At 37.8% G+C, this 72,089-nt stretch overlaps 3 protein-coding genes across 3 annotated transcripts; 1 reads left to right on the forward strand and 2 right to left on the reverse strand.

Annotated features, from left to right (window-relative positions):
- Positions 1-18,444: 18,444 nt before the first annotated feature.
- Positions 18,445-23,975, forward strand: LOC149775073 (uncharacterized). Its single transcript, XM_089943717.1, has one exon. It carries the CDS (start codon positions 21,248-21,250, stop codon positions 22,028-22,030), a length of 783 nt encoding a protein of 260 aa, XP_089799843.1. The 5' UTR covers positions 18,445-21,247; the 3' UTR covers positions 22,031-23,975.
- A 1,438-nt stretch (positions 23,976-25,413) lies between these two features.
- On the reverse strand, positions 25,414-52,150 carry LOC149775074 (E3 ubiquitin-protein ligase RNF185-like). The gene is made up of 5 exons (XM_089943719.1): positions 51,794-52,150; positions 47,760-47,891; positions 39,778-39,832; positions 38,532-38,652; positions 25,414-29,250 (listed from the first exon to the last, which is right to left on the reverse strand). Exons 1-5 carry the CDS (start codon positions 51,949-51,951, stop codon positions 29,153-29,155), a joined length of 564 nt encoding a protein of 187 aa, XP_089799845.1. The 5' UTR covers positions 51,952-52,150; the 3' UTR covers positions 25,414-29,152.
- Positions 29,314-37,369, reverse strand: LOC149775075 (E3 SUMO-protein ligase ZBED1-like). The gene is made up of 2 exons (XM_089943716.1): positions 31,844-37,369; positions 29,314-31,352 (listed from the first exon to the last, which is right to left on the reverse strand). The coding sequence occupies exons 1-2, from the start codon at positions 33,356-33,358 to the stop codon at positions 30,855-30,857; spliced, it is 2,013 nt and encodes a 670-aa protein (XP_089799842.1). The 5' UTR covers positions 33,359-37,369; the 3' UTR covers positions 29,314-30,854.
- Positions 52,151-72,089: the final 19,939 nt, after the last annotated feature.

Below are 72,089 nucleotides of genomic sequence, written 5' to 3' on the forward strand. Positions count from 1 at the left end.
CAAACTCGAATGACTCGATACGAGCGAATCTAGTCAGGTCAAAATCCGGTAATGGTCCATTTATCGATACTCGTGTCATTTCATGCGTCGGATGACCGAATCGCTCAAAGTACACAGAACAATCTCCGTACCCGAAAAAACTTCCAGGATAACATGCAACCATATCAACCGAAATAACATCTCTGTGATCGTATTTAGTATTCCATAATCCACCGTGTCCGTATTCGACACAACTGGATATTAAGTCATTGAGAAAATCAAATCTAGTTGGTTTCCACGAATTTTTCTTTCTAGCAAAATGAGCCGCAACTGACGGAACAGTAAAACAGTTGCTCAATAGTTCGTCAGTATCATCAGTATATTGCAGTGCAAGATTTTTCATTTTTTCGTGGACAAGATCTTTTCGATAAATAACGCCATTAGGTCGTACAAACTGATCAAATTTATTTTTTTCTTCCACACAAGAACTCTGAAATAACCATACTGACACAGGATCGTCTTTATTTATTTCGTTAATAAAATCAAACGTCTCCGCGGTAAATTTTAACAGTTCTATTTCGTGGAAACACTGTTACTGCGCTGGTCCATGCATGCGCGTTATGATCAATAATTTCGATCGAAGCTCCTTTTGATTTATATTTTGATTCAAACAATATTTCTCCTGTTATCGTCGCTACGGTTATTGGGAACTTTAGTTTTTTTCCTAACTCAGCCACATCTTTGATTGACACCCCGGTATCTTTAACCATTTCTCCCTACGTGTTTATTATTTTACGTCTTTTATCCGTTAAGCCGTTTCCACGAGTCGAAACTGTAAAATGTTATGTTACTCGTTCAGCCACACAGTTTATTTTTGAAAATTTCATCGGCGCCAGTTTATCAACGTTGGGTTTTTCATTTATCACATAGATTCCATAAATAACCGCGGTCACAGGATACGCTCGCTCATAATATGGTTTGTTAATGCCAGTCAACAGACCTGGTTTAGAATCTTTACTTAGTACGACAGTTTTTTCACCCTTGTGTACAGGATCATATTTGTCACGGATAATCCAATTACCTGTTTCTGTTAGCACGACAAATTTTATTCTGAAAAGATATTTGCGATTATCAATGTAGTTATTGATAGTTGCTGCTCGTTCGTCATTCATCGTAGCGTCGATGACACCGTTGCGCATAATCTTGAACGTTGACCATACATGAGATGCACCATCTGTGTGAAATTCTTTCTTGGCGCCGTGAATTTTATTAATGAAGCTTTCATTTTTTGGATCAACCAGATCTGGCATTGACAGGTCAGGAGATATTCTGTCGAGATTAAATTGATCTGCGCTCCAGGGCTTGATTCGGGACAATCTATCGAACTCGCTCATATTATATTTCAAACAAGCATTTAAATTAAAAATATTATATATAATGTCTCAATGCAAATGGTTGATGATCGGTTCATTGACTCGCTGTAATAAATCCTGTAAAAACGAATTCTGCGGACAACACTTGCAGAGCGTTCACCGTGGAAGCTAATGACCAATACCGTGCCTGCGATGTGGTGCTGGAGTGCGAAGAAAAACACAATTATGCGCTCGTTGTGGTGGTAAGCGATACAGAGAACTTAAACGATATTATGATAAAAAAAATAATGACAGTGACAGATTTATAAAATCCGTAGAGGACTATCTAACTAAGTTTTCAGACAAATTATGATTTAAACAAATATTATTAGTATACAAATGAGCCAAGAATTTGTGAAGCATCCAATCATCAAGAATTACGAATCAAATCGTAATGGTGTGATCAGACACTGTCGGTTGAAAAGACCAGTTGGTACTGTTAATAATACCGGTTATCTAAGGTTCAACGCTGGAAATAAAATGTATCTTTGTCATCGTTTCGTATTCGAATGTTTCTTTGGGCTGATTAAAAACGGTCTTGTGATAGATCATATTAACCGAGATCCTCAGAACAATTCCCTGCACAACCTTCACGTTATTACACAAAGCGAGAACTCTGCACGAGGAGGGACTGGTCGGTTCAAAAGTATTGGAAAAAGAGCAATTAAATCTGTCAATGTAGAGACCGGCGACGAGATGATATTTCAGTCAATGAACGCGGCTGGAAAATATTTTGATATTAACTCGCGTATGGTAAAAATATGTTGCAGATAAGAGAACGAAATCATCATTTTCATACCGGTTTGGAAACTGGATCTCGCTCTCTTATATTCCATTGGTGTTAGATACAGATAACTCTGCCGCAATTGTGTAAAAGTCAATGATGGAGATAAATCGTCAAATTACCTCGAATTATATTTATTAACTATTTATTTAATATTTGGGTCTATAGTATACGAGCAGACTACTTACCTGAAGAAGGGGGATAACTGCGTTGAGCATACCCATGTAATTGAGTTACTTCCCTTTGACCGTGTTCACGATCGTAAGCGGAAAATTGTTATACCCTCCAACTTTAAATGAAATGGACAGTACATCTGTTTCAAATTTGCGATGTATTCATGTAAGTCAATTAACCATTAATTTCAATGTACATGGGAGTTATCTGGATGTAAACCGCACTTATTTAATTTTGATCTGTCTAGAGCTGGCTAACGGGAAGAATATCAGTTATTTTCCGTTGTCTTACAGGAATAGTATCAATTATCTCCCTTATATCAGTGACAAACAATATAATTTTTTTTTTTATTTTATTAAATTCGTTTAGTTTTCCTGTTTCACTACGATGTCTGCAGTGTGGCAGTTTGGTCCATTTATCGATACTCGTGTTACAGTGCTGCGATAATAACAAGTAGCCGAATCGTTCGGTTTTCCTGGTTCGCCACGACGTCTACAGTGTGGCAGTTAGCCAGAACGTTTTTCCGGTACATATGTTACCCCGAAAAATAACTAACTTTCTAAATCTGACTTATTAAGAAGAAATACGTTTTATCTGTGTGCAGAACTGAAAAATTAGTTATACTTATCGAATGATTTAATAATAAGTTTGCAGAGATAAAGATTTCTTCAGTGATGGTTAACTATATAATAACTTTTGAAGCGTATATAATCAAATTAGGAACTGTGGCGCAAATGGTAGCGCATCTGACTCTCATTCTGGGGGTCTCCAGTTCGAATCTCGTAACGGACATACTGTCGACGGTACCTATGGGTAGGGTTTTTCCTATATAAAAATGGGGGCGGCAGCAGCCCATGTACATCTCACACTACGAAACCGTAGTGTGAGTGCGTTTTAGCAACCCCGGGATTTTCTCCTGGGGGGTGTACATGGCACATAGACAATCTTCTGAATATTTCTATCGTTTTGTTTCAGTTAGAAAAATTCTCCGGAGATATGTCTATGACGCCCCCAAAATAAACAGTAGCGTGGATGTATAAGCTCTACGTCACATGGGTACCCACAAAAAAACATTTAGAAAAAATGTCTGGCTAAAAGAAACGATCATGGGATGCCGAGAAAAGACCATAACAAAGGTCTCAAATGAAGACAGAGTCTCGGGACAAAAGTCTCAACCGACAGTCTCGAGACAAAAGTCTCAAACATAGGATCCCATGGAGACACACAGTATTTTTTTTATTTTTTATTTATTCTGAAATATTTTTTATTTATTCTAAAATATTTTTTTTATTCTGAAATATTTTTTTATTCTGAAATATTATTATTTATTCTGAAATATTTTTTTTATTTTTTATTCTGAAATATTTTTTATTTATTCTGAAATATTTTCTATTTACTTTTTTTATTCTGAAATATTTTTTTTTATTCTGAAATATCTTTTTATTCTGAAATATTTTTTTATTCTGAAATATTTTTTTATTTTTTAATCTGAAATATTTTTTTATTCTGAAATATTTTATTTTATTCTGAAATATTTTTTTTATTCTGAAATATTTTTTATTTATTTTGATATATTTTTTTATTCTGAAATATTTTTATTTACTTTTTTTGTTCTGAAATATTTGTTTTTATTCTGAAGTATTTTTTATTTATTCTGAAATATTTTTTATTTATTCTTAAATATATATATTTTTTTATTCTGAAATAATTTTTATTTATTCTGAAATATATATATATATTTTTATTCTGAAAATTTTTTTATTTATTCTGAAATATTTTTTATTTGATCGATTTGAGTACCATCAGAATTAACAACTGATTGATTTACATGATTTTAAGTACCAACCACCCCATCAGAATTAACAAACTGATTGATTTACATAAATTTAAGTACCAACCACCCCATCAAAACAAACAATCTGACTGATTTGCACAATTTTAAGTACCAACCACTCCATCAAAACAAGCAATACCAACCACCCCATCAAAACAAACAATCTGATTGATTTGCACAATTTTAAGTACCAACCACCCCATCAATAATAAAATATTTCTGAATAAAATATTTCAGATTATAATAATTATTTCAGAATAAATAAAATATTTCTGAAAAATCATTAAGATTTCACATGCAAACTCACAATCAATTCCTCTCCCCTCAGGTCAATTAAGTGTCCAAGGTGGTCAGTTAGTTTAAAATTTATTCGTGTTAACATATTATTATGACACCGCAGATAAACAGGATTGGTTGGTACTTGCAAGATCAAATCCCCAGGGGGTACTTGTGGTGTGAACGTGTATAAAATGTATCCTTGTTGAGCCTGATTTGATTTTCCAAAATCTATTTGATAGCTGCCATCGATCACATCACAAACGAGATTTACCGCGATTGTCGATGTTATATTAACGATTCCTGGTGAAACATGTCTGCCGCCGCTGTATGGATCGTTATCATGTTTGAGAACAAGCGGAGGTGGTGCTATTTTTCTCCATGATTCGATGATTTTAGGAAAGTTCTCATTGATAAGATCGTTGAGTGATTTTACTAGTTCGTCGGCATTAATCCCTGGTATTACAAATATTGGTAATTGTTGTTTAGTTATTTTGTAATGATTGAGAAACAACCGTTTAGGGGTCGTTGCTGTAAGTGGTTTTGTACGATGATCAGCATCACCATGGTAAAATATATTCCAAATGACAGTTTTATTGACGTATCTAAGATCTGATATAACCTGATTTAGATGTTTTATCGTCTCAACGATTTGTTGTTTCACATCATCACTGTAGTATTCTGTGATGTCAGAAAAGAAATTTCGCACTTTGTTGATTGATTGTCTAAATTCAGAATGAACAGGATCGGAAAATGACTGAATAAATCCTTCATCGATGATTGGATACATTTTATCATCATATGTATACAAATGCTCTATTTTTTTATGAAGCTGTTCACCATCAGGAGCAACAGTAATTAAGATAATTCCAGTCTGTTTCCACGGGTATTTGCCTCGATATTTTGGAGTTATTATTTTCATCTGTAATAAAATCATCCCGACGTGGTTCTGGTGGTCCATGATATTTTGGCGCAATGTCAGGCCAACCTAGTACTGATCTTAGCGATGATTGATAAATATCAACGGCGTAATCAGGTGAATGTATCTCAATCGTTGCTGATAGCATCGGCTCATGAACTTTAATCGATATTTTTGCTTCTTTTCCCGTTATTGATTTCATTCTACGCGCATATTCTTCATCGATCTCTTCAATCTCATAACTGCCAGTTGATATTCCAACAAAGACCCAGTCAGGTGTTCCATCATCTTTATTTATATTAGCAAATACAAGCGAATTATTTGCTGTGTATCATTAAATGATTACGATCTGATATTTTGCCAACTATAATATACTCGTAATTGTGCTAGTGCAATTTCTTTTACTGGAATCGCAGTTGGAAAACTGACGTTAAATTCAGGATTAATCGAACTTACTGAGATCATCGCTGTTTTCAGCGGAGTTGTGTTTGTCACGATCTGCTGCAGTAGCTGTAGTGATGTCATTATTTAATATATTTGTGCCTTTAATACCAGCACAGTTGTATATTTTAATCATTTCTGTAAACTCAAAATCAGATATAATTCCATCATTAAGACCTGCTGATAACAACGAAGATAACTTTGAGTATGCTACCGTCGCCGTGTGCAACTTTATCATGTAATCGGATAATTTTTTATTCGTGCAAGTACTTATCTTTTTTGCAAAGATACTGAGCACACCTGCAATTGATATTGTAGCTGAAATACAGATTGTTACGGCTACTGGCGCCATCATTGTTATTGTTGATAATAATACGCCGGTGGACACAACAACAGCAGATACTGAATAAACGATTACGACGATGATAACTAGTCGTCGTCGATATTTCTTTATTTTTACCGTATATTGTTCGACTCGATTTTTTAAGTTCGTTTGCCATTCACGTGCTTGATTATACCTGTACGATGCTGAGGTACTCATTATATTTTATGCAGTAACCAATTGAGGTGTTTCAGCTACAAATTCTAGACACCACCAGAAAGATGTTCCGATTAATCTCTTATCAGCTGCTTCCAGAATAAATATTTCTTCGTTTCCGCTATTTAATATGATAGACACAACTCCAGAAAACTTCTCGGTGGAATGACGCCATGGGTACGTCGTAAAAATCTGGAATTTTTCAGCACTGAACACAGACAGCCTGTACACGCCAGTGACTGTTGCGGTATATTTGATAGTTTTATTTTGCTGTGACCATGTTGCGAATCCAGATGACACCGTGCATACGATATTGGTAATATGCCCGGAAGTTATTCCGGCTGAAATTTTAATCAGACTAATTTTGTTAACGATATCAGGAATTCCACGCACGACATCTTCCAATGTTTTTTTAGTTGTGTCCAGGTTAGTTTTGATATCAGAAAGTTTTATGTCAACGGCGTGCGGAGTGCCGAAGAATTTATCTATGGATTCATCTGTTTTTTGAAAATTTCTTCGAAATCTTCCAAAAGCACCTACGTGAACATCATACTCGGCCCGCAACGTGGAAAATTTACCATCTACGGTATTGTAGTTAACGTCGACGTATTTTTTCGTCGCTGCATCTTCGTCGGATGTTGGATCTCTTAACACTACTATCTTGTTTCCGTTCATGTTGAGTTCACCTGTCATTGTGTCGCCGGTGTATTTCACGCGATTAGCAACTTTTTTGCAATTTCATCTCTGATAGTTGTAATCGATATATTTGAATCCCTGATTCTACCGCCGTCAGTAAATATAGGAATGTTATCCGTGACCACACCGAGTACTCGTCGAACTATATCATTCCATTTGATATTGCTCGTTTTTAGTTTTCCGTATCGGTCCTGAAAAATAACAACCTCATCTGGGTCAACTCCAGCCAGGTTCATAATATCAGCAAGTTCATCTTTAGTCGCGTACTTCGACAAATCAATGTCGGATTTTTTTTTACTGGTAGAAGATCTTCCGTAAATATCAACCATTATAATTTAAGATCTGCTTAAAACGAAGCGGTTACTTGTATAATCATGCACGACTTTATGAGGTGCCGCGGAGGACTTTGATATACCGTCGAGTACATTAATTACTTCACTGCCGCATATTGGCGGATCCGTCATTGTTTGTGTTGGTAGCGTTGAATACCAAACCGCTGCATGAAGTGGCGCGACATACTTGATAAACTCACGAGGTGGAGCTAACCCGTACGAATCGAAATAAACGATTCCATGTGGATCAATTGCGTATGCGGACCAATGAGTACCAGGTCCTGAATTATCATCGAGATTAATAATACCTGTTTCAGCGCTGTTTGGTCGGTCTGGCAATTGATCTCGCATAAAAACACCTCTGAAGTTTTTTATTTTTAGTTGTTTAACAGCATCAAGTAAATCAAAATTTGATGCTGAAATAATTAATGAAGTGATCCTGGAAGCCTCAGACCTTTTCCCCAACGAGATCCCGGTAATCTTAATCCGGTCCCTCTTTTTTTAATCCTCGCCCTGTTGCTTTCTTTACAGCCATTCCAGCAGCGGTTCCAACAGCACCTAATGCGGCTGCTTTTGCTACGGCAGGCGCCGCTGCGACAATTAATGCTGGAATAGCAGCGAGAAGTGGAAAAATACCGCCTGTTTTAATTGAGTCTTTAACCGCACCCACAGAGAGATTAAGTTTGACGCCTGTTTTTGATTGTTTTGCGCCGTTGAAATGTTTAAGTTGACGTTCTGATAATGAATATTTATTTTGACCGCCCGTGATCTGATCTCGCTTTAGTGATAATTTCATTCCGAAGTTTTTTGCTGAATTTTATTGAAGGTTTTTAATCTGACCAGGAGTCAGACTGACACTAACGTGATGATATGGCATTTTATGATAATACTCGTGTTTTTAAATAACATGATTAAAGATTTTCCACTGGTGCATCAATAACCCTCATTCGACCACTACCACCTTCAAGTAACATTGATTTGTCACTGAGTATGACCGCGATTGCTCTGTAGAAGGTACCACCACCTGGCGGGTCAGTAACACGCGCTCGAAAGTGTATATCAACGACAGATTTCTTGGATAAATCAAGATGCTCCAGCGAAAAGTAATAAATCGAATACAGTTTTATAAAATCTGACTGTGATATTTGCAGCCCAGTATCCACGTTTTGATCACGTCCCATGAATGACATCAAACGATGATATGCACGCGCTACGTGATTTTGACCAAAATTTAACAATATATCTTCAGCTGGTTCTTGATGTCCATTTATCCGCAAGGAAACTTCATCAACTCCAAGTTTGTCAAATATCATATGTGAACGTTCTTGACTATTCGTCCGATCATTATTTTGCAGCGCAATAAAAATATGTCGTGGCGCAGAAACACCTTGCTGTGATGCTATATTCCATGTGAATAAACCATTAGCATTACTTTGAACAGCATCTGTGGTTACTATTAACCATGATAGCAATGATTTACCGCCTTGATCCGTAAAAGAGAGTAATTTTTGTTCTTCAGCAATAGATGGAATCATTACTGGCATCCACAATGAAAGTTTCGTTATATTTACTTTACCAGCATCAGCAACACCAACACCTCGCCAGATTGCATCATTATCATCACCTTTTCTTACGAGCACAACTGTGTGTTTAGCTCCAAAGATGACCTTTCTAACATTTCTGCAAAATCCAAAGATGTGAGACAATGGAATCGCACGTGAAAAATTTCTATTATCTCCTGACAACATTGCTCGGCGTGTTGCAAATCCTAAGTTGTAAGTTGCATTAACACTTTTATAATATCAAAAGCAGCACCTGGTCTATCTTCATGTTCAAAATCACCTGGTTGTGGATTAACTGCAGTATCTCGTGGTGTTTGTAACTTAATATACTGAACATGATCGGCGTTGTTGGTAATATCCTTGGTAAACATCATTGTTGGACCAGCTGATCTTGTGTAATCATCAGAATATCTCGCTAGACCAATTATTGTTGTAGCAACATCAACATCATTATGAATTGATTCAATATTTTTTCCTTCAATCATGTATGTGGCGCTACTAAACAGTGCCATAATCCCGTTGTTGACAAAACCAACTCGCAAATTGGCATCATATGGCGTATTATCCGCCTTTACAAGTTCACCTTCTACTTCAATAAACGCCTCACCGGGAAAGAAATATCTACTTGTATCCTGAACCTGTAATTCGATTCTTGCCCGCTGATTTGGTTGTCTTGCGTCATAGGAATAAAATTGATAATCACGTACTGATTCATCTTTGAGGACCGGTGCATCCATGTCAAATGCTGGGTCGGACATACGCTTGAACATTTTATTATAACTATCAATTTTCCAAATGGTGATCTAAATTATCGTTGAAGACCACTTCCCGCCATTAAATTTGCAGTTATATTTCTTTCTGCTTCTTCAGATAATTCCGCTAGTTTTTGATTTGCTGCTTTATTTATTATTTTACTGACATTTGCGGGCATAACTTCAGTGCTGACCAGTTTCATTGGTTGCTGCTGTTTTCTTCGTACTAATCGAGCTAGTCTGTCCTTGGCAGTCGAGAACGCTTTACTGGCAAGATTACCAATAGCGCCAGGAATTTTATCACGAACAGTCTCAATAGCCTTCATCCCTAATTGTTTTGCAATCGGTATTGCTTTTGGAGCCATCCTTCTAAATAGACCCTGAACAACATCACCAAGTCCATCTCCGTAAATTGTTTTGTAATTTGGCAGTCGTGAGTTTACTACCCTAACCATGATCGGTCCACGTTGAGCACTGTGTATAATCATTTTTATATACTGATTAATTAATTGTTTAGTCGCTGTGATAATCACAGGAATTTCTTCAATAAGAGAACGATAAATGTTGCGATCCATAATACCGCCTTGAAATAATCTTCGACAAATATCAGATATTTCATTAACAATTTCTGAAGAATTGTTTCCAGTTCGTTTTCCTCCAATCAGTATTTCTAGTCGTTCTACGTCAGAAAGAACATTGTTAGGACAGGCAATAAGACCACTCCCCAAACCACTTCCAGTAGCGCCAGGAGGATCATCATCAAGATCTTCTCTTTTAGAATCTTTTTTACTTAATAAAAGAGACAATTTCTTTTTCCGCTCAGTCTCTCTCTCAATCAATTCTTTTTATTGTCTCGCCTTTTCTTTTTCTTGTTCCATTTCTGCCAGCCCCCGTTCCCTTTCTCTTTTTAACTCTTCAATTGACTCCCGCCTCGATGGAGAAGATTGTTGTTGTTCTATTTGTTCCAGCATCTCTCTATAAAGTCTTTGTACTTCGTTATAAAGATCTGCATATTCCAAATCATCATGTCTGACTTGCCTTTTGTTTTAACGTATGCGATATATCCATTTAATAAGATTATCTTTATTTACCTTTACAAAATCGGGTTTTAAGATACTAGATTTATTAAAAATACCAATTAATATTTTTCCAGGTAATTTTTTATTTTTAATATTTATAATATCTTTGATAAAATCCTCCCTAAATTTTGCAATCAGTTCAATATTTTCTTTTATTGGTTCAAATACAAGTTCTTTTTTCCAGTCGGCAAATTCAGTACGAATTTTATCAATATCTTCAGGTATTTCTTCGCCGGCGGGTGGAGGTTGAGCTGCAGCTATATCAGTTGGAAGTTTTCGTAAAATCCCTTTTATTTTTTTACTTCGTCCTGCTATCTTTTTCAGTTTGTTCTGCGGTTTGTTCTAATACTGGAAAAATACCCTTTTTCCTCCTCTCATCCTCCTCCTTAATATCTCCCCACATAGTATTTTCAGCAGCCGCTGAAGCTTTTTCAGTAGCTATAGTGACAGGTTTAAATAACTTTTTAGTGTCTTCTTCGTACTCAGCTTGTACTTCCTGCTGTGCTTGTAGGTTTTTTCTAAATAAATCTCTAACAGGAAGAAATTTCTTTATTGCTTCTAGTCTCTCTCGAGCTAATCTGGTGGTGTGAGATTCCCTGGCTGGTGGCATTATTAACATGATAATTTTTTAATTGATAGCAGCAGAGGGGGAGGGACCTCTGGTATGTAAACACAACTCTCGGTCAGGTTAGTAGTGACCTTATTTTTTTTTTATTTCGGAAGAAGCTTATACTTTAAGCAAATTAAGTTTCAGACAAGTGGTCTGTTCGCCCCCTCTGCTGCTGGGGGTGACACCAAAATGACATTACTAAGGATTCTATATGGTCTGTTACGGAAGGAGGTCCATGGGGGTGGTACCATGAGTTACCTCACTGGGTGACACCAACCCTAGTGACCCACTGCGTCCCTTGCTCTGTGTCGTTATCTTCGCGCTTCTGGGTCTTCGAGCATTTCTGCGTGACCTTTTGCAGTTGATACAAATCTTTTGGCGCTGAGTGAGATGATACATGTCTTGGTTGGTGTTAAGTTGCACGTTGTTCCGGTGTGGGCGTAGGTCTTTGTTGTTCTTTTGTGGACGCAGAAGGTATTTGTGTCTGTTACCTTTGTTGCGCTTAATGGCTGTTCGTTTCTTGTTCTTCTCTGAACCCTTCTGTCTTTCTTCTCCTGTGTGGGTACATCGTTTTGTTTCTCTGAGGATGCAGGTGGGTTTTCCGGTGCAAAATTTTTTTTCTTCTACTTCTTATTGATATTTTAGTCATTCTTGTCGCTCTATTTCGTGTGGGTGCAGTGGTTGGACCGGGAAAGCTTTGCCGGTGGAGATGCAGCCAAATATTCACGTGGGGTGCAATTGTATCCTTCTCAAAATGTCCAGGTGGTTTTGCATTTTAGAGGTGTGGAAAACTGTATCAGTGGAGATTGGTACGAGGGGCCGGGTTCGTACAAGGTTTAAGGTTCGTATGATCGCAGGGGTTAGGGTCCGCATGGATGTGCGCAATATCATTTTCTAAGCCTTTCATTATCTACTTCTTACATAAATGCTTGTGGTATTTCGTTGTCTTCGTCAACGTGTCTATCTGAAGCTGTTTTAAACATTTTATTATTAGAATAAAACAGCTTCTTTAAACCCAGTAACTTCGCTATAAACCCATTTGGCCTATACGTCTCGTATATTTGATGTTTTTTTTTAAGACGTAGTTTCTTTATACGGGGGTATTTCAAGAGCATCCCTTTAAGGATTTTCAAAGATCCACTGATGTCTGGTTCATTAACTTTTGAGGAACAGTTCTGGGCATATCTAGTACACAAATAGTGGTGGAAGATTCTCAAATTATGCTCTGGAGTCTTCGTCAAATCTGAATGGCTCGGGCAGTCCTGAGAATCGAACCCGGTTTTTACTTTGTTCCCACCATTGCCACGGTGGTTACCGCAACTTTCTGTACCTGTACCGGGGTTTCCGCGGTCTTGGGTTTGATCTCTTTTGTTGGTTGGATCTGCTGTGCAAAAGTTTGTTCAAAGCTATATGTGAGATCTTCCAGTGCAGTTTGTCGCGACTGTAACATATCTTTGACATCTTTGCGGCCGGCTATAACATTACGAATCAGTCTCTAATGTTCTCGAGTAGATTTACAGGGTCACAACCATATTCTTCTGTATTATCACTGGTAGGTTTTGGCATTATATTTATTGTTTTCATTTAAATTATCGTACCCAAACCGATTCGATATTTGCGTGGTCCATTAGTCAAGTAAATAGTGAGGAAATTACGTGGGTCCTTTGCGATCTCCTCGAGCGTACTCTGAAACTCATCCAACGAGTAATCAACGGCACACCTGGTCCAAAAAATGTTCAAAAGGCGATGCGAGCTAATACCATAAAATATCATCAACCCCTTCGAAACTCATCCAACGAGTAACCAACGGCACAACAGATTCATTGACTGTTCGCAAAGCGATTAGAGTCAATACCATGAAATATCATCAACATGTTTCAGATGTCTCGATTCACGTTAGGCACGTATGCGTATCATTGTGTTACATAGGTCATGTTTGTGGTTTTGTTTCGATCGTGGGGAAAATACTCTCGTAGGGTTGTCTTGGTGTTCACTCAGCACATCATCGTACACCACAAGATTATCCTCACTTGGATCAAAGTCGTCAATGGTAAGAGTTTTATAGACTCTGGGGAAAAAAATCAACGGTACAAGATTTACTTGTTGGCGACGACTGAACCGCAAACGTAAAATCTCTGAGTACATCATAACAAGGTTAACTGTCCGCCGCCGCCGCAATCAGGGACATCCGATACCTTGTCAACCATCTGAAAATGATATTCAACTACAGTTTGGTTTTCTCTGATCTGGCCGGACCAATGATGAACACACGAACTGAGTTTGGAACTGTCCTTCGGTGGTTTGGGCTGTGCATGTGCAGAGAAGTCAATCACGTTAAATTGGAACCTTTTATCTTTTCGTGATGCCATTTTAATATCATTATTGTATAACACAATCATGTATTCATACAATGCACGATGATGCACAAAAGCACATACTGAAAATGCAGCGCGGGTTCAAATAGATAATGCTAGACCCGTAATCACTTCAACTTTTTGGATGTGGAGCAAGGATGTTCACCTTTGTGAGAACTTACGGTTCCAGGTTCACTTGCAAACGCAAACGCAAGTTTAAAACGTCGACGATGACTTCACTCCTGGGTTAACAAAGCTGCCCGGGATACCGTAGAGTAAACGCCCAGGTGAAACATACCCCTGATACAATTACTGTGAGCCAGGAACCCGGCTGGATATATGAGTTGATCCTAACAACTATCCAAAGCCCGGATATGCACTAATAAAGCGCTTCGATGATACATGTTACCAGAAGATGTATCTGATGTTGCTATTACAGTCGTATCCATAAATATCCATAGCTGTACTATCACTCTAATGAAAGCGTACAAGTTTTTGGTATCAAAGAACATTATGTAACTGTCTGCAACAGTGGTTTCACATTCGTCCACACCTGGCTTGTTGGGGCTCGCTATCGGTGGATTGCCATTTAAATCTCGCCGCCGATTCTTCTTTCAAAAAACAGAAGCTGATTAATGTTGGTGAGTAACTTCAACTAAACTTTGGGTTTTCAAAAACGTGCGACACAAGCCATTCCTTTTGACGAAAAGTAGTTATCTGTATCAAGCGTGTCCACCACGTTACTCTATCATAAAATGTATTAAAGACATTCGCGGGCAAAAACACATTTATTGTTCAAATACAGATTCTGATGTCAACTAAGTTTCGACAAACAAACGCGGACCAGACATTATTTGTATGTTCATGGTCTTTGGCGGAAACACCGTCTTTGGACAACGATTATCGAAATGCTTCCATCGGTGGCAAATGAGTTACAGTAAACTCTTCCCATCCGCTCATGTACCCATAGGGATGCATTCCTTTTTTAATTATCAATTTCAGTTAGTCAGGTTTCGTAGTACCATATGGATGGCGAGCTTGAATGGAAGCTTCGCTTCCTGGCGCAAGGTTTATAGCTAGCTTGTCCAGTCCAGATTACAACTCAAAAAACCGCAGCAAGCCAACAATCTGTAGCTCATCCAGCCTTTACATGTTGGGGATTACGAGTTTTGGAGGTGCGACTACTTTCATTGTCAAGTGACCATCATATCCATGCAGGTTATTAAATACCACGGGATTTTTGTTTTGGTTGGGTAAATTCATAATGTGGATTGCAAGTGCTGTGCGTGGCTCATTTATACGTGCCAGTAACATATTTTAAAGCTACCGTTGGTGTTAAAAAGACCATCCCCCGATCCAGCAATGAATGGCCCCGGAAAACTTACGTGTCATCATTAGTCATAATCACGTCTGTGTGTGTGTGTGTGGAGGGGTAGCTGTTGTCGGATTTATTTTGCTGTAACCTCGTGTGACTTAAGAAACATCTAAACGCAGTCATGGGCACGATACAACATTGGTGCCTCAGTTCTCCTGAGCATCTGGCTACACTGTAACAAAACCCGCATGGGGCTTGATCAGCTTCTTGAGTTATACTTGACTGAACCTCAGAAACATCCACTGGAATGTATTGACATTAGGTGGTTTATAACACCTTCCGATTTCTTTGCACACCTGTAAATTTTAGAATGTTTTACCCAGCTCCAGCATAATGGTACGCAGTGGTTTTCGCTAATTCCACTACAGTATAAGTCCTGTTCGTCAAGCAGCTCATGGGTACTACAAACACTTATGCAACGTTTGCATGAAAATTTCTTACCCTTGTACTTGCTAAGGCGGTATATTATTCGTGAGAAATATTTGATCCAGATATAAAGGAAGACCAACTCTGGACATTGTAACAATAACAAATCAATATTAAACTGCCTGCAAATGTGTAACATTTGTTGAGTAGACTGCAGACCTTTATTCCAAATAAAAAAGTTAACAGTTATGTCAGGATTAAATCCTTCAATCTTACTGATGTCATTAACTCGCATAGGAAATTATATATTACCAAACTGAATTTCACCCATGGGTTGGTCCTGATTATGGCTTGTGGGATACAACTCAGACAAGAGCACCCATTTATAACTTCAAGTGTCATCATTTTTTACATTGATTACGATCACCCAGGAAATGCGTACTGGTGTTGGAATGTAAATCGACCCGCGAATATGATATAAAGGGGAAGTATTCAGTTGAACTTCCATACATCTGCGGTCCATTCTGATCCTACATTGTTCATTTCTTTCTAAGCTCTCAGAATTCCTTGCACAAACATTGTGGAGTTCATCATTAATGATCCTAGTGTCTTTGTGGTTTAGGATTACACCAGCACCGCTGTGAATCCTCGGGCTTGTGATTGTAAACACATCATCATTGTCACAGTTAAGCGGCATAATCAAATACGCATTGAGAACAATTTACATCTTTATTGAGAAAGTGCATGTGTGCTGTAACATGGATCCTATCCCGGGACGCATATCTGATAGATGTTTCGCCGTATCTTATCCTGCTTTGTATTCGTTAGGAATAATTGCCGGATAATCTTGTAAATCACCATGGTGTTCAACTCAAACTTAGATCCTTGTAACTGTCCTTCTGTTGTGCAGTGGACTTTGCGATACGACGGTTACGTTCTTGTTTATCACGAACTACTTGTGCTATTACAGGCCGCTTGGCCCCGTTTATGAATCTTGATTTAATACTGCATTGTCATGTCACTAAATTGTTTCTCAGACAACCATGGCGCCTCTGGAAAGTACTAACATTACAAGTATGCCATCTTTTTTCCTGTCGCATGGTATTCGCATCCTAATCGATCGCGCTAGCTCCTTAGTTTAATCACAGTTGGTATATATATATATATATATATATATATATATATATATATATATATATATATATATATATATGTATATATATATTGTTCATTTCTTTCCAACTTCTCAACATTCCTTGCACAAACTTTGTGGAGTTCATCATTTGTGATCTCAGTGTCTTTCGGTTTGGGATTACACGAGCACCGCTGTGAATCCACCGGCTTATGATCTATCAAAGATGCACATGATATATATATATATATATATATATATATATATATATATATATATATATATATATATATATATATATATATATCCTTGTCTTATTTAGAAATTTTTGTTTTAATGTTTTAATTTACCAGGATTAGAAACTGCAACCGTTTCAGTCCTGGCAATTATTTCATTTACTTTTGTATAGTTTTCAATGGTGTTGGCATCGTCAGTTTTTTTTTATATATACAATCGATGGTTCGGCGGGTCTTCACCTGCGCACGCGATAATACTCGCGAACATATTCATGTGGCGGATAAAGCAGACTACGTTACTGTACTCTGATGATACATTCAAGACATGGTCAAACACATAGACCAACATATAACGTTAGCAAATGTGATTTATAGAATTTTTAATGGCATGTTCTTCTGCATAGTTCATGTTTTCTAAGGCATCCACATTTGCAGCGATTGTTTCGTAATGCTATTGAACGTTTTTCATACGATCGAAACGTTTATATAATTGGGTAAAACACGTAAGTTTACGGGCGCTACATTTTTAATTTCCTCTAATTATCCGATAACTTGGTTATGCAGACAAAATTCGTTTATTGAGCAGAGCCGATAGCGTAGATCACGACTCTTGATGAAAGTGATCACTTTGCTCTTTCTGCTTACATTGGAAAAAACGAGAAGAGACCCTGAGGAAGAAAAAAAAAATGTGAGCTCGGACCGCCTGTTATAAATACTTATCTTGTTGCCTGCTTCATATTGCAAAATAAAAGGCCGAAAATGTTCTGTTTCTTTATCTCCTTCCGCGTCCAATGCGTCCAATATTGTGACGTGTAAACAAAAGTAGTTTCAAATATCGTTTTGTCTGGTTCCCTCAATTAACCTATCGCCACTTGTCAATCATGATGATCAATTAACCAACCTGTGAGCGTAAATTAGACACCTCCAGGCATTGCTTACGTCCGCCATTTTCCTCCGTCAAGCTGCTTGTAGCAATAAGGAATTGATTATGATAAGTGTTTACAATTTTTGCAATGATTAATTGATTTATCGATCGAGAAGGGTGAAAAGCAGTCAGTGTGAGACTTGTAAATCTGACTGTCGATATCCAGACCGTCTAAATGGATGAATTAGATTTTTATTCCTTTCCATAAACATAGGCAAAACTTCGATGGATAAAGACTTTTTTGTGGTCGCGTGTACGATCAGCTGTATATTGAAACACTTGATGGCAGTTACATGTTTGTTTGCATAAAAGTACGTTGAAGAGCATATCCCGTCGTTGGCTTGAAGGAAAAAACAAAAAGAATTGAAATTGAAAAATATATGTAAAAATAAACGTTTCTAGAATATGGATGGAGCGCCCCCTCCCCCCCCCCACTTTTGGGCTTTGATGTACATTATTTTTCTTGTATAGGAAGCACTGAACCCCAGATTGCATTACTTTAACGCTTGAAAATTTACACTTTAATAATGTTGGCTTGTCCCGAAAACATTGATTTATCGTCTCGATCTTTCAGACACTTGAGTGACTCTTTATTTTCTCACTGGGTTGAAGGAGAGGTGGGGATACAAAAATGTAAAAATAAAGAAATACAAAAACAATGGTTTCAGATAATTATCGCCCGACATATTAAGCATGTATTTACATGTTTACATTAACATACATCATTATTCAAAATTCCATCTGACGAACATAGTAGAATTTGAAAATTATGTACAACAGTATACTTCTGAACAGTAATTATTTACGATTTTGTTATTATTTTTTTAATTCATTTACTTCTAAGGCAGTATAAACATAAGCCAGATACAATTAATCATGATAAGATTATATTCTATATACATTAGCATCTTTTGGAGAGTATCTTGTACATGAATAAGTTCTCGAGCAGCTTTCAAATTTATTTTTATTATTTACTTAAGTAACACAGATTATTGCTATACGAACTTGAACTACAAATGTAAATATTGTCTACTGCAGTGTAATTTATGCAACTTTGAAATTTTACATTTTTAAGAATAATACAAATAATTTTCAATAAACAAATCACTTAAGCTGAAACGTATTTCTTTGCCAAATACTGCACGTTTGTCGGAGGTCAGCAGGGCGTCATGTCACGTGATTTGGTAGCGGAGCGAAGTCATCTCGCGTAAGATCAATTATGATGTATGTTTCAAGTTCTGCTATGCTTCGACTCTACAACTATTATGTACCTCTGAAAGAAGGACAGTTATAAGACAAGAGCTCGATACGAGCTTTAAGTTATAAAAAAAGAGCAATAATCTGAAGGAAAAATAAAATCATACCGAGTGACAAAATTACCTCAGATTATACCCACGACCTTTAATGACATAAGACCCCATCTCTCATACTATAAAAGTGTTGCTCCTGTGAATATCTGAGTCATATCTGTACAGTAGGTCGCCATTAAAGTGGAAACTGAAGATCGGAACCCATACGCATATGGAGGGGCGGGGAGATTACCCTAATTAGCACGTTAAAAAGTTATTCGTGGAATATGTGCAGATACCGTAGTAAGCATCCTCATATGGATGCATGTATGCACTTAGAATATATTAAACTGTATTTTTGCTACATTTAATTATTTTCATTTTGATTGTGCAGCAATTTCAAAAACCTAAATTGAACTACCGGATGTTCTCTAGAGTTATCCCACATAATGTCGTCTGCACCAGATGAAACATGGATTCGGAGCTGGATGACAAACTGAAAGGTTGATGCAGGAGTTCGAAACTTCAAATACGGGCATCTTAATATAATTTAGTGTTTTAAATGAATAATATTTTGCTTTAAATTGTTGGCAATGTTTGAATTTCAAAAGTTTACCGGCAATAATATCTGTCAATATTGGTTTCACCTTGAACGTACCAGTACTATGGTATCGTGGTTCTAAAAGTTTGTGATGTGCGAATAAGTAAATCAAAAAACACTTTCCTTCAAGATATTATATACGTCTGGTTGTTGTTCCTTGCTCAATATTATAATGCATTTAATTTCCATTTTGACATGAAACAGGCGATAAACAGACGCCATTTACATTCCCGGCTGTGCAAGGGGAGTTACTCTGATATCTTGGCAATACCGAGACTAAACCCCCAACCCCCCCCCCCGCAAAAAAAAAACCCACCAAGGGATGCACTTGTCTTAATGTTGGGAACTGGTGTATATGTTGTGTAAATTGTAAATCAACTTGAAAAACGGATGCTATTTCCATGGCAGTCATTCTGCCACCTTTGCGGGGCTCGAGTGGTCTAAAGCGCTCTCTGTTACGGATCACTGCCATCTCATCTCTGGCTGCATGGGTTCGAGTCTCAAGATTCGGCCAATGTGGGTATGTGAGAAAGCTTGCCAGTAGCTTCTTGTGGGTCGGTGGTTCTTTCCGGTGTTTTCCTGGATTCTTCCTCCACCATTAATACTGGCCGCCATATCGTGTGCTGAAAAATAGCGTTAAACCCCAAAACAACAACTACTGCCACCTTTGCCAGCCAACATACTTATGAGAGAAAATTAAAGAAATGCATCTGTAACCACCTGTGATGAAGGAAGTAGCGCCGAGATTGTTGCTGAAAATGGACCACCAACATGAGCATGAAAGTACATGTCATCCTTGGGCTGTTTCAAGAACTGCCAGTGTTCCAATGAAAAGTAATATATAGTATACAACAAAGCTTTAAAGTCAACACCTGTCATTGCAAAAGTCACGAGAAAACAACTGTCCTTACTTCACATTTTCACTCTAATTTGCTACCATAGATTTGATCATTTGGTTCTTAACAAATACAGTAATCATGTGATCCAAATCTAACGTAACATCAGTGGACAATATCAGATGAAAAACTGGTTAATTGGTTTTTTAGTGATAGCGATCTTAAGAAGATATATATTCTGTTTGAGAATATGGGGTATGGCCATGATGTGGAAACAGTACTATTCATGGGTATATTTTTAAAATAGTGTCCTTCTCAGCAATCCCAAATATTTACCTGAAATCAACTGGTGATGCAGAACTAGTAACCTAATGGTCATGTATTGTATATAAGTACACAATAGGTGGCCTTATTCACACAATAATACGATAACTTTGAATACCACAAAAACGTAGAATGCATGATATCATAAAAAGCTAACAGTTACAAAAGACTGGCTCATTAGCCTCTTTACCTGCACATCTACTCGCTCATTTAATCTACTTATTTATTAAACTTGTCAGTTTTAATTCTGTCACGATAATGGAATGAAGTTACAATTATTCTTACAATTTTAAAGGTGGACAGCTATTTACAGTCTAATATTTATGGTACTTACAGGCTTTTCTAAAATTATGAATGCCAAAATTTATTTCATTTTTGTCTTTCATTTCTAGCTGAGAAGAAAAATAGCAGCCCCGAGAAAATGTCAAATGTTTCTCTGAGCACACAAAATCTGGATCTGGATGAATGTGCTACTGAATTTGAAAAATGGCAGGAACAGGAACAGCATTTTTATGTTGAAGGAATCAAAACTCTTCAGGAGCTCGAAGCAAGTAAGGCTGAAAATTGTATGTTGAAAAGTCAAATTGCAGAACTGGAAAAATCACTAACCATGGTACAAGGTGTCATTCAGCACCACCAAAAAGACTGCAGACAGCTGAATGAACTGGAAAATGAAAACAGAGAACTGAAAAGTAAACTGAAAGAAACAAATTCTGCAATAGAAAAATTAAAAAAGGAGATAGATAGCAAGATTGTGACTTATGAAACAAATTATAAAAAGATGGAGGAAGTACACCAAAGTACACTAGCAAAAAAAGAAATTAGTTGGAAGTCAACATTTGAGACAAAAATGGAAGCAATGACTAATGAAATAAATTTAAAATCAAAAGAGGTCGATGGCTTGAAAGAAAGAATACATGAGTCTGAAAAAGAGAAAGCAGCTGAAATTCTCCGACTCTCAGTGGATTATGAAAACAAGTTGGCAAAAATTCAGCGACAGATGACTGCAAGTTCAATGAATCAGCAAAGTTCATCCAATCAAGAAATATTTAGAAAGAAACTACATCATATGAAGGCAGAGTATGAAAGGGAGATAAATTGCTTGAAAGTCACTATATCCAGCCTACAAGATAAACTGTCTGATTTTCAGACTGGAAGCAGTTCAAAATTAAATGTTAATTTTGGAAAGAAAAGAAAGACTTGAAGTATAGATGAATTAATACTATTAACAATAATATAAAATTTTTATTATTTATTATTATTGTAACAGTAGAGAACCAGTTGTCTAGATTGAACATCAAGAGCAGTCTGAAATATTACTGTGGAGAAAGTCTATACAAGTTGTTCTATAACAACGGTGACCATTTGTTCACATAAACAGACCCTTGCCTACCCAATATCCTACTTTTACATCATCAAGGTTACATCTACAGTCAATGGAGTACATAACTCTTCTTAAAATAGTGGGAGTACAATGATTGGTCAACATGGATATCTTTACCTATAAGGTTATAAGTGTCACAGTAATCCACTAAAACCTGCAAGAATAGCTGCAGACACAAAATTAGAAAGTAAAAAGGGCAATAACTCCTACAAAACTCTCAGGAGGATACAGTTATATATATATATTTACCTGTTGCTGATTACCATAATACATGTATATGTATGTACGAAGTTTCACAGCAACCCAAAAAATGTAAAACAAGTTCCTTTCACAAGATTCTGTTATAGATAATGCTGGACAGATTTTCACTTTCCACAGGGTTTAATTTTTAAAGACAAGTATTTTCCAGGTTTTCATCATTGGTTATCCTGGTTATTTAAAACAGACCTTGTTTATCATAGGCATTGTTACAATAATCTTTAATCATAGTTTGATGTATGATTGATGGTTTTAATTTGGGTTATAGAGTATACAGCTTGGCCTTACTTCAGATGTGCACCTCTGCAAAGATTGCTAGCTTGCTTGTTTGTTTTTTTGCCTCCTAGACTTGAAAGGTAAAATGTTAAAAAAAAAAAAAGATAACTTTTTGTAAATTTTATACTTCATTGCACTTTCAGAAGCTGGTATGAACTAACCTGGCAAAATTAATTTTCCCTATTTTAATAACCACTTAAGTTAGCATACTTTGGTCTAGTTTTTCCAGCACACGGGAGCAGCCATTTTATCAGCTGTCTGCTGTAGGTAGTGTGTATTTTCCATAAATACAACATGTAAAGAAATTTCAGTCAAAGTACATGAAAGTCACATAGTGGTATTCAACATTCTCTCTAATGTGCATGTTGCCGATGCAGACATCTCCACCATATACTGCTCCCTCTCTCAGAAGTTGTTGTTATTGTTGTTGTGGGGTTTAACGCCATTTTCAGCACACAATAGGCTATGCATGGTGGCCAGTGTTAATGGTGGAGGAAGAACCCAGAAAAACCCTGGGAAAAACCACCAACCCACGAGAAGCTACTAGCAAGCTTTCTCACATACCCACATTGGCCAAATCGTAGACTTGAACCCATGCAGACAGAGGTGAGATGGCAATGTCTCTCAGAAGTAAATACTAGCTTTAAGTGCTGTCAGTGGTAGTAACTCTAAAAAATGAGATTCATCTCCAAATGATGTTTAGAGTACGATTGAAAACTGAGACCAGTTGCAGACGCAAGATTTTTTCATATCATTTACTGCAGATTTACCCATCTTTGGATATTGATTGCAAAATTTCGCAACTTTCATGTCAATCTATTTAAATCAATGGGACTAATTGTTTTCACAAGATTCTTTCATAAACATTCAGCAGGTATAAATGGGAAATAACTCTTATAAAAACTGAGGAAACAATGATTTGAGGATGTAAGCTTCTCCAAATGATGGCCATAATATTTACGTACTTTCATGGCAAGCCATTAAAAAACAAAGGGGCATATGGTATTAGAGATTTTTGATACAGTGCATTAAGTAACAAGAGAAAGAGGGAGCAAAGTAATTTGTTGATATGTACATCTTAATTTGACCATATTTCCAAGTTTCATGTAAATCCATTAAAACCAGCATGCCTGTACCCAACCTAAAAATGCGGTTGGGGGGGGGGGAGAGGTAAATCGCTCATGATTTGTGATCCGTAGACTGATCTTGGTGTCATTTTTGAGAACCTTGCATCCAAGTGTTGTTTCAGATGTGACTGTGACCAAGATTAGTGATTCCATTATGTGTGCCTTGCTTTGAGTGAGAGTGATTCCATTATGTTCTAACCTTTCTTAGGGCATGTAAACTACATCATCACAATTCAATCTACAAAATAGCTTTTTTCATTTATGTAACTTTATTTTCTTCTTAAAACACTGCCAATTTGTTCTGACAATTTACAACTGTGTATTAATATAATATTCTTCATGTATATAATGGTGTATATGAAGCTTACTAAAAGCAGTGTTTAAGATACAAAATGAAATTCATGCATTAACATAAATTACACCTTCAAACACAAAATGTCAGGACAGACAATCAAATAAAGACCAAATTATGCAAGTGTTAATGGAAGCTTGGAGCTGGGGATTTTCTCCTGCTACTTTGACTTCTAACTCGGCTTACTTAATTAGGAGTTGTTAATTCTGATAATCACTCCTGAAATCCTTTGTCTTCTTCCTTAAAATCTCCTCATAGTCTACAAATACCTCCGTTATCACCCCTCTCCCATTTATTTATTTATATCTAATACATAGTCAAATCTGTGAAATTCATCTTTATCTGAACCATTGTTTTGGAAATGTAATAAATAGCTGTTTGAAACTGACAAGTAGGAAGTGATGCTGCAAATTACGGAAAATTGGTGTGGTGTGGAGAGCATTACCAAACTTGAGTGTGTGTTTTTGATTTGGATTTGTAACATAGCTTTAAAAAAAATTTCAGTCATATCGCTACAGTGTCTGCATTGTGGCAGTTTATAGTGATGTGTCGCACTTGGGCATCATGCTGCAGACATGTAGCATGATGTCCCGCCTAGTCACATTATCCTGTGATCAGGCTGACCAGTCCTAACACTAACCTCTTAATGCTGACCGCTTAGCAAGGCAGCTGTAAGTATCATTTTTAAAAGCCTTTGTTATGACTCAGCCGGGTTCAAACCTGCAACCTCCCGCATCCGAGGTGGACGACCAAACTACTAGTCCACCGGAGTGGATTACCAAGCTTGAAGCAAAATTGTAACACTAGAGTAACTTTGTTACAAGTCCTTGTTTGTGTTCACTGTTATATATTACTCCTCCTTCCCCATCCACTCCAATATATTTCTTCTTTTGTTCCATGTCTTTTTGCCATGACTGAATATATAAAGTTTGGTTTGGGAGAAAGCAAAATTGTGAATGTAATTGAAATCTTACTTTTGACAACCTTCCTAGTTAATGGAATCAAGACAAGCCACCCCCTCCTGAAGATGGTTGCCATGGTTACTACAGAGACCAAGTAGCTACAAAGTTTCATGAATGTCATCAGCAGTTTAGTAGATAAAGCAGATAGAGAATATAACAAATATCCCAATGTTTTGTACTAAAGATTTTGGATAACAAATGTGATAGGTAGCTAAACACTACTGAACATTTCCCATCTAAATTTTTTATTTAATGTTAAACAGCAATTTCATGATGAAAATAGTGAAAAGTTTGCTTTCAGGAGGTTGAAACGATTTTTAAAACAATTGCATAATTTATTGCATTACCAATAATCACATTCTTCATTTAATATTTATGTGTAAATTTTAAATACAAACCTGGCAGCAACAAAGAAAATCATGACAGTGCATAAATTTCAAATATAGATGCCTCAGTAGCTTCATTCAAGAGAAATCAATACAAAGATACATTTATCATTTTGATAACTACGAAAATTAATATAAACAAAACTTTCTGGCTAAAAATGAAAAATTATGCAAAATATATTTCATTCTGTCCAGGTACACAAAATATAAACAAAATGCTTTCTTAATAATAAAATTATTATTAATTTAACATAAGAGAGTACAAGTTTTGAGAAACAGAGTTCTGTCAGACTTGGCTTTGTAAATGTACTAAAACTACCATATACACTTGTCTTTAAAATAAAAAAATAAAACATTCACTTAGTTACAACAAAATACATGTACAAGTATCAGAGGGTATATTCACGCAGTAAATATGGCATATTTCCATCCAACAAGATTAGGGTAAAATTTTAATATACAAAACGATTATTACAATATACAAAAGAGTCCTTTAAAGCAACTAATGCATTATTGGCTGAAATGAAAAAGCCACGAATCCAAGTTCATACCTCTTATACTAAATAAGATATATACAGTTTCAAGAAAGATATCTTTATTTAGATTATGACTGTATTTATTTGTGTGTGTTTGTATGGGCAGGGAGAGACAAAATGTTTTTTTTTACATGGTTTATAGATCTCTCAAAGATCTTTAACAGACTGGTGAAAACCCAATGTCATTATGTCCATCCATCTAGGAGGAGTAACAATATCAAGATTTTGAAATGGCCAACATGGTGGCTATAATAGAAGTAAGACTGGCACCATCTGAATTTTGTACCAATAATGACAACAAAAGAAATCTTCTGGTATAGTCTATATATTATTTTCCATTCATGAGTAGTAGTGACAAGATTTTCAATATTGCTTCTAAGATGATGATATTGGTCATTAGACTGGAACCATTTCTTTGACTAGATATTTATAAGAGATTGTTCAGTGAAAACACCATATTGGTAAACCAATGCATTCATAAGCTGTGATATGATTTTCAAGATGGCTGGCATGGTGGCCATATTGAATTTCAGATTGGTACCATTTCTGTTTATGACCAACTAGACATCACAAAAAGTCTTTATTGAAAATCCCATGCTGAATGACCATTTATTTCAAAGGAGTAGCAGTAACAAGATTGTCAAGATGACTGTTGTGGTAGCCATGGTCGGCTTCAAAATAGCACCATTGTCATTTAGGACCAACTAGACAATGGGATGAACATGTGGGTCAAGTCTTATGACAGTCTTGAAGTAGCTTAAAAGCAGTGATAACAAACGTGCTAACGGATGACAGACAATGGACAAAAGGCCATCCCATAAGGTCTTCTGGTCTATCACCAGTAGAGATAAAAACACCATACTCTCTCTAGCACAAACTATACAAAGAATGCCAGGAACTCAAGTTTTCTTCTACCGTATCATCAAATTTAATATTGCTTTGACACAATTTAACAGGAAAAGGTTAAGCTAGGTTCTCACTACAGTTCTTGCTCTCTCCATTTTACACAAACACGCATGCGCACATGCAGTCTCTGATACCTTTTTCATTCAAATCCATCGGGCATTATCATTTTTTTCATGATTATAGAGAAAATGTCTAATTGCCCTTCTGTACATAAATTGGGTTTGACAATGCAAGATGAGGCTGTTGTTGAGTTTACAGTTTATATTTCTGGGAATATTTGTGGCAGCATTTCAATTTTTTTTCCATAATAAAACCTCATGGTGATTAAAATTGAAATACACTGAAACCTCTGAAATTACTGTACAGTGGTTTAATTCAGCAGACATGCAGCAATTTTTTTCCTATCAAAGAATTTTAACAGCCTGGTGACTTATACTTTAATAACTGCAGATATGGGATAGATTTTTGCAGGGAACAACAATCAGTATTTTTGTATTATCTCGGCACAAATATATCCCTTAGCATATATGCAGATTACTCTCATATATGCCACACTTTATTGAGGACAGGACAAAGTTACTATATAAAGCACTCAATAATGGACAAATCTTATACAACAAATGATATAATCTGATTATGTAATCTAAATGATATGCAAGTACGTTCCATGCAGAAACAAGATAGTACAATTGAGTTTAATTGATCTGAGCTGCTGATTGACTCCAGAAACAAGAATACTCTCTTTCCGATTCACTGAGACAATCATCTGCTGCTGCATCTTCCAATTACCAGTTGAAGTGCATGGTGTGAATACTTCTTAACATTATTAAAAAAATTAATATTACAATGCCATAACACTATTCATAGTATGAACCATTGTGAACAATGAATTCAACTTTACAATAAATTCATGTTCCAGTACCAAAAATAAATGCACATGCACTGTGGTCAATATTAATAGTAATTGTTTTTAGTCTTTTTGTTGCTATGTAGGCTGGAATGGAGACAAATTATGCTGTCTTGTCAAACAAAATGGAGGACTCTCGTTAGATTTTTATTTCGTATTTTCACCAATGGTTGAAAAACTTGGGTACATTTTGTATCAGGAGATCATACATTTTTGACAGAATCTGTTTGTGATACCTGAGATTGCAAAATCACTAAAACTTATCCTGTACTGAAATAACCTGATATATGGTATTACATATTTAACTTTAAATCATAATAATTTCAGTGGATAAAGTCATGTGGGAAATGCCTATCCCTTATGAGTGTCCTCAGTGATGAAGTCATGTGGGAAATGCCTATCCATATGAGTGTCCTCAGTGATAAAGTCATGTGAGAAATGCCTATCCCATATGAGTGTTCTCAGTGATAAAGTCATGTGGGAAATGCCTATCCCATATGAGTGTCCTCAGTGATAAAGTCATGTGGGAAATGCCTATCCCATAAGAGTGTCCTCAGTGATAAAGTCATGTGGGAAATGCCTATCTCATATGAGTGTCCTCAGTGATAACTTTTAAACAATAAATACAACATACTAAATTAACAGTGTTTCTCATTCATTACAAATGAAATACAAGTCCAAAATATTATCATCTGAACTAGAACAAAAAATTGTGAATTATGCACAGCTAAAGATGCAAATAGTGGCACCTCTGTATAACAGCCACCCATATGCTTAACTTTCAGAAGTTCCTTTCATTCATAAATAAAACCTATTTCTTGGTCTATAATAGCGACATATTCATAAATGTCACTTTCCTAAGGTGACCATTATATGCAGGTTTCACTGCATTAATATCAGACATGCTGTTGAATTGTACTGCTATTCAATATCAGACTGAACGTCTTACTATATGGGACAGATTTCGGAAAACAATTTTCGTTACCTATAAATATGCAGGATTTTAAAACTTGGAAATTCACAACAGTAAAAACAAAGCTAGACTGGTACAATTATGATAGCTTTTGAATTAGGCAGGATAGTTCTTACAAGAAAAAACAATTTTTATAAACTGTTTTGTTATACAAATTGGCAAGGCAGTCCATTTACTTATGCTCTGATTTTATTATTTAATTTGTTTGCAAATAACCATTATATTAGCTATCAATTAAAGGTCTGTGTATGAGCAAAAGCTATGCTATCAACAACCAGAAAATAAAGAGAACTGCCACCCAGAGGAAGAACTTGGAGAGGAACTGATCTTCTGCATGTTGTGGGGAAGCTGGGGGAGCTGGAAAAAAAAACAACAAAAAAAACCACATACATATGTAATTAGTTATAGCAGACGTCATAATTAGGGGTGAAACGATATGCCTGTGCCACGTATCGATACGATACACGATACACAGCCTACGATACGATACATATCGATACATGTATCAAACTGAAAATGGGATTATCACAGTACATTTGATTAATCATGTGAATGTATATGTTGAATGGTATTTTCAAGTTCAAACAGTGTCAAATATGCAATGTATCAGCAGTGAGTCACCTTGTTAACCTGTTATGTATAATGATAACAGAGAAAAAATTGAATCAAGATACAATGTCACGACTACTAACATTGTTGTTCTGTGTAACCAAATAAAATATAACAAAATCTTTGATGTGTTTCTTTATCCTTCATTCAATAAAAATGAAATGTTACAAGTTTTGTGTCTGATTCATCATGCAACAACATACTGGAACAAAATAATATATTAAAAAGTACATGTAACACAAAAATACAACAAAAATTTAAAATGCTTGGATTAGGAAATCATAATTATGCAACCTTTTCTAAGCTGTATACTTTCCTCCTTTCTTCAGTTCAAGAAAGATCATCTTAGAAAACACAAATGATAAACTTCACTGCAGCAAACACTAATTAATTTCACATAAATTGCCATGTGTGTAATTGAAGTCTATAGATGAATGAAAGAAAGTTCCTAATAACTGAAGATGATATCCTCATCAACTTAAATGCATCTTCCAGCAAATGAATAAATCTTCTTAAGTCACAAACTCAGTGTTCTAAAACTAGCTGACAATTGTGATGACTGTAAATGGCATAAATGAACTGAATTAGATAATTCTGCCTAACAGATGCACAGGACTATTACAAGTTTTGTGTCTGATTCATCATGCAATAACATACTGCAACACAATAACACACTAAAAAGTACATGTAATACAAAAATACAAAATAAATTTAAAATTATTGGGATTCAGAAATAATAATTATGCAGTGTTAAACCTGAGATCTGTTATATCAATCTGTATCACACAAACACCCAACTGCAGTGTAAAAACTGAGATCTGTTATATCTATCTATAACACATACAAGCACCCAACTGCAGTGTCAAACCTGAGATCTGCTATATCAATTTACAACTTGCAAGCACCTAACTGCAGTATTGAACCTGAGATCTGCTACATCCATCTTTATCACACAAGCACCCAACTACAAACAACGTTGAACCTGAGATCTGTTATATGAATCTATAATACACAGCACCTAACTGCAAATAATGTTGAACCTGATATATGCTATATCAGTCTATAACGCGCAAGCACCTAACTGCAAACAGTGTTAAATGTAATTTCACATAAATTGTCATGTGTATTTGAATTCAATAACTGAATTAAAGAAAAGTTCATGATGATTGAAAATGATATCCTCATCAACATAAATGTGTTTTCCAGAAAATGAATGAGTCTTCTTAAGTCACAAACTCATTGTTCTAAAACTATCTGGCAATTGTGATGACTCTGTAAAAGGCATAAATGAACTGAATTAGATCATTCTGCATAACATATGCACAAGACTGTCAGACTACTCGTCACAACTTTCAAAGTTTCATATTCTTCTTCAAAAAAATCAAAATATCCACATTCTCCCCAGTCAGAGAGGCTCTTTGTGCTGATACAACATCTCCAGCAGTTGAAAAGACTCTTTCAGATGGCACTGATGTTGCTGGAATAGTCAACAACATCTTGGCTAGTTTGGCCAGCAAAGGGAATGATGTTTCGTTGAATTTCCACCACATCAGTGGGTTGTCACCAATATGTATACTAGATGTCTCATTCCTATAACGTGTTATCTCTGTGTCAGCCCTCTGAAAGAGGGACTTTGATGGCTCCACCTTGACCACGTACACATCTCCAAAAAGATCTTCAAGTGCACCCTTTTTCACTGGAGGCTCATCAACTTCAACCTTTGCTGTTGCTGCTGGTCTGTTATCTCGTTCTGTAACTTGTACTGCAGGAAGCTGTGGTAGTGGGGGAAGACTAGATGGTAGTACATGAGTGAGTTCATCAGTCTTCTCTGTCTTCACTACTGTTTCACACTGTAATAAAAATCAAAATTATATAATATGTACTCCTTAAGTTAATACGAATCTCGCAATTTTATGTTAATTAACATTTTAGCATTAATTCACTGGCATTTAATATAAATAAAACAACATGATTTTATCAATATAAGATCAATATTGAATATTAAGAAATATTTGTGTATATGAAGTTATGAACTTCAAACAATGAAGTTATGTAATAGTTTGTGTGTTTGCTCTATGTATGTGTGTGTGTGTGTGTGTGTCAGTGTTTCAGAGGGAGATGGAGAGAATCGGATGACATAAGAACTTTGAAGGTGACTCTGGGGCATACCAAGATCAGTGGTGCATCTAGGGTAACCTTTGGGGACAAGTGTCCAATTTTAACTACCAAAAGAAATGTCATATATCCTTAAAATCTTGAAAGGGGACAATAATATTATGTTATACTTCAACTGCTGCACGTAGATAACACAACGATACTCATATGTAAATTTTTGACTTACCTCATTGACCTTCACTGTTTGCATGACAATGGAAGCATATATTTGGATCCTTGTAGCATCGTCTACATCAGTTAGAGCCCTAAATCTTGGATCTAGGGCACAACTCTGCAACAGAAACCGCTGCGTGTCCTTGTCATTGTATCTTTTGTCTAGGTCTTGGGAGATTGCCACCTTGACTGCCTTCACAAGTGCAGAGTCACTTTCTTGCACTTCCATTGCACTAATAATACGATGTTTAAGAGGAAAAATCATTGATATGGTAGGTGCTGCTTCATCGCACAATATCGTTGTAATGGTTTTCATTGGTTTGAGCAGTTTGAGAATATCCTCTGCATTTGATACATCATCCTCTGATAAAGTGTTTAAGTCCGTCTCCCTCTGTCTGATTTCCTTACATAATAGAGTAGCTACAATGGCAGGCTGCTGCTCTAAAAATCGATCAATCATATCATAAGAACTATTCCAACGTGTCTGGACATCTTGGATAAGTTTGTGTTTAGGAAGCTGCAACAGCTCTTGTTTGGATTTCAGCAGGGTAGTAGCAGTTGTACTGCGATGGAAAAACGAGACAATGTGCCGGATCCTCCCAAGAAGGCGTGACATCTGATGAACTTGCAACCCTCTCTGGGTTGCTAGATTTATAGTATGTGCAAAGCACTTGATATGTGGTGTGAACTTTGCCTCTTGAATAGCAACATCCATGTTAGCAGCATTATCTGTTACTATGGGGAGTAACTTGTGGGGCCTTTCCAGTTGCCATTCCTTACTGGCATCAACTAGTACTGCTCCTATATTTTTACCAGTGTGAGACTCGTGTAAAGGTCTCGTCTGAAGAACAAAGCTTTTCATGCACCATTCCTTATCAATCAAGTGAGCTGTGATTGTTATGTAACTCTCTGTAGCCCCTGAAGTCCAACCATCCGTAGTAATGGCCACTGATTCTGCCTCTGATATGGTGCTTTGCACTTCTTGTCTGGTGTGAAGGTATAGGTCTGGGATAACTTTCTCTGCGAAGTGTGTTCTTGATGGGATGATGTAGCGAGGTTCCAGGGTACGAATCAGATTTCTGAAACCTAGCGAATCAACCACTGAGAAAGGGCGCATATCATGTGCAATAAACATCGCTATATGCTTAGTGATTGTCTGTGATCTTTGCGATGATGGAATTAATGGAGACTGAAAAACTTCAGTCAATCTGAGCTGACCAGTGGTTGTTGGATGTGATGGCTTAGGAGTAGGAGAAACATTGACCTTGGGAGCTGAAATCTTGTCATCTTTAAAAGGAATTCCAATGGCAATGGTTGGGTGGTGCCGTTTTAAATGTGTAGACATACTTGTGGTGTTTCCAGTATTCCTAAGAGCTGTAAAACACAGTTTGCAAACACACCTGGACTTGTCTACTTTTCTTACTCCATTCTCATACTCCACAGGATATCCAAAATAGTTCCAGGCCGATGATCTTCTAATCGCAGGTAACTCGAGTTCAATTTTTTCGGCCTTTTGCGTCTGCTCCATTTGACCGGATGTTGGAATCACCTTGGTCACCCCGCTGTTTGTAGTTCATTGCATGAAAGCATCCCAAACGTCTTAGTGATTAAGAATAATCATAAGTTCTATCACCGGTTCCACACCCATACCGATAGATTAGTCCCACGCAAAGAGAAAGAATTGACACTTAAATTATTATAATAATTTTAAGAAAAAAAAATTTTCCTTCAGAAACTATTATTAATTTATGTCTTTGATTATATTTTTAAATTATGGTATTATTTAAAAAACAAAAAATAATGTAATTTCCTAGTACAAGGAAACTCTTATCTATAGAACTGGTCCGGGTGCGGGAACGGAGATGACTAACTGAATCTCACACGCTATACTTCCTGTGTATACAAAACAACTACCGCGACAGTTTGGTCTAATGAGCTCCTAATTTAATTATCATAACTGCTGAAGATTTATGTAGCTATTATAAGGTAGATATCGTTTTGTATCGATTCTTCACCTTGTGTATCGATATGTGTATCGAAATGGCAGAAGTATCGATGCATCGATGTATCGATGAATCGTTTCACCCCTAGTCATAATGCCTCAAAATATAATTGCATTATTAACCAAGATATGCGAAGAAGATTGCCCAGAATTATTTCCTTTGTGTGCTAACCTGGTAGCCATGTTAACAGATGCTGATACAGTAATATGTTCAAAAGTGGCTGAGCACCCAACCCTTGCAAAAGAAATCGGACACCTTAGGTAAAAGCTAGAATACAGCAACATACAATCAGAAACTGGCAGCAAAGCAGCACTGTCACTTTGTTTCTTTTCAGAAATTCAATATCCACAAATAGTATCGGGGGTTTTCCAATGACCTATTTGGGACCAAATATGGGTCCAATTAGCCTTAATTTGTGATTTGAACAAGTTGGGGCCTTGTACATGTAAACATGCAAGCAATTAAACTCTCACCTATTGTACTAAATTGTGTTTGCTATAGCTCTGATGTGAATATAAGTTAATTACCCTGGCAAGCACAGTATAGTGATTCTAACAGAAGACAAAAAGCTCTACCACTGATAGTGTACAAAGCCAATTTTTGACCAAACTTGAAAATTGGATAAAATAAATCATACAACTCAGATCCTTTTCATTCTTTCAAATAATTAACATGAATATATATTGCTTTACACATAATGTTATCAATTATGTCACACTACATACAGCAACAAAAATGCCTTATGTGGAGAAAGATATCGTTCATAACCAATGGTCTGCCTAAAAGACTGAAGCACTTTTACTCTTTACCAATTATAACTCAAACATAATTGTCAGCTACAAAGAAACTACACAGATGATGTCATTGGAACTTTCAAATAAGGGATAAACATTTGTGTTTATTTAAATAATATTAATTTCATCTAAAAACAGGAAACTAAACCTTAAGCGAAGGAATCAATGCTCTTGGATCAAGCTCTATGGGTTTACAATTTTATATCTCAAAATGAAGTAAATTGGTGCAGTGACCAACAGCAACTGAGATCTAATGTTTTCTAGTTTGTCCTTAATCAGTCTGTAAATTTAAAAGTTGCAGATCCTAATTTTCATACTGGTTTTTCAATTCTTTACACTTTTCATCATTTGTTTTCACTCCTACTAAATCTCACATGATGATGTTAATATGCATCATCTCAATGACACATTGCAATGCTGCAAAAAAAAAATTGTACAAAAATTGCAGGAGCAAATAATTTGTAAAATTACACATTTTTTATCTGATGTCTAAAAATATACCATGATTCATTAAAAATTGCATGACATTGCATTTACAATATTCCATCTTAAAATACATTTAGCTACAAGACCAAGGGTAATAACATAAACAAAAATTGTGCAAGCAATGTGATTTGTAAAATGTGCATTTTCAGACGATGTCCATAACATGCATGAAGTTTCACTGTCAGACTAGTTGCATTCACAATATTCTGTCATAGACTACATACAGCTTCAAGTCCAAAACTACAAAAATCACAGGAGCACAGTAATACTATGTGCATCTCCATCTGATGACCATGATATGAACAAAGTCTGACAGTGATTTGTCAGACACTGAAGGACAATTTGTGTTCACAAGATTCTGTCATACACTGCATTCCGCTGAAAGGGAAATCTATCATTCTGGAGGGACGAAATTTGTCAATATGTGCATCTTTGAAATGTCGATAATCATAACATCTACAAAGTTTCATGTGGTCCCATGTAAAATGTGACTCGTTGCATTGTCAAGCTTCTGCTATACAGTTTATCAGGCTCAATATCAAAAGGACAATAACTCAAAGAAAAATAACATCTTCTGATGTTGACCGTAATAAATTACCAAGATTCATGACAAACCATTAAAATCTGTGAAACTAGTGTTCACAAAATTCTGACATGCACTACATCATGATGCCAGTCAAAAAGGGCAATAACCTGAACAAAAATTGTAGGGCATAGTCAATTCTTGACAGACACATCTTCGGATCAATCACCATAATATGTACCAAGTTTCATAACAATCCATCAAATACCCCGAGACTGGCATCCACAAGATTCTGTCATACTCTGTATTCTGCTGCAAGTAAACAAGGGCAATAACTCCTTTAACAAAAGTACTGAAAACGGCACAATATATGCCTTTCAAATGTGTAATAATCCTTTAGAGCCAAAGCAATTGGACTGCCTTGCTCAATGACACAAAACTGTGGCAGATCCAATGGTGGGTTCAAACCTGCAACCTTTCAGTTATGAGCCTGGCACAAGAATCACCGAGACACCACATCTTCTCTGTGACATGAAAGTAAAGTAGAAAGTTATTTTGCAGAAACCATTTTTCTTCATGCAGTTACACTGACCATGATATATGACACCAAAACTAATTGGAATTTTCCTTACCCAAAGTGCATTTCATTGACAAAGATTGGTTCAAGTCTGAAATCTAGAATTAAACAAGTTGTGCAGAAACTATTTTTCTTATTTCAATCAAAGTGGCCTTGACCTTTCGTCTCAAGGTTGATAGGCTCCTCCACTTTCCCAATGTTCATGAGATTCACAAAGTTTGGTGCAGGTTTCTGATGTAGAACTAATGCTATTATGCAGAAACCATTTTATTTATTTCAGTCACAATGACCTAGACCTAGACCTTTCACCTTTTAACCCCAAAACTGACAGGCTTCTTCTTCCTTACCCAAAATGCAAGCTACTAAGTTTGGAAATGGTAAATGGTGGGGTGTTACTGTGTAGAAGCAAACTAGGGAACTGTTAAATGTATGAATGACTTGAAATTGTAATAATACTGGCTGGCAAATAAAAAGTGTTGGAGCAAGGTGATATGTCAATATCTGCATTTTTAAGTGATGACCATAATAATAATTACCAAGTTTTATTGCAATCTTGAACAAGAATCCCTTATTGAAAGACTGGCCAATAAAGGTCTCCAGGATATAACAATTTCTTCCTTTTAACTGCTGAATGTTCAAACTATCACTGATATAGTGATAACAAGATTTTCAAATTATTACCATGGTGGCCATGTTAGATAAGATTTTCAAATTATTACCATGGTGGCCATATTAGAAATTAGATGAGATTTTCAAATTATTACCATGGTGGTCATATTAGATATTAGATAAGATTTTCAAATTATTACCATGGTGGCCATATTAGATATCAGATAAGATTTTCAAATTATTACCATGGTGGCCATATTAGATATCAGTTAAGATTTTCAAATTATTACCATGGTGGCCATATTAGATATTAGATAAGATTTTCAAATTATTACCATGGTGGCTATGTTAGATATTAGATAAGATTTTCAAATTATTACCATAGTGGCCATATTAGATATTAGATAAGCTTTTCATATTATTACCATGGTGGCCTTATTAGATATTAGATAAGATTTTCAAATTATTACCATGGTGGCCATATTAGATATTAGATAAGATTTTCAAATTATTACCATGGTGCCATATTAGATATTAGATAAGATTTTCCAATTATTACCATGGTGGCCATATTAGATATTAGATAAGATTTTCATATTATTACCATAGTGGCCATATTAGATAGTAGATAAGATTTTCATATTATTACCATGGTGGCCATATTAGATATGAGATAAGATTTTCAAATTATTACCATGGTGGCCATATTAGATAAGATTTTCAAATTATTACCATGGTGCCATATTAGATATCAGATAAGATTTTCAAATTATTACCATGGTGGCCATATTAGATATGAGATAAGATTTTCAAATTATTACCATGGTGGCCATATTAGATATGAGATAAGATTTTCAAATTATTACCATGGTGGCCATATTAGATATTAGATAAGCTTTTCATATTATTACCATGGTGGCCATATTAGATATCAGATAAGATTTTCATATTATTACCATGGTGGCCATATTAGATATTAGATAAGATTTTCGAAATGGCATTCTGGCAGCCATAATGGACATTAGATCATCTCCATTTTCTTTAGACCCAACTAGGCAGCCTAAGTTAACCATACTTTCGGTTCTCAAGGATTAGTCATACAATTTTTAAGATGACTGTACTGATGGCCATATTGGATGTAAAATCTGTACCATTATCCTTTAAGTCAAACTACACTCTCTAAGAAGTGTTTTAGTGAAAAAGCCTGTATTGATTTCGCCATCCATTCTTGAGTTGTAGTGATAAATCATTATTTTCAAGATGAATGTTCACCACTTTCACTAAAGACCAACCAGACCATGGAATGAATGTGTTTGTAAAGTTTCATGACAATCCTCCAACTTGTATCGGAGGAGTAGTGATAACAAATGTCACCACTTTCATTGAAGACCAACTAGACCATGGAATGAATGTGTTTGTAAAGTTTCATGACAATCCTCCAACTTGTATTGGAGGAGTAGTGATAACAAATGTGTGCTGATGGACAGATGATGGACAACAGATGATCCAATAACCACTCCTGATCAATGACCAGTAGAACTGTGGGACTAGTTACATTTATAAGATTGTGTGACAGTCAGAGTTAAAAGAAGAAATGCTTAAATCTGTTCTATTAAATTAAAAATAATTCTCCTGTGTGAGAAACATTTAGTATAGAAAGAAAGTTTCAGCAGTAAGGTATAAAAAAATGATTGGCTCTTCCCACTTACGTGGTCCTGGTCTCCCATCATTGAAGTTGAAAGTTGATGCAAACATTCCAAATGGAAATGCACCAATTCCAAATGACATATGAAAACCACCATCACCAAACCCCAATCCTGGGAAAATGCCCTGAAATTACATGAATTTAGTTACAAGATGCTGGTTAGTCTAAAAAAACTGCTGCAGTCTCAGATCTAAAAAAGACATGCTATCAAATTAGGATTTACCTGTCATACTTTAAACAACCAGTAAAATTAATAACAAAGGATCTGCCATACCTACAAATGAACCATAATGGACCTGACATAAAATCATAATTTTGATATTTTTTACATTTATCTCCCTTGAAATCATTCTGCCTATCTTGTGTAGAATTCATTAAAATAAAACAATGTAACAGATAATACTATGAAAAAGTGATGACCTAATTCAAGTTTAATTTAGTGAACAATGACATAATAATTTCTCATCTGAGACTTATGATCGATGCAAGATATACTGTTTTGATATCGGAGGAATAAACCTTTTGCCAATTATCAGCTGGATGCAATTTTTTTTTACCTCTCTGCAATTAAGATGGGAGTAAAAAACAAGATTCTAAGAATATAACATAAGACTATGTCCTGACAAAAGGGATATAACCTGTGAAAAATTAGTCACAAGAAATGTAACTTTTGGCAAATCACACAGTGGTACTTCAATCACTAACAATGGTTGAAGGTAATTCTTGATGGAACTGATATAACATACATTAACGGTAATTTTGTTGCTGTTTGAAAAAGAAAGCTGTAGATGATGGTGCACCTCAGGAACACAGTTATTTGGATAATTTTAGCAGCAAAGAACTTAAAAGAAATGAATCTTATCTTAAAACTTAAAATGTCAGTACTATAGACCCTGATCTACTGGCATATCAGGATCTATGTTGTTTTGTAGTTAGACTCAACTCACAAGCAAATATATACCATAGGAATCTACTACAACAATGTATGAATCACTGAATAAATGAAAAAAGACATGTGGAATGATCTCTGTGAACCATGACATGATGTGTCTCCCTGTGTATAAATTAAAAAACACTTTACAATAAAACTTTTAACCAGAATATTAACATTGAAAATAATGTCCCATCATCACAGCTGCTGGAAAAGTGACTGACACAAGTTTGTTTAATGAGATAAAAATGCAAGATCATATTTGTTCCTAATGCAGATTCCAAGTTATTTTGTACACTCTGTTAACTTTTGCACATACCCCAGCATTTTCTGGCTCAGGTCTTTGTCCAGGTGGCCGTGGAGGCATCTTTTCTCTGAAAAAACAAATAGTTTTAAAAGATTCACACAAATATTAATTTTTCAAAAGTAAATTTTTACTAATACACCGATTGATTAGTTTATGAACTCTTGACTTGGAATAGAGATATGTATGGTTCTAACTACAAACTTTCCAAGCTCTGTCACTTAAAAAGATAATGTGTCTATCAAATGTGTACTTATATGTATTTGTCTTCTTATATGGCATTTAAATACATTTAATATTTCTCAGAAAACAAGCATAAACTAAATTATCCTTTGTGAACCTTAGCATATTTCTAATACAGGTTTTTTAACCAAGCCATTTGATAAGGAAGGTTTGAGATTACTTCATGAGTAACTTTTTATTTCATAGACGAATATTAACTTTCTGGAAAATATCCTGCATAGAAGTTATAGTGGTCTGCCAGTCTAAGTCCCTATGATTAGTGGTAATAGACTTTTTATGCCCCCACTTTCTTGGCACCACTGATTTGTGTTTGAAGTACCTACTAGCCTAGAATGGTCAAACCTTGAATCTTGAATGTAGCCAGTACATTACTGCAAAACATGTCAAATTTATCTCTCAGCAGCAGACAAATAACTGGGTTTAAAACTGGAACAGGGTACCAGGTTCTGTCAAGAGCAGAGCATTGTCGGCACCTCACTTTTTTTAAATTATTTTCAGAACCAGGAGGGGGAAGGCAGTATGTGCAGCTCCAAAACCCCTTCCAACTGATCAAGAGTACATCCATGGCCCATGCCTCTAGGTCCAGGATTGATGAGACGAAGGTAGGCAGTTTGCAGTTCCACCTTGTTGCAAATAGATCTATCACTGGGCATGACCAAAGTGCACAAATCGTTTGAAATATTGTTGGATGAAATGAACACTTTTGTGAAGGATGACAATAAATCAGCCAGAACAATGAGCCTTCCCAGAATATATCTGATCTGGGCAGTTATATTCATATTGTCACCCCAGTATAAAAATCCCAAACCAGTATGCATAATTGGGTATAATGATTTCATGCCCCCATTGTTTGAGAGACAGTTCACAATCACAGAATTGTCTGACATGATGAGGAGTACCTTTCCATATACAGTCAAACTTGTTACTAGTTGCCACCTAGAGGAAAAGGTAAAACTGACAGTTTTACACAGGTGACCTCTGTATCCAGGTTCATGTTTAAAATTGGTTTTGAACAAATAACTTGTATCGCTACATTATTATTTTTATTATTATTATTACATTATCAAGACTGTTTACATGCACTATGTAACAAAATCATAAATTACAAGTATATGTTGTTCTCTCCTAAATTTATATACCAGACAAGATTACTGTTTTCTGGTCATTTTTATCCAGTCTATAAGTTCAATCATCATGGACTTGAGTTTGTTCACACTTTTGAAACAATATCTGCTTTAGCCAGTTGCTCAACTCACCAAGATCAAACAACAGCTGTCTTACGTACGAAGCCTGTGATGAATTGGAAATCAAAAGAAGCTGTACATGGCTATCCATGAACCAAAACCTAACACGCGTTTTACAGACAAGTTTTAAATACTGAATGACCTCTTACCCTAATGAAAACGGATGTAACCAGTATACATTCTCAAAGAAAAACATTTCTTCAGAGATAGCTTTAATTCACTGGCAAGTATATAAATATACTGAACTATACTAGCCACAATGGCACAAAAGGTGACTACCATTTCTGCTGCAATAACATGACTTCTTTACCCACCATCTAGAAAACAAATTGCCTGGACCCTTTACCATAATGATAAAAACTGAACTGCATTTGAATCTGACATATTGATACCTCTGAGATGCAACATTACTGGAGTATGTGTCCTATTAGCCCTAATTTGTGATTTCAACAAGTTACATGCCAGATAAGAAATTTCGGCATATTAACTCACAGGATATTCCTTTATTTAAACAATGCCATTTTCATGAAGCAAAAGACTGAGTTGTCAATGATACCATTTAAGATCATAATTTTTTTATCTAGACACCTGGAAACGACTGAGTAGTCAATGATATCATTTAAGATCATGATTTTTTTTATCTAGACACCTGGAAAAGACTCAGTAGTCAATAATATCATTTAAGATCATGATTTTTTTATCTAGACATCTGGAAAAGGGTTCGCAGGGCATTTGTTATGGAAAAACAAAAAAGAAAAAAATCACCACTGTGTTGAGTTGTCAGAGGTGTTGCAAAAACTCTCGCTGAGATCCACTTCCTGCTAGAGACTGACTCTGCAAGCTCAGTAATATGTCATGCCTAACTAAGAAAGGCAAGCCGGACTGAGGTCAGTCAAATATTCCATACCTAACTAAGGAAGGCAAGCCAGACTGAGGTCTGTCAAATATTCCATGCCTAACTAAGGAAGGCAAGCCCGACTGAGGTCTGTCAAATATTCCATGCTTAACTAAAGAAGGCAAGCCGGACTGAGGTCTGTCAAATATTCCATGCCTAACTAAGGAAGTCAAGCCGGACTGAGGTCTGTCAAATATTCCATGTCTAACTAAGGAAGGCAAGCCAGACTGAGGTCTGTCAAATATTCCATGTCTAACTAAGGAAAGCAAGCCAGACTGAGGTCTGTCAAATATTCCATGTCTAACTAAGGAAGGCAAGCCGGACTGAGGTCTGTCAAATATTCCATGCCTAACTAAGGAAGGCAAGCCCGACTGAGGTCTGTCAAATATTCCATGTCTAACTAAGGAAAGCAAGCCGGAGTGAGGTCTGTCAAATATTCCATGTCTAACTAAGGAAGGCAAGCTGGACTGAGGTCTGTCAAATATTCCATGCACAGGCAGACAAGCTGCTGGAATAGGACAAGGTTGGACTTATCCAAAATAATCAGAAACACTAACTATCTCAAGATGAAAAAAAGATCATTTCTAACCTTGATAAAAGATAAACTTACCCATAATTATTTGGAGAATGTTGCTGCCATAATTAATGATAAGGTCAACTGGAAGATAACAAAATTGATGATCTTGGTGAAAGACCATGAACTGATACTGAGGCCAACTGGAAACCAAACTGATGCAACTTGCACGAGAATGTGTGTATCGGGATGTGAAAGTATGTGCTGGTTAAGTCTAAATTGACTGCAGGCTCCTTCTTTTTAATCAAATGTCTGATTAACCTAGCTGCTATATACTTGTTGAGCCAGCTTTTAATAGGTCAATGACTGACCCAAGATTTATTTGGCAAACCCCCAGGCTTCATTTTGCGAACTTTGTAACTTCCACCACCCAGTTGTTCAGGTGACCAGATCTTCTTCTCTAAAATTTCTGCCTTCTCCTGATCAGGTGGCAAATCAACCATGGAAGTGGAGAGGGTTGGACAAATGAAATTTTGAGGTCCCTTCAAAACATCTTTGATCACGCATTCATTCTCTGGAAACAGATCATGACAAACATTTTGAAAATGAAGAAGTCTGGCACCCACAGGAAGGCTGTTTACAGATAGTAGAGGTAAAAGGCAAGTCAATATCGTCTGCTAGAAGGCTTGAGGAAGGAGAAACCTTCTTTCCTTTGTCTTAGCCAAACTGCCTCTAGCATTGAGGATTCAGTTGCCATCAGTGGCCAAAATGTGTCAAATGTAGAGGCAAGGCATTATGGTGATTTAAGGCACATGAGTGTAGGACAATATTCCCACAACACCCAATCAGTGTGTTAGTCATCATGTGACCCTATTAAAAATCACCCTGATGACAAAGGCAAGGAATAGCCATGCATGATCACTTCCTGATTTTTCAGCCAGCTAGAAAATAGCTAGCGATGCTAAATCTAGCACAGAGGAAATGGTGATCATGTTTCATACTAACTTGGAGGGGTGATGTGCAGGACTTTTTGCCAATTTATTAAAACAGAGTTGATCATACTGACTGCTGCAATACTTTTATTGATAAATGACACCTCAATGCTGAACATCAGTGAATGTGTACAATGCCAGTGGACAGAATGATATTGGAAGCTGACTTTCCACAAAAATAGTCTTCGTAGGTATCAGTTAGGTGGTCAGACATTTCTTGATTTTGGAAGTAGACAGAAAGATGGCTATTCTTCATCATCTAAATCAGTGATTCCCAAAGTGGGATTACTGAGGGGGTGTTAATGCTGAATAATGCTTTTTATGGGGCAAGGTAGGGGCGCTGAGGAAGGCCCAATAAAGTTTAGTAACCACTGATCTAAATCCACTTAATTTTTGACCTTATAGGTCTTGTTTGCAAATAACATGGCTGGTTACTTGGAAATCAGCACACTTACACTACAGCTGCTCTAAAGCTAAATTCCATATGCTCCATTATAGAATTGTCATACAGAAAATCATGAAGGTTATACATTCAATCAATGTGGCCACTGACCTCATCAGGTATTCTTTCAGTATTAGAATAAAACATACTAGGAGGTGGGTAGGAACAAGGCAGTACCAACCGTCCCCATTTACTGTTTGATCTCTCTCCTAAAGCATAAGTCATAAAAACTTTTGCAAGCAGTTGCAATGGCAACAGGACAAGTGCCACAGTTTGTCTTGCCAGTACGAAATGGTGGTAATTATGTTGGCATTATGGAGTGCCAGACTTTTGGTTGGCCATTCCTAGTTGGTCTGTATGCTGAAACAGATGGATCAGCTAACCAAATCCCCATAGAGCTCCACATACGAATGTGTAATCAGTCAGCATATGGCATGCTTGCTGAAATCCTTGTCAATAAATGCTGAGTATGTCTGGATGGACAGTTGGATAGCAGCCGGAATGGTGTCATATGGCCTCGACTTGTTGAAGAACGGCTTATTCAGGTCCAACAAATACCCCATGTGCCTTGACTTCCAGACCATAGCTCCAAGTTCAAGCAGGTGATGGGGTAACTTGTGCCCACTGGGCAGCTTAGAAAAGGAGGAACAGTCTCCAATAAGCTTCAATTCATTAGTGGATGAGATTGAACAAATTCACCTGAACAAATTCTTGGTACATCTGTGACTCGGACAATGCCTGGTGATAAATTGTGGGTGGCAAGTTCACAACCCCTTGTGAGTGGCAAGTTCACAACCCCTTGTGGGTCGCAAGTACACAACCCTAATGTAGCAGCAGGCATTGCAAGCACCACTTTACATGAGGGAGATACCATCAAAGCATTGGCTAGTTATAGCATCTTCCAAAGTAAACTTACTAGATTGCATTGCTTTTCCCAGACTTAAGCATCTCTCTTAATTCTAAAGTCATCATCATAGTACATTAGTCCACTTCTTGAATGGCCTCCATGACCAGCGGCCACCCACTTCTTATGGCCAGAATCCCTTGGCGCCAATGAGTTTGTATTCAAAAGTATTCCTCAAGAACAGCCACCCTTTTAACACAAACAGCGGCCAGCATATTAGTAAAAAAATTGAAAATGTTCCCCTCACGAGCGGCCACTTTTTTCCCTTAAAATGTATCCAGAACCAATAATTAATTCATATCATGATGTAAGGTAAGTAATCATATTATCTCTATCATTGATACATGTCTCCCAATGTCAGAAGTGTTGACTAAAGTACATGTGTGTGTTTGTGTGTGTGTGTGTGAGATTAGGATTTTTAACATAGCTTTAACAATTTTTAAGTCATATTTTAATGTAGCTTTAAAAACATTTTCGGGGCCCCAAGTGGCCAAGTGGTCTAAAGTGCTCTTCGTTACGGATCACTGCCATCTCACCTCTGTCTGCAGCGGTTCGAGTCTCGGATTCAGCTAATGTGGGTATGTGAGAAAACTTGCCAGTAGCTTCTCGTGGGTCGGTGGTTCTTTCCGGGGTTTTCCCGGGTTCTTCCTCCACCATTAATACTGGCCGCCATGTATAGCCGATCGTGTGCTGAAAAATGGCGTTAAACCCCACAACAACAACAAAAAGTCATATTGCTACAATGTCTGCAGTGTGGCAGTTTATAGTGATGTCTATCACTGGGGCGTCATGCCGCAGACATGTAGCATGATGTCCCACCCAGTCCATTATCCAGACACCAGGCCGACCAGTCCAAACACTAACCTCTTAATGCTGAGTGCCTAATGAGGCAACTGTTAGTACAATTAACATGTCATCATGTAAATGGAGACGTATTATTTTAAAAGAACATTAGTTATTCTACTTGACGACATCGGGTGAGGTGGGGAGGGGGGACTGGCCAAACAATTTTATGTAGAATAGACTCAAATAAAACAATTTTATGTTGAAAAGATTTGAATAAATAACGTCATAATCGATAAGGAGGTTATTCAGCAACAGTGGGAAAATGGAGCAAATGGAAAGATAATTATGTATGTACCAAGATTTAAATGACGTTTTTGAATGGTTTTGCAAAGTGCATGACAACAGTACCCGCTCGCATACCACGCTTAAGCCAAGAATAAGAACTATCAATGTATATTCAGTTGAAAAAAGTCTATTATTATAACACAAAGAACCTTTTAATAATTAATGTTACTTTTAAACGAAGATATTAAATGCTTTGAAGTATGCAGCTTTCTTACTAATGTACATTACATATACTTCTCACAAAATATTTAGCCCCCTTAGGAAAGGCCACCTGTCTTATAAAGCCACCTTCCCAGTGCAGAAGGGTTGGCCATATAATAGGAGGATCACTGTACTGTGGTTCAGATGTTTGCTGATCATAACTAGTCATCGATGAACAATTTGTACACAAAATTCATGTCAATGTATAACTGTGTATGCATGTGGTAAACAATTTAATGATCTGTTTTACTGAACTTTTTCCTTTTCTGTTTTTCTCACTGTTACAACCTTTCATTGAGGAAACAATGCACACACATGCAATAACACTTTAACAAGGACTTATCCATATCTTAGTTGCATATTGAAAAGTTGGAGAGTGTTTCCAAACCCCTAAAAGGTGGGATACATGAGTTAACTCTTATGTCCTTTAAAAACTGAATTCTAAAAGGAAGAAAAGATTACTGGCACAGAAATTAATTTAAGAAACAGAGAGTGTATCACCGTGATTCAAATTAACTCTAGAATGGAGAAAGCTAATGCAGTAAACACTTGTTACATGCAATTTGCTCAAGACATAATGCCCATTCAGCATGATGCCCATTCAGCAGGATGTCCCATGCCGGGTACACGAGTGGATTGCTTCGTACTGACAATTCTCCATTCTGTGGTAGAATGTATTCCCATCAAATGAACAGTGGCTTTTTGCATGAAAAAGTCAGCTACACAATGGAAAAGGTAAGTTATTTTTTCTATTAAATATGAAATAAAATGTTACTTCAAGTGAAAGTATCCATCATTGTTGTGTACTACAGGTGTTTGATGGCAGCTATATTACTTAAATTTTTGTACAAGTCCAAATATCCTATATTTGGTTTATATTCTACACTGTGGCAAATGAATGTTTTGATTTGATTTGGTTTTGCATCTTTTCCTAAGTGACATTTCTCAAGTTATCTGCAATGCACAGTGCTCAAAAAATCTGACAGCTCTACACCTGGGTCGCATGTCAGACCAGCCTGGGCTATCTAGCTATCCAGCCAGTTAGCTAGTTTATTTTTCATTTTCTCCAAAGTACCACCCTGACTAAAAAATGGCAAACTGCCTCATACATCTGAATTTTTTTACCAAAAAGGAAATACCAACTTATAGGTGGGTGAAAGAAAAAGTATCTTTATGCAGACCTATAAGTGGGAAACTTGGTTAAAAGCAAGTATATACAGTAATCAGCTTTTTTATGTAAAGGGTTTGATGGCAAGCCAGCACAATACTGTATATGTATTGTCTGACTATATATGTAACAAGGTTGTAAATTAAAATTTGTTTATGTTCGTTTCTCAAGTGATGGGTGTAAACACCACCCTGTATAAACAGCACCCTGTATAAATATGACCCTGAGCAAACTAATCCTACTGTCCTGTAAAGTGTCTCTACCTTGGATCTTGGGGCTTTGTGCATCCTCTGCCATAAATAGGGACAACCTTATCCTTCCCTATTCCGGCCTTACATACTGGACACATCTGTCTGTTGGGCCTTGTCTCCAACCACTGGTGTAAGCAAGGCCAGCTGGAAAAATAACAAATTATATTTTCAGAATCTCCAATGTCATTTTAACTTAATTTAAAAATTTTGTGTTAAAATGTCTTTATCTTACATCTACTGAACAAAACACAGCACTTTCTTATCATGTGCATGACATAATGAAAGCAGTGCTCTAAAAAACTGGAAAGCCCAATGCATGGGGCCCTTCAAATTCTAGACTGGGTCATTCAAATTCTAGACTGAGCCCTACCAATATTCTAAGTGAGTTGTCCATTAAACTTGTGAAAACAAAATAAAATAGGATGCAAAGCAAAAGAAACAACACAATAACACTGAATAATCTACTAGACAAAACCATATGATGAAGCATGTCGTGTATATTTTACAGAAAGAGCTGGTAACATGATTAATTTTCAGGCTGGTAACATGATTAATATTCAGGCTGGTAACATAATTAATTTTCAGGCTGGTAACATGATTAATATTCAGGCTGGTAACATGATTAATATTCAGGCTGGTAACATGATTAATATTCAGGCTGGTAACATGATTAATTTTCAGGCTGGTAACATGATTAATTTTCAGGCTGGTAACATGATTATTATTTGGGCTGAGGCTCCTATTTGTACATTCCTCACCCATCAAAATATTATCTCTCCATTCTTGTATACAAAGCCTTAATTTGGTGTAAAAAGTGAAGCACATGATCTACAAATAGGGAACATTACTATTTTTCTTTTCAATATTTCTTCTGATATGCTTCAATGTATCCTCACTCCCCATCATTTGTTAAATACATTAAATAGTTCCAGGCAAAGCTAGGGATCTTACATTGCATCCATGACAAAGGTTTTAAAATTAAGTTTTTGCATAAAGAGCTGTCTATTTTCTCCTAGGTCTGTTTTAAAGTTTTCTTTAATTTTCACAAACAGCACTTTTGAAGGACATTGGTCCATTCATGGTCGACCTTCCTCTTCATTTTAAGTAGCGTCATGAATGCAACTGTCACTGCCTAGTAGGTATATGTATGTGAAATATCGCTGTGTTTATTATAGGTTCTTTATTGGACTGAAAATCATTAATACAGTAGTAAGGATTTTTACATGTTGTGGGAAAAAAGAGCTGGTGAGACTTTAGGGAAGGATCAGCTTTGGTATGCCAATTTTATTACTGATTCAGGTTTTTCCAATCTCTGACGAGTCTGAAAATGTATTCATGTCGATGGTTTGAAGCTATTTTCTGAAATAATTTATTTCATACAAAATAACAATGAAATCAATAATTAAATGACAAACTGTGTATTTGCGTAAATTTAGTCTCTATTGTCATTACTTCAACTTAAACAAAAAAATTTAATCTTGCTGTGGCGGCGACTTTAAACTTGAAAATATGTTACATTAACAACCATCAAGCACTTTACACTGCAACTCAGCTGACAAACTTTGAATGTTTTCATTGCCAGATACATTGGTTTAAAATATATATTCATTCCCATCATGCAACTTTTGGAACTTTGGCCATTGCTAGCGAGAACAAAGAATTAGGTGAACATCACTTATAAAAAGTTGTAACTTGCAGATTTTTCTTTTTTAGTCTGATGAGGACAGGATCAACATCTGGAGAATATAAAACAAAACGTTTAGGGAAACCCACCAACACATAATGTGCAATACTCACACTAAGCTAACACCTTTCTCATGGACACCTACATTACTGTTATAAAGATTTTATCAAATGGTCAAGTAACCACTAAATACTTGTATGTGAAAATCACAGCTTCCCTTAAAAGTGCTGTCAGGAATCTTTATCTCATTTAACTTGGCGTTCACTCGTTATCTATCAGCACATATTATAATAATTCCTAGTTTCTTGTTTTTCATTTCAAACTAATAATTCATTCATTAAAGGTAATGTTTATTTTTCACCCTTGAAATTTAGTTCCATTTGTCATTAATTTTTTGCAAATATGTAACACTTGTGCAGGCATGTGCAACTGCTCTTGGGCACAGGTTGGACAAGTGATTTTTAATGTTACACCTTATGATGTCATTGTTGTTGTGGGTTTAACACCATTTTTCAGCACGATAGACAAAATATAGTGACTATTATAAATGGCGGAGGAAAACTGGGAAGAAACACTGACCCACTGGAAAACTTTCTCACACACACACATAGGTTGAGCCTGAGACTTAAACCCATGCAGAAATAGGTGAGAATGCAGTGCTTGGGAAAGGCAAGCACTTTAGTCCACTTGATCCCTACCCTATGATTTAAACAAGTAGATACAATCAGGTCACAGGCAAGCTGCAGGTTACATGTCTGATTAGTGGCTGTTTGTGACTTAGCAACTACTACGAATCCTGAATGTTACTGATTGCCAAATATGTTACTGAAGAAGTTAATTACCCTGTCAGATTTGTATTGGGTGTAGTATCCATGACCATTACAAGCCATTGTGTGACTATTGGAAAACTAGTAAAGAAAAAGAGTTTTTTTCCCCTAGGGGTACATATAATAAAAAATTGCATGTCATGGACAAATCGTCCATATCAGTTATCATAAGTGAAATCCCAGAAAATGCTGACTGTCAACGATATTCTTTGCCTGCCATGTTTCACTTCAGCACTTAAAGTACCCATCTTCTGAAGAATTATATTCTATAATTTTGCAGCATAGGGACATAGGGAAGAGTCAGTAGTCTCTGAATTTCACAAGTTTCGGTACAAATATTCAAACAGATTTTTATAGTTACCAAGATAAGGGAAAAAAATAATATTCATAAGTACCTACATATCAACTATATATTTAAATGATGTATGGTATTGCTTGTTTTGATTAGACTACTAATGTTTTTTTTTATTTTTGGAAAACTTCACTAGCAACTGAAGAGTGTTAGAATTTGTAACATTAAGGATGTATTAAATCAATTTCATCTGATCTATACATTACTTAGATTGCACAGAGTGGGTGGGTGGTGATGCTGGTGCAAAAGCCATACCGGTTTACCACTGTTCACTGTTGGCAAATACTAAAGTACTTTTTCACAGTACCGGCATACAGGTAGTTTCCATCAGTAAGGAAAGTGTTGAAATTCTCAAGTATTCTACTTGTGATTTTAATGATATTAACAGTACATTTTCATTTTTTCATCAGAAAATAATTTTAAAAAATGTCAAGTGGTATGTCAAAGACCAAGTTTCCTCCGACTTTTCATGCCCCATTTTAGATATTTTAATATCTTTGAGTGTGAAGTCAGAGTGCACTGCCAATCGAAAATTGGAATTCAATGAAACAATACAGTATGGGTCCTGGGAGGCTCCTTGCTAGCATGGATCTGATTAACCTTACATGAGCCCTACCCACATACAATCCAAAAGAAATTACTGTAATTTGTTTAATCAGAAATTTAAACTAAAATACTGCAAACCTGACTTATGAACAAGTCCAACTGTCATTGTAGTGCAATAATCATCAAAATCCATTACGATTTAATCATTCTATTTTGAAAGGATTAGCATCATGGAGACAATATGTTCAAAGGGTTTTAAAAACTGCACAGTGACTATTCTGAGATCTTCTTACCCTGCTTTTACTGTAGGAGTGGGTATTGTCTTAAATCATCAGTGGAGTTATGATATATAGTGCCAAGTGTGAATCAGGTCTTTGTCTTTTACTCTTGTTGCTTGGCTTTGGGTTTTTGTGGCATTTAGTTTTTCAGATAACGTGTCTGACATTACTTTGTGGGAAAGACTGCTGAAGATTCAGGACTAGTAAATTTCTAAATCTGGCTACAAGGAATTTTGTTTAAAAATTATATGCCTGTAAGCCCTCCCCCCCCCCCCCCCCAACGTTAAGCACCAGCCAGCTGTGGAGCAAAGTCGGAAAACAACTGGTGATTAGGCATGGCCTCAGATTATACAACACACCAAAATAAATGTCCACACATGCTGACGACGGGGTCCTTGGCGGTGTCGAGACATATGTTACACTCATAGTACGCTGAAGACTCCCCCTGTTCCTCCTCACCAGGGGGATGCGCACCTCCCTCTGCCCCTCCCTGAGAACTTGAGGCAGCTGCACTCATATTTCGACAGTGTCCTCAAATGCTGTATCTCGGAGTTGTTATGACAAAATGTGTCTCCGTTTATACATCCATATTTCGAAATTAAGTTCCATTCAGAAATTAAGTTTAAATCGCAGTTTAACAGAAAACGTCAAATGTCAAATGATTCTCTGTTGACGTAGAATACGCATGAGCAGTAACACAAAAATTCATTACTATTCGGAACAACCTCCAATATTACTGAGAGCCTTGGGGGCGCACACCAGTTACTTTGTACTTTTCAGAGAGTGACGCATGTAAGGTACAGTTGTTTGAATTTAAAACACGCACAGTGGAGAGAATGTTGGCATACATCTATATCACTTTAATTTAATGTGTCTGACATTTCTTTAGATATTGTACCTTTTGAAATTGTAAATGATATAAGCACACTTTCAACTGAAATGACTGCTCCCTTGTGCTCAAAACTCAGCCTGAATTTGTCTGAAGTACACTATCCTTAGCGGCTATTAAAATAGATCAAATGAATTTTGCCTGACTCGACAATACCAGACACTGAAAGTGAAATGAATGAATTACCAATATATAAAATGTAAAAAAAAAAGTTTTCGGATCTTTTTTTAAAATACAATGTATCTCTGAAGTTTAGGAAGTGAAAATGACCAAGTGGAGCTAGCAGTTTTTGAACGATACACATCTGGAGTAAGGCCAAGCTGTATACTCTATAACCCATATTACACCTATCAATCATTCACCAAAACAAAGGGAATTAAAGGTTCTTTGAATTATGCCTAAGACACACAATGTCTTTTTCAAATAGACAGTGTAACCAGTGATGAAATCCGACGAAATTCCTTTTCTTTTAAATTATAACCCCTACGCGAAATACGAAACTATAAAGCGCCATCTTTACGATTACTATGATTGACCTCGAAGTTGCGAATGATTGGTGACTCCATTGTCACAATGGGGGCCGCTCACCAGTTATTATGTACTTTTGAGGGAGTGACGTATGTAAGGTGAAGTTGTTTGCATTTAAAACATGCACAATGGAGAGAATGGTGGCATACTTCTATGCTACATTAATTTAATGTGGATGATATTTCTTTGGATATTGTACTTTTGGAAATTGTGCTCGATTTAAACATCCTGTTAACTAAAATGAATGCTCCCTTGTGCTAAAAAATCAGCCTGAATTAGTCTAAAGTACACTATCCATAGCAGCTATCAGAATAGGGAAAATGAATTTTGCCAGACTAGACAATACCAGCTTCTGAAAGAGCAACGAATGAATTACCAGATATATAAAATGTAAAAAATGTTATCGGCTCTTTTTTTTTAAATACAATTTACCTCTGAAGTTCATGAAGTGAAAATGACTAAGTGGAGCTAGCACTTTTGGGAAGATGCACATCTGGAGTAAGGCCAAGCTGTATACTTTGCAACCCATATTACACCCATCAATCATATACCAAAATAAAGGGAATTAAAGGTTCTTTGAATTATACCAGGGATATACAAGGTCTTTTTTCAAATAGCGAGTATAACCAGTGAGGAAAGCCGGGGAAATTCTTTTTTGTTTAAAATCCTAACCTATGCAAAATACGAAACTGTAGAGTGCCAACAATGAGCATCTCTATGAGCTAGATGAAATTTTGTTTCTGTCCTAAATTTCCACCAGTTGTAATGAGAACCACTCCTTACCTACGTTACACATAGAAAATACAATTCGGAAGTTAATTTTGTTTTGTTTGTTTTGTTGTTTTATTTTTTTTAAGCTATAATATGATGATTATTGAACCAACGATAAGTACTCTGACAAACATACAAACATTTACTTGATAGCAGTTGTATGTGGCTGCAATAGAACAAACGGGAATAACATTTGCCCTTACCGCCGTAGACATATATGTGAGCAATACTTAGGTGACAAACGGGAATTAGCATTTGCCCGTAGACTTAAATGGCAGCAATAATTAGGTGACAAACGGGAATTAGCATTAGATTTATATGACAGAGACACTTGAGTGACAAACGGGAATTAGCATTTGTCCGTAGACTTATATGACAGAGACACTTGAGGGACAAACGGGAATTGCCCGTAGACTTATATGACAAAGATACTTGAGGGACGAACGGGAATTAGCATTCGCCCGTAGACTTATTGACAGAGACACTCGAGGGACAAACGGGAATTGCCCGTAGACTTATATGACAGAGACACTTGAGGGACAATGGGAAATCCAGCAGCAGAGGGGGCGAATCGGACATTTTGTCCAATCGTTATTTGGCTTAATTATTACTTTCTGCACTTAACGATCTAGTGTCGTCAGCGCCTGGTAAAAAAAAAACGACGACGTCGTTGGGGGATCGTCGCGTCGTCATTTGGTTTAATTAATACCTTCTGCGCGTCGATCCCCAGCGTCGTCAGCGTCCGGTAAGTACATCGACGACCGCGTCGATGTCATCGCCCCCTCTGCTGCTTACAATGAAAATTATTTACAACTAACCGAATATTTGGTCAAGTCCGATACGATATCGTGTCCGAGGATCATGTAAATTTATCGTTACGAATCCATGTGGGGTTGACTGAGCATGACTAAAAAAGTTTCGAAAAACATTAAAGTCCATGTCACCGCCGCACCATGTCTGCCAAATATTTCGTAGCGTGTGTGTATCAACGCCGTTGAACACAGCAAGAATATTACAGTTGTCTCTAATTACTTTTGGAATCTGAGTGTATCGTTGAGTGACATATATCACGTCAGTGTTTTTATGCCTGCCTCTGGAAAATATCCTAGCTGGGTTTTTTTGATTGTCTAACATAACATCATCGTACACGACTAGATTGTTAACGTCGCCGTCAATATCATCAATACCTGGTGCATCATTGATATCTGTAATAAACTCAATAACATTTTTTTTAGCGATCGCTGATGCATTCTCGTTGAAATCTTTCAACACCTCGTAGCATCGTTGATCATCTACGCTAGGAGCAACCAAATACAACTTATCCCACTTCATCCATCTCATTATTAAATTGAGTAACAATTGCGTCTTGCCGGATCCAGATGGTCCGATGATAATCATCCGGATCGAGTTTGGTAACGCTGCAACATGCTTAACTGGTTCTCTTGTTTTAGTCGCCGAAAAATCAATTATATTCATATCTCTATACATAAATTATGGATCTATATTGTGTGAAGTGTAGAGTACGTACTGGCACAAATGATATGACAACCGCTACAACAAGAAATAACAGATCGGCCCTTACTGGCAAGTGTGTACAATGCGGTACAAAGAAATTTAGATTTATTTCTATTAGACCCGGAGATGTTTTAAAAAAAAGCGAGGAGGTGACATCGCAGCCAAATTGGCAAAACTCCCCGGAACACCGTGGGCAAAGTATCCAGGAGAAAAACACCTCCCAGGATATAACTACTGTGGCCCCGGAACACGATTAGATATTAGACTCGATGATCAAAATCAGCCCAAACCCGGTGAGTATCCAATAAACGCTATCGATAAGGCGTGTCATGCTCATGATGTTGCTTACAAAAGTAGCGATCTGCAACAGCGTCATATCGCGGATGTAAAATTAATTCACGCGCTAAATGCTATTCCTGATAAATCCGTCAAAGAAAAATTGGCCTCATGGTTGGTAAAATCGGCTATGAAAGGTAAATTAATGATTGGCGCTGGTAATTAATAACAATCATCCAAGAAAAACGATGGATTCCATCTATTATTCTCCGAGAGGATACTGGAAGGGGAAGGCCGCAATTGGTAAGCTTGCAAGCGCTGCAAAGGTAACAAAGACCACTGCGGCTAATTGGTTATCCAAACAGGCTATATGGCAAATCTATCTACCACCGCCTAAACAAATTAACTTCTCGCGCTTTGATGTCAGCGTACCCAATGAAGTTCATCAGGCTGATATACTATTTTTGCCGCATGACAACGGTTACAAATACGCGCTAACCGTAGTTGATGTTGCGAGTCGATACAAACAAGCGGAGCCGTTAAAAACAAAGTCAGCAACTGAAGTAGTCGCTGCGTTTGAAAGAATTTATCGAAGAGGCCCTCTGCGCTGGCCAAATCTATTACAAGTTGATCCTGGTAGTGAATTTCGCGGCGCTGTTTTATCAACGCTGAAACATCATAGCGTCGCGATACGACGAGGTCATACTGCGCTACATCGTGATCAGGCAATTGTTGAACGATTCAATCGGACTCTCGCTGAACGGTTATTTGGATATCAATACGCGAAGGAATTCATCCAAGAAAAACGATCTCGAGAATGGGTCAAAAGGTTGCCAGGTGTAATTGCAGCGTTAAATAACGAGATTACCCGAGCAATCAACATGAAGCCCAGCGACGCGATTAAATACGAGTATATACCCGGAAAATCAAAAATAAATAGCGTTTCCAAGTCGATTCTCGGCAATGTCACCGTGAGATATCTGTATGAACCAGGAGAGCTTGAAGGCGGTAAAAAAAGAGCTACTGATCCTATTTGGAGTGTTACCACACATAACATATCAACGATAACACGATCAACTGGTAGACCACCGATCTATAGACTGGATTCAACTGCTCCTCAGCGCGGATTTACACGCGAGCAACTACAAGTGATACCTAACGATACTCAATTGCCCCCACGTGGTCTTAACTAGCGCCGTTGCGTCTATTGCACTCAAGACAGGTCAACCTCACATTGTTTTTGACATGACCGAGACTGTTATCGATCCTATCCACGGTAAATTGGCGAGTGTCTTTATCCGAATAACGCCAACTCATTATACAATTGCAACTCGCGCAGTGATTATTCTGTTGTTGTCGTAGCGAGATTATTAATTCGGCATCAATATCAAAACGCCGCTGTTTTTTTTTATCCTGTTGGCGGTAACCCGAGAGTTTTCTATCAATGACGCTTGCATCGATGGTGACTTTGTCGTTGGTGACTCCGTCACTGACTTCGTCAACAACAATTCTTCGAAGCTGATTTATCCTTCGTACTCTGGACACTGCAAGATAGACTAGATTCGACCATTCGATGCGATTATCAACTATCCAAACAATTGTGTCCGTGATGGTTAATCCCTGCGAGGAATGTATTGTTGTTGCGTATCCTAGCGTCCACGGGGATTTATCAGCACGTAGCGCGTCCTCGACGACGCTGATATCAACGAGCACGATATCATTCAGCACGAGAATTTGTTTTTTTGTCCCCGACGCTGTCGGGCCTGGAATTTCAACTTCAATGTTCTGCCGCCGTGTGTCCGCGGGTCTATAACATAACGGCACTGGACGCGTTGGAAACTTTTCCTTATGCAACGTAAACAACTTCCGCTGAAGTGTGTCTCTGACTATCTTTCTACTCGCTACAATCAAATCGTTTGGTCTCCATGTTTCCCAGAATTCATTCAACGACGTTTCCGGAATCACCTCGCGGATTATTTCACACTGAACTCTATCCGGCTGTAATCTGATTAGTTTTTTAACCTCGCGCAGTTGTTCATCAAGTGCTCGGTAATCAGTATCGGTTTCTTCATAATAGTCCACAAAACCCCTTAACCAATCATGTGGACCCTCGCCGACAAATGGTGGTGGTTGGCCATAATCCCCACACATGATTACCGCTGTATTCGCGCGCAGCAACCACTCAAGAAACATTTGTAAAGTATCTAACGAAACAGTACATATCTCATCCCAGATGATAATGTCGGGAATAAATTTTTCACCCATTCGATCAGGAGTCCACTCACCGCCGCTGTATCGAAAAAAGCTGTGATAAGTAACGGCGTCAACATTTCGTTGTTTTATCTCTCGCGCTAGTCTATGGGTCGGTGTAAGCACGATTATACTTGCCCGCGTTCGAAATAATTCAATTGCCCGAGTCGTCTTTCCTGACCCGCCACAGCCGCTTAAATAAACCGTCTTGTGTCTACAAATTGGATCAGAACACGATGGTGCATTAGACCATTCTGACAATTTATCACCGCGTAAGTAGTTGTTCTCAACGGTGACATCTGCTGACGGGGAATAATCGCGTCGTATTTCATTTTTAATTCTCCATGTACCCCAACTCTCGTCCGGACTAGTAAACTCGGCTACGTTTCCCTTATACGCTACGTCTATATAAAACGAATCAACGGCTACTCTAACCGCGGTGTCGGGGAATCTATTTATCATCGAGAATAAATTGATAGCGGCGTAACCCAGCATAGACGCCCTCAAATGTGGATACGCCGGGCTGTCTCCATCGCTGTAGGTAACAACTGTACCCAACTTTGTTCCATTGGACAAGAAAGCTGTTTTGCAGTTCACGTATCTATTTTTCGCCACTGCGTCCTTGATTACGAAATCATATTCTGCGTCATCTATAATCAGCCGTGAGCAATATCGTTTGTAGTCGCAGTTTTTTCCACCTTGTGTGAACTTACCAATTATTCGTCTACCGAGATCTTTTGCCTCGTGGTTTCGTTGGTTGAATATCCTCCTGGACCATTCGATGATATATTCCTCGTCGGCATCAATGTTTTTTCTGGACTCGTCAATTATGCTATCTAGACGCTCCGGTTCTGGTAACCAGACTTCAGTCTGCGCCCGGTATGATATAATCGCGTCACTGACAATCAACGAAACTAGCATGCTACAATCAATCATATACCGTAGCAGCGCTATTGGCAGCCACTTCTTTTCAGACATGTGTCTACCGATCCAAATATAGCAACAGCGATGGAGTCCTGCCGCGAATTCAAATGATACTATGCGAGCGAATCCGGTTAAATCAAAATCAGGCAGTGGTCCATTAATAGCAACACGAGTCATTTCATGACTGGGGTGTCCAAATCGTCTAAAGTACTCAGCGGCGGATCCATACCCGAGAAAACTCGCTGGATAACAGGCAACCATATCAACCGAGATCATAGCGTCGCGGTTGTATTCAGTGTTCCATAGTCCACCGTGATAATATTCCAAACAACTGGATTGTACATCCGGTAGAAATTCCTTGCGCGTTGGTCTCCACGCATTTTTCCTTGCTGCAACATGAGCTACAACCGATGGAATCGTAAAACAATTTGTTAGCAGTTGTTCATCATGCTCTTCAAATTCCATGGCGGTTTTTTTCATCCTGTTGTGAAATGCTTCAGTACGATATAATTCGCCGTTTGGTCTTACAAACTGATCAAAGGTATCCGCATCGTTTTCAGCGCTGCGAAGTAACCACACTGATACAGGGTCGTTTTTACACAAATAAGCGATAGCATCAAATAGTTTCCTCTCCGCGAGAAAACCGTCCTTGGAGAATTCTTCTCCCAGGAATTCTTCGGGTATATACTTTACTGTTCTATCCCGTGGAAATATTGTGATCGCGGGCGTCCATGCGTGTTCGTTATGATCAATAATTTTGATTGGGGCTCCCTTCGATTTGTACTTCGATTCGTATAATACTTCACCGGTTATCGTTGTAACGGTTATTGGAAATCTCAACGACGTTTCTAATCTTGCTATGTCGCTGATGGTTGCTCCACGCTCTTTTACGGTTAGTTCCCACTGGTTGATCTTGCTACGTCGTAAATCAGTCAATTTGTTTCCTCGACACGCATTTGTAAAATGCTCTATTATTCGTTCTGCTACACAATTTATCCCAGTTGACTGTTTCATCGGTTTCAGTTTTCCGATATCAGGTTTCTTATTTAACGGGTATATTCCATAAACAACTGCTGTTTCAGGATACGCTCGTTCATAGTATGGTCTGTCAACTCCGGTTAACAGCCCCGGCTTGGAGTCGCGGCTGACAATGACTGTTTTCTTATCGCTGAGAACTGGTTCAAATTTATCACGTATGATCCAATCGCCTGATTCCACCCGGACAATGAATTTTACTCTGAAGAAATACCTTTTACCGTCAAGTTGTGATATTATCATTGCTGCGCGGTTGTCGTTCATGGTAGCATCAACAACACCATCAATTCGAAATGTTGACCAACTGTGAGATGCGCCATCACGCTTGAATTCATTAATACAATCGCGTATTTTACTCAACAGGGTTTTATCGTTTATTAACGCTTTTGGTGTGTCCTTGAGGACTCTATCGAGATTGAATTTAATATTTTTCCGGGGCTTAATTGCTGCTAATCTCTCGAACTCATCCATATAATTAAAACAAGTATTTAAATGAAAGAATATAGTATAATGAATCACTGCAAATGGTTGATGATTGGGTCGACAACCCCGTGTAATAAATCATGCAGAGGTGAATTCTGCGGGTATCATTTACAAAGCGTTCGTAATGGTTCTCTTGGCCCCCTCCCGTGCTTGGTTTGCCACGTCGGTGTAAGAGGAAAATCGCAGTTGTGTATCAATTGTGGCGGAAAGCGATACAGGGAACTAAAACGCTATTATGACAAGCGAATTAAAAACGCCGTCATTGACCCCACCGCAGACTTCGTCATCAAAACCCCCCAGGACTACGTTGAAAGATTTATAATTAAACCAAATAATAAATTAGACAAGTAGTATTATTATACAAATGAACCAAGAATTTCAGCCGCATCCTGTGCTCGTTAATTACGAGGCATCTTGCGACGGTATTGTTAGAAACCGCAGACTGAAGAAGCCGGTTGGATGGAAAAATAATCACGGATACTTGATGTTTGGTGCCGGAAAGAAGAAGTATTATGTTCATAGGGTGGTATTTGAAGCATTTAACGGATTAATCGAGAATGGGCTTGTTATTGATCATATTAATAATAATAAGACTGATAATTCTCTTATAAACTTGCAAGCTATCTCGCAAAGTCAGAATACCAAAAAAGGCCAAACTGGTAAATGCTCAAAAAAAGCAAAAAGCGTAAAATCATTTGATACAACAACTCACGAGGAAAAAATATTTCAGTCGATGAATGAGGCAGGAAAATATTTCGATATTTGTAGAGCCTCAATACAATTTGTTGCAGAACGAGTATATCAAACAGCGATCTCAAAAAAGACCGGGCATAGAATTCGATTTTCATATATAACAGAAATTAGCGAGTGATGAAGTCACCGGCGCCTATGGCGCTGACGAGGTCACGTCTAACGAATTATTAAACACCTTCGGAATTGATACACGGGGTTTCATTTTTCTTTTTATTTAAAAACAAGATGTTCTATAAGAATAATGAATATCGAAGACATCAATAATATATTAGCCGAGATTTCAAAATTAAAAAATCAAGGAATTGAATTATCTGATGGTCTCGACAGTGAAAAAATATTATCCGATTATGAGATTATTAACGAACAGTCGAAACGGGGGCGTTTTACCCTGGCCCGCGAGTATTTTTTTATAAAACGATTACAACATACGATCAATGAAAACTTGTACCACAATGACGCAAATGCATTCATTGGACTATTTACTGCCGTTGAAATAATACGAAAAAAACTCGGACGTGTTTATGAACGACGCCGGGAGATTTCTAGCAAGATCAAAAACATTAGAAGGATTATAGACGAAAACTCCGTGGAGCCCCCGATGGTACACTCGGCGGAAAATTAGAAAATTGCGGATCAATTTACAATAATGGTAGGTGAATCACTTACTACTCGGCTAGCCAGAGAGCGGCTAGCAGCGCTTAGAAAGTTTATACCGTTACGAGACAGGGTGAGAGAGAAACTTCAAACGCGACAACAAATGCAAACTGATTTTGCTGTTGGAAGTGAACAGTTATTTGCCCCGGTAACTAAAGCGACTAAGGATGTTACGGCGGCAACTGTACCCGTTCTTGGTGCGCTTGAAAAGATAGCAACTCAGACCGAACAAACAAAAAGGTCTTTAGAAACACTAGCGGCTGCTACAACACGGAGGCCACCACCACTCGCTATAACCGAACCACAAGAACCTTATGTTACAATGGCCGACGAGGAAGAACTAGGCGCTACTGCGAAAGAACCAGAAGAAGAAATACCCGAAGAAACACCAGAAGAAGAAATACCGGAAGAAAAAGAGGGGAATATACCCCGTATTGTACTCAAGAAGAGCACAATAGATGAAATTAGAGGCTTCAGCAACAGGGAAGAATTAATTAATTTTACTGCCAACAATTTTGCTAAGAGCATACGAGATAAGAAGCATATCAATAGCTGTTACGAGAAAAATATAAAGTCGTTAAAGGACTGGGCAAGAATAGTGTATTTAGCAAGTAAACATAAAGATGCATTACCACATCGTAGTAAATCCGATTACGACGCATTCCACAAGGAAGTTAAGAGTATAACACCAAAAAAAGGAAAAGGATACTCTGTTGGTAAAGAATCCTACGGCGTTACCTGTCCTAATAGTGTTTTCAGTGATATATCACGGCTGGAAGTACTAATCGGAGGAAAACGAGCCGGAAATAACTCTACGGAAATAATCAATGAGGCCGCTGATATTTGCAAGCGGTTATTTGCAGGCGGTATTATGGACATTAATGCATATCGAACGCTCATAGACGAACTCGTGGATGATTAATTGGAAAACTGGTGTTTTTAATAAGGATGATCATACACTACAACCACGATAAACCAGTACTCGTCTACGTGGTAAACTCGCGATTGCCTGTTTACCGCGCGTACTATGGAGATGGTCTCGGTAGCACCATTGCGGGGTTATTTACAAGAATGGCTCCAAAAGTAGCGCCGTTAGCCAAACAATTAGGAATGAAGGCTATTGATGTTATTCGTGATAAGGGAATCAGCGCTATTGGAGATGTTGCCGGAAAGGCGCTTTCAGCCGCGCGGAACAAACTAATGTCGTTGGTGAAATCCAAGAGATTTTCAAGAAAAAAACAGATGCCATCAACGACAGTGATGCCTGCAAATGTCAGTAAAGTAATAAATAACGCCGTGGAAGAAAAATTAGAGTCGTTGGCGACAACTTCGCCATCCGCCGATGCGGCAACCAACGCGCTCATGAACGCGATAGCGGGGGGTGGTTTAAATTCAAAGAATTTACGACGAAAAAATCGCAATTGAAAACATCAACATGATAAATAATAGAATGTTTGCGCGTACCGCTGATCCCGCGTTTGATATGGACGCCCCAGTGCGCAGGGATGATTCTGTCCGTGATTATCAATATTATTCTTATTATGCAGCGCAACCCGACCTACGATCGCGAATTGAACTTCAAGTCCAAGATACCAGTAAATATTTTTTGCCGTGTGAAGCGTTTATCGAAATCGAGGGAGAACTCGTGACAAATGCCGCCGATAATGCACCATACGCAGATGACCCTCGTGTTCGAGTTGGTTTCGTCAATAACGGTATCATGGCGTTATTTGAGAGTGCCAGATATCTTATTGACGGGCGAGAAATTGAATCAATAGAACGCGAGGTTGATGTTGCAACGACGATAATTGGGTTAGCGAGGTATTCAGATGATTATACAAGATCGGCGGGCCCATCTATGATGTTCGCAAAGGACTCCACCGATAACGCTGATCATCTTCAGTACATCAACGTGCTAGTGGAAAGAAATACCGCATTTGACCCACAAGCTGAAGCAGCCAATCCAGACCGCAGAGCAAGACCAGGCGCTGAGTTCAATATCATAAAAAGTACTAACGATAATTTTAATCTAGGATTTGCAACACGAGTAGGAATGTTGCAAAGACCACGCCGAAAGTTTTCATGCGCGATTCCACTCCATCACATATTTGGATTCTGCAGAAATGTCAGAAAAGTTGTCTATGGGGCTAAGCATACAATTGCCCTGACGCGAAGGGGCGATGATAACAATGCAATATGGCATGCTGCTGGCGTCGCTGCCGGTAAAGTCATTTTAACTAAAATGGCATTGTGGATGCCGGTGCTGACTCCATCAGTTACCACGGAAGCACGATTGTTAGCATTTATGGAACAGGGAGGGAAATCGCTGTTGAGTTGGCTAACGGTAACAACTGATGCTAAAGAGGATAACGTCGCCGATACGTTTACATGGCACTTGGCGTCAAAACAGGGTGTTTCAGCCCCGCGTCATATATTCATAGCGCTACAGAATAGGGAACGATTGGGCAATCAAGAACGCAGCCATATGATATTTGATCGATTAGGAGTCATGGAGGTTTCGCTGAGAATAAACGGACAACAGGAACCATCCGAGGATATACAGCTTAATTACGGCGACAACCATGTCGCACGTGTGTATCATCGATTGCTGTCATATATGGGTCGTGATCAAAACGTCGACACCGGTTTGCAAATATCACAACTTGATTTTAAAAACCTGTATCCGATTTATTACTTTTCGTTGGAACATCTTGATTTAACGAGACAATCCGTCGTTGATATACACTTCAGAGCTCGTATAGCCCCGGCTGGTGTTAATTATAGAGCGGTTGCTGTCATTCTCAGCGATAAATCAATGCTGCTAGAAGGTGTTGGTGGACGAATGAGAATCGTTGATGCGCCAGTGGAAAACATGTAATTGAAAGCATAAACGCGTTTACAATAAAATGTCGTATAGTGTCGTCAGTGTAGAGTTGACTGATGGTCAAGTCAAGAAATTACGATCAAAGTCGGCTAAACAATGCGGAACCACAATAACGCTGAAGCCGTCGCAGATGGCGGGCGGTAATCATAAGATATCGTTGACGGCGCGTCAAATAAAACATTTCAATGATGCGATGAAGAATAAAAAGGGTGTTCAAATAGATTTTTCAGCCGCAGCAATTAAAAACATGGAAAAGACCGGTGGGATATTTCCGCTGTTAGCTGCGATTCCAGCGTTGATTGCCGCGGCCGCACCAGCAGTGGCGAAGGCGGCGGCGTTAGGAGCCGTTGGTACCGCGGCGGGAATGGCATTAAAGAAGGCAACCGGGAAAGGCTACAAAAAAAAACGACCCGTGGCCGGAAAGGGTCTAAGACTACCGGGAACCCCGTATTCATGGTATTCGGGAAAGGGTCTAAGACTACCGGGAACCGTTTATTGACTCGGGAGTCAATGACTCCCATGTCTAATTTTGATTTAATAGACGCCGCAAACGCGTTAGCGATAAAAAACTTCAGAGGTGTTTTTATGAGGGATCAATTACCGGCGGCCCCAAGGAATACTGAAACAGGCATAATTAACCTCGATGGGTCCTCCGGAGCGGGAACTCATTGGGTTGCATACGCGATTGATCCGCGTGCGATCGTCTATTTTGATTCATACGGGTTAGCCCCACCAAACGAATTCATGCGGTATATCCGGGAGTGTTCAGCCCGGGCGTGTTCAGCCCGGGTTTTTTATTCCACGCTGCCAACACAGCGATTAAGCGACCCACCGATATGTGGCCGTGAGGTATTGAACGTACTTGCGGCGATTTCATCATCGCGAAAACCACCTCATGTGGTTGTAAACGAATACACTAGTGGAGTCGTAGAAGCTCAACGGATTTTAGAGAATAACATTTACAATAATAATGATTGATATTTGGGGACGACCGGTTTCGGCGCTGAAAAAACCCACGGAAACGCCCGCCACCGATGACATAAAAAAACTAATTGAGGATGAAATCGCTGATACGTTGAATTTAACCAGTGTTGACCCAGATGAAATAGTTGTATTTCAAGACCGCCAGGGTAAATTGAAATCCAGTAATGTGTCACTGAATGACGTTTTAATACGACAGCGTGATGCCGCCGAGGACACTATCGCGCTGTATACCAGCGACGGACGAATCAAACCGGGTGAATCCATCTTGACGATAAATGGAAAAATAAGTACACTTGGCGACAATTATATAACCATGTCGGATTCGTTAAAAAATTTGTATAATAAATTTAACATACAAGCAATTCAGTTCGAGGGGGTACAAGTATCTGTCACCGGTATGCAATTAATTATCAATAGTTTTTTTGGAACCACGACGATAACCGAACCAAATCTTGAAACAATAAGAAATGCTATTTTGGAGTTTACGGCGATGTCAGCCAATTTATCCTCGTTACGAAAAAATGTTAACAAGATTGATAACGCCGTTGATAAATTCTTTGGTAAAAAAAATATCAAACCGGATGAAATCACAATAACTATAAATGATATCACTGCGTATGGACGGGAAATAGAAAAAATCAAAATTATTGTTGAAGCGTTTAGACAATCACTATTGAAAACAGAGCAATCCGAAAGAATAAAAATCCCTCATGAGAATATCATCAACACAGTATACACAATTCAGCATGGATCATTCGATTGGACTCCTACACAGAATACAGTAGATATCACCGCAACTGTTAAGGGTATTTATCGATTGACATTGATTTCGGCGATGCAGTTTAGTATATCATCGTCGAGTTCATCCGGGTTTAACAATACAATATCAACAATTATAGACAAGGACGCAACTGAACGGTTTGTGATTAAGGCCGTTGATAGCAGTATATTTAGGGCAGACATTACATGGTATGTGGAATTTGTAGCGAATCTAAGTAATTAAAAACACTAGCTCTTTTAAAATAAAAATGACCACCAAGGAAATTGAATCAGAGGTATCACCGACGTCACATCAATATCGATTCGATACCGCAAAAGAATTTTCCGCGAATTTGAAAACGCTTTCCGAACAATACCGTGCAAAAATAAAAAAATACCGTCGTAAAATAACCGCCATCGACGCGGTCGTGTACTCGGTGTCGGGTATAGTAGCTGGCGCCGGTGTTATTTTATCCACGGTGACCACGATAGCCCCGATCGCTGTTCCAATCGCTGTCTCCGCAATGACAACAATTGCTGGAGTCGCCAACGCAATCACTAGGAAGATATCATCGTGTTTTCAGAAAAAACTCAACGAGTATACAGTAAAACATCAAATAGTATCCGACGCGTACTCGAAATTATCCGGGTTGATCTCGTTATCGATTGATAATTTGTTCGTATCCGATGTTGAATTCTCCACGATGGTCCAGTTGTATAGCTCCGCGATGTCAAAAATCGAGGATTTTCAACTGGAAGCCGAAACCACCTGGTTGTTGAAATTAGACACTAAAGAAAACGAATAATAATAATGTCGCTGAAACCCGAAGGGTCTCAATTACTTCAGCGGATCGCGGAGAACACCACTCCGGTACAAACAAATATGATATCGATAACATCAACGAAACCCGAATTCAGTGTGAACTTCCCATCGCCGGTTCCAGTAAAGGAAATAGCGCTGGCAAAATTGCGAGTATATCACAGTTGGCCTAATATTCGAGCAGACGCATTTAACGGACAACAACCTAATAACTCGCTGGTTTTTGCATGGACAAATAAGCCCGATGGGACCCCAGACTGGAATGAGGTTACAATACCAACTGGGTCATACCAAATAGAACAAATCAATAAAGAATTTCAACGCAGGATAAAATCGATCACAGGAAAAGAATCAAAAATCGCTATTACGGTTCATGAACCGACGTTATCGTCAACGATTGAAATAAACACACCGGGGTATATGGTTGATATTTATAACAGTTCAATAAGAACCATACTAGGTTGGCCTGAGAATCCACCCGCGGACTTGCACACGAATGAGAAATCGTATCATGAGATTAATCCCGGGTATCGAGATAATTTGTCTATTATGAAAAACACGTCATTACCCAGCAGGTTTATATTTCAAGACATGGACACCATGCAGTGGTATTTTCAGTATGACAAAACCCCTGAATCGATCGTCGTATTAACAGTTAATTTAGATGATATCACTAATGCGTTTGCCGAGATTAATTATATTTACCATTCACAACTAGAACAGCTACGGCAAACAAAAGCACGAAAACACGTTGAGGTGTTAAATCAACTCATATCAGACATGGAATATATCAATGAACGAATCGTTAAAACAATATCCGATAACAGCGATGGTAATAAACAAAAACTCCTAACCGAGTATAATATCACAGAAGCCGATTTACCCGATTTAAAGTTTTCAGGATACAACGCACCAGAACTAAGAAAATCTCTTAATGATTTTCTCGGTCCATCAACTAATATCCTCAAACACGATAACGGAGATGGTGGTAGGCATATCGCCCCGTACAACGTAAATATCGCATCGGTGATAGCGATTAATCTAGTGTGTGATGTTATCGAAGGGAGTTACCAGGTAAATACCAAGCAATCAAATCAAGCTCAACAGGGGTATATCCTTTATTCGTTTTCACCAACAGCCCCTCCCGGATTTTTAATCGTTGAGAGTCCGATAAATCCAGTCTATATGAGATGCCATAATCGGTTTTTAACGAGAATTAATTTTAGAATTACCGATCAGTCAAATAACCTAATTGATCTACAGGAGGAGGAGTTAGTGATCACTCTGTTTGTAAGATCATTGTAAATAACCACTTAGCAGCAGAGGGGCAATGACATCGACGCGGTCGTCGATGTGCTTACCGGACGCTGACGACGCTGGGGATCGACGCGCAGAAGGTATTAATTAAACCAAATGACGACGCGACGATCCCCCAACGACGTCGTCGTTTTTTTTTTACCAGGCGCTGACGACACTAGATCGTTAAGTGCAGAAAGTAATAATTAAGCCAAATAACGATTGGACAAAATGTCCGATTCGCCCCCTCTGCTGCTAATCCTGTGTTAAATTTGTCCGTAGGTTTAATATAGCAGTGGGTTTTGGGGGACAAATTGTTTATAGGAACAGAAGTGTTTATTGGGGACAGAACAGTTTATGGGGAAAAAAAAGTGTTAATAGGGAAAATGTTAACTTTGTGAATTCTACAGGCTGTTTCTATGTTGAAAAATGTATGGAGTCGTACGGGAGTTGTAATGTTAACATACAATACAATACACCACTTATACAATCCAGCACCCCCTTTTTGATTACAATTGAGTACCTTCGTTTTGAATACTATCCAAACACAACATTCACAATCTAACACCTTCTTCTGATTACAATTCAATACAATCTAGCACCTAATATTTTTATTGCTATACGAACATACCATATATACAAGCCAGCACCCGACTTTTAATTACTATCCAAACATGTATAGGGGTCTACGGGAATTTAACAATAAGAATAGCTATCTACTATAGAATACAAACACAAAAAAAACATCTATCCAAAACGTCTTGTGAGTGTGAGTGCGATTAGCAATTTATCAGTCATATCGTTATTATGTATGCAGTGTGGCAGTTTATAGTGATCTCTAGCATTGGGGCATCATGCCGCAGACATGTATTATGATGTCCCACCCAGTCGCATTATCCTGACACCAGGCCGACCAATCCTAACACTAACCTCTTAATGCTGAGTGCCTAGCGAGGAAGCTGTTAGTACCATTTTTGTAAGTGTTTGGTATGACTTGGCCGGGTTTCGAATCCACGACCTCCCGCTTCCGAGGCGGTCGTTCTAACCACTAGACCACCGGAGCGGTAAAAAACACGTCAGTAGTAAAGTGGGATGCATTAGGGACAATGGGACTTAGCATTAAAAAGACCCCTGGGACCGATTAAGGACAATGGAAATTTAACATGGAGAAAAATCGTGGGTCACTTTAGGGACAATGGGAATTGAACATAGAGTTTGGGTTTGTCTAGGGACAAGGGGAATTGTACATGGGATTTTTAAAAAAAAAAAAAAAATTTTAAAATTTAAATTTAAATTTAAATTTAAAAAAGGGGTAGGCAATTGAAAGGCTATCTCTTTTCGAGAAATATGGCTGGCCCTGAAAAGGGCCTTTGGGTTTATGTTAATGTATTCATTAACATAAAGGGCAGCGCATTGGTCTTCTTCTTGTCCTTAGGCTGCGTCTCACTGTTGGCCCGTAAATCAGGACTTTTTTGAGGCATCCTTGCCTCTCCACGTAAATCCTACGTATCCACAGACTGGTGTTTGTCCTGTGGACAACGGTCCACTTGGATCGGACATACATGAGCATGTCCGTCCTGAACATCATGGAAGACACAAGCGTAGAAGATTGCACATCGGTCCACATCTTGAAGCGACGAGAACAGGTGAATCAATGCAGTGAACTGCGTTTATTTATAGGTAGATGTAGGATTGAAACGGATTGAGTTCATTCACCAATCCGAACACGCGTTACAAAATTCAGTCAGCCTGCATCTAATCCGAAGAGAGCAGTCTGTGACGTCACGTAGTCTATATAGATTTGCTAGCGCTTGTGTGCAGTCAATCTATGCGACAGTGATTCAACATGACGGAAATTCAGAAAACGATCCATTGGGGTGCACCAACAGGGGAGACTGCCCAAGGGAACCCGGACTTACTTTCAGAAGAGGTGAATTGGGATTTTGTGGATTTTCTCTCCTCGCAAGAATTTGTTCCGGAACCTGCGTTACCTTCTTCATTACCGCAAGTGGAGAATTTTAGACAGAGACAGAAAGAAGAATTGGAGAAATTTATACAACGACAAAAGGAAGCGGAACAAGCTTTTCTCCTACAGCAACAGCAGCAAGAAGAAGAGGTAAGAAAAAAACAACAGCAACAACAGCAAGAAGAAGTAGCAGCAAAGAAACAGGAGGGTGAAAATCAAACGGTCACGGTACTGTTGGACATTTTAGCGGAGTTAAGAAGTTTGAAACAAATGTATCAGACTTCTTTATTACGACCGAAGAGAATACGACCTTCCCGAGCTAAACACGTCAACCCTGTGACTAAGCCTACCGTACCACCCTTAGTGATTTCAACCCAATCATCATCATCAACGTTACGCAGTCCAGAAGTAGGCCTTGGCCGTGGCAAAGGCATAAGGCAGTTAAAGTTGATTGCTTAAACTCACCCCTACACCTAAATAAAAAGGCCCTTTTCAGGGCCACCCACATTTCTCGAAAAGAGATAGCCCTTCAATTTTGCCAATAACTCAAAAAAAAAAATAATCCACCCATTTTAACCTTATAGTACGTGTCTTTTTGTATGAGTGCGTGAGTGTAGCTTCTTATTTTAAAATCAAAACTCAAAGACACTTACCTTATATCATTAATTTATTCTTTTATCCATTTTTTACAATCCAATTCACAATTCACGACACAACACTTTAATAAAAATGTTCATTAACTTCTTCTATCTCCTTATTTAGTCTCTCTGTTTTTTGAATTTCTTCACCGTTTTTTCCTCATTTTCTTCCCTTCTTCTTTTCTTCTCCTGTTTCTTTGCCTCTTGTGAATAGAATTGTCTTCTTTCTTCCTCTTCTTCCTCTGAAGAATCCCTCTCTTCTTCCGAAGAATCCCTCTCTTCTTCTGAAGAATCCTTCTTTTCTTCTGACTCCTCTTGTTTCTTTTTTGGGCAATCTGGAGACCAATGTCCTTTTTCTTTACAATAATAACAGGTATCTTGACTTTTGTCTTTTTTAGCCCCTGTTTTTGTTCTTTTTTGACGGTCTGGACACTCTGAAGACCAATGCCCTTTCTTCTGACAGATATAGCAAGTATCTTGACTTTTATCTCGAAAGGAAGGAGAGTAGTCCGTCGGCTGGTCTGAAGAGAATTTTCTAATGACCCCTCGCAAAGCTCTGACGAAACGTTCCATCTGGGTAGTCTCTTCCATCGTTGTGCTCGGCTTGAGAGTGAAATGAATAGTGAAAGGACAAGACACGCACCCTTTTATATACGCTGGTCTGCCATGACTATAAATTAGTTTATGGTGTTTACACTTGAGTCATTTGACGTTTTGCACTCAAGATGAAACGATCCTATTCATTCGAGAAGAAAGAAGAAGAAGAAAGTAAGAGGCAGAAACGTGATCTATCGCCTCGTACCAGAGCTGAAATCTTGGCACAAATTCATGCCAGTGATTTTGAAGAGGACATAAGTGAACCTGAATCCAAACCCTCTAAACCAAGTTCACCACCCTTAGTCAACCCTGAAAAATACTATTCCATTCGAGAGACGGAAAAGCGCTCCTCTAGAAAATTTAGAACCACGGCTTACACCTACACGGTGAAGTTTAAAGATTTCAAGGCCGACGTACCCTTGGAGAAAGCAGAAGGGTTCATCACCGAGATGTGGGATTCTTTGCTTACCGCACTCAAGCGACAATGTCAAGCCAAAGAAGACGATCGCTTGACACTATCCATAGATCACGACGGTTTGAAATCCCCTGTTTGGATCGAGTTTAGCAGACCCGCAGAACTAACCCCTTCCAAAATCATGGACAAGATTCAACACGTACAACAATCTAATGACC

This window comes from Sinohyriopsis cumingii, chromosome 19 (assembly GCF_028554795.1).
Source record: "Sinohyriopsis cumingii isolate HCF-2022 chromosome 19, ASM2855479v2, whole genome shotgun sequence".
NCBI lineage: Eukaryota > Metazoa > Mollusca > Bivalvia > Unionida > Unionidae > Sinohyriopsis > Sinohyriopsis cumingii.

What these genes read in the sequence shown, in the direction of transcription:
- LOC149775073 (XM_089943717.1), top strand. Translation starts at nt 21,248, where the DNA reads ATGTCAAATGTTTCTCTGAGCACACAAAATCTGGATCTGGATGAATGT.
- LOC149775075 (XM_089943716.1), bottom strand. Translation starts at nt 33,358, where the DNA reads ATGGAGCAGACGCAAAAGGCCGAAAAAATTGAACTCGAGTTACCTGCG. An exon ending in AAACAGTGAAGGTCAATGAG is followed by an intron (nt 31,353 to 31,843) that starts GTAAGTCAAAAA and finishes TTTTTATTACAG; the next exon opens with TGTGAAACAGTAGTGAAGAC.
- LOC149775074 (XM_089943719.1), bottom strand. Translation starts at nt 51,951, where the DNA reads ATGAGTGCAGCTGCCTCAAGTTCTCAGGGAGGGGCAGAGGGAGGTGCG. An exon ending in ATGTGTGGACATTTATTTTG is followed by an intron (nt 47,892 to 51,793) that starts GTGTGTTGTATA and finishes TTATTTTTCCAG; the next exon opens with CTGGCCTTGCTTACACCAGT. An exon ending in ACAAAGCCCCAAGATCCAAG is followed by an intron (nt 39,833 to 47,759) that starts GTAGAGACACTT and finishes TTGTTTTTTCAG; the next exon opens with AGAAAAGATGCCTCCACGGC.